A 68,836-nucleotide genomic window follows, 5' to 3' on the forward strand; every position below is an offset into this window, starting at 1 on the left:
CCCCGTTACGAGCACAAAAAGTCCTATGCTCCCGTTCCTCGTCGCGACCGCGACATGCCCCAATATACTACACTGAATGCCTCTGTATTTGCCATTCTTGATAAATCCGAAGAAGCTAGTCTGCTCGGAGAACCCGAACTCATGAAAACCCCTGCGACAGCCAGAAATAATAAAAAGTACTGTCGCTATCATCGGGACAATGAGCACCATACTGACGAGTGTTGAGCCCTGAAGCAAGCAATCAAAGAACTTATCAAGAAGGTGCACTTCAAGGAATACATCGATGACTCTGCTCCCTCGAAAGAGAAAGATCGGGGGGAGCCAAGTAAGAAGCGTCGCGATCAGAAAGGGGTGCTCAGTCTCAACTTGATTTTCGGAGGACCGCACTTCGCTGGAAATTCGCGAGGTGCCCAAGAAAGGTATGCTCATGAAGCATATCACGACCCCATTAGAGTGATAAGTGCGGATAGACGACCACAAAAGGTTCGCAGGGAGGTGGAAATCTCCTTCTCCGAGCAGGATGCGGCCAGGTTGCACCATCCCCACGACGACGCCCTTGTAATCACTCCCCTGATAGGGCACTATAACACCCAGAGAATGTTAGTGGATAACGGAAGTGCTGTGAACATCCTGTTCGCATCCACTTTCGAAAGGATGAACCTGGACGAGGCCGACCTAAAGTCTGCCTCGTTCCCACTTTACAGATTCACAGGAGACCATCTACTCCCCAAGGGAACAATCTCACTCCCAGTCACGCTGGGCAATCTTGACGAAGTGACCAAGGTAACTGAATTCTTAGTGGTAGACTGCCTGTCAGCCTTCAATGGGATCCTTGGGCGACCTCTACTAAGACAGTTCAAGGCGGTCACTTCAATTTACCATCTGAAGATGAAGTTCCCCACCCCGATGGGGATCGGGGAAGTCAGCGGGTCTCAGCGTGCATTGCGTGACTGCTATGTAAAAGTAATCCAGATGGCGCACAAAGGAAAGGGCGTTCCGCAAAGTGTACCCCGCCAGGCCATGGCGATCAGCAAGATCGATCCACGACCTGGACCGGCCGAGGACAACCTAGACCCTCGCATTCAAGACTGCCCCTCCAGTGGGCCAGTTGAGGACCTGACTGAAGTGCTGGTCGACCCGAAAGAGCCGAGCAGGGTGTTAAGAGTCGGTAAAAATCTCAATCCCCAACTCGCTAGCGAACTGACAGGTTTCCTCAGGGAAAACGTCGATGTGTTTGCTTGATCGCATGCAGATATGGTCGGGATCAGCTCGGACGTTATTTGCCACGCGTTAAACATCGACAGCGAGGCCAAGCCAGTTCGCCAAAAAGAAGAGCAATGGATTCGGAGCGATATGCTGCATTAAAATCAGAAGTGGAAAACCTCATCCGAAACGGGTCCATCCGAGAGTCACTCTACCCGACGTGGGTTGCCAACCCGGTCCTGGTAAATAAGCCAAACGGAAAGTGGCGGACCTGTATTGATTTTAGCAACCTCAACAAGGCCTGCCCGAAAGAGAGCTTCCCTCTGCCAAGAATCGACCAGCTCGTGGATGCCACCTCGAGGCACGAACTGTTAAGTTTCATGGATGCATACTCAAGATACAATCAGATCCTTATGTATGGCCCAGACGAGGAGCATACATCCTTCATTACAGACCGGGGGCTGTATTATTACAAAGTTATGCCTTTCAGCCTCAAGAATGCTAGCACAACTTACCAGCGACTGGTTAACTGAATGTTCTCCGACCAGATCGGAAAAACAATGGAGGTCTATGTGGACGACATGCTGGTCAAATCCTAGGTCGCCTCAAAACACATTGCACATCTCGCTGAGATATTTGACATCCTCCGGCTGTACAAAATGAAGCTGAATCCTCTCAAGTGTTCATTCGGAGTATCGTCAGGAAAGTTCCTAGGGTACATGGTTAATCAGCGAGGGATAGAAGTAAACCCCGAAAAGATTCAAGCTCTGCTCGATTTAGAGAGCCCGACCAGCAAAAAACAGGTCATGAGCCTAAATGGGCGAATAGCAGCACTTAGTCGCTTCATATCGAGGCTAACAGATCGCTGCTTGCCGTTTTTCAATGTTTTGAAGGCCAATAAGAAATTTGAATGGACTCCCGAATGCGAACAAGCGTTCTAGAGTATAAAAGAACACCTTGGGAAGCCACCTCTCCTCTCAAAGCCTCTTCCGCAAGAGATTTTACCCCTGTACCTGTCCGTCTCGCAGTCCGCGGTCAGTGCAGCCCTAGTTCGAGAAGAGGAAAAAGTTCAATAGCCTGTCTACTACGGAGCAAGCGCCTGTCGGATGCCGAGATGCTGTATCCTAAAATGGAACGATTAGCCTATACTCTGCTGATCGCTTCCAGAAAGCTGCGACCTTACTTCCACGCCCATACGATCTATGTAATGACTAATTACCCCCTCAGGCAGGTCCTCCAGAAGCCGGAAGTCTCGGGTAAACTGCTCAAATGGGCCATGGAATTAAGCCAGTTCGACCTGAAGTACAAGCCCATATCGACCATCAATGGGCAAGCTGTCGCTGACTTCATTTCAGAATTCTCCTATCTCCCGAATGAGTCAGAGCAACAGCCCAGTGAAGTCATCCAAGAGACCATTCAGAACCTATCGACCTGGAACCTCTATGTCGACGGATCATCGACCAAAAAAAGGGCAGGAGCAGGTCTCCTCCTTTTGAGTCCTGAAGAGGCTCGCATTCATGGCATCTTATGGTTCGGATTCAAGGCGACCAACAACAAAGCTGAGTACGAAGCTCTGCTTGTCGGATTACGGTTGGCCAGAGAAATGGGCACAACCGCGATCAGCGTCCATAGCGACTCTATGCTGGTCGTCAACCAAATCCTAGGAGAATACCAAGCCAAGGAAGAAAACATGATCTGTTATCTAAAAGAAGCTAAGGCCGCGCTCGAGCCGTTCAAGCATTTCACGATCACCCAGATCCCCAGAGATAGCAACTCTGTGGCGGACGCCTTGGCAAAGATAGCCTCATCGTTGGACTCAGAAGCACCTGATAGCATTCCTGTTCGGTTCATCGAGACCCCGAGCATCAGTTCAACTAAATAGGCCATGAGTGTAACGCAATCAAACTCCTGGATGACGCCCATTTACAGGTATCTCAGGGATGAGATCTTGCCCGACGACAAGGTCGAGGCACGGGTCCTGCGAACAAGATCTGCTCGCTACACACTCATCGGGGACCAACTGTACAGGAGGGGATTCAGTGCCCTTCTCCTCCGATGTGTAACCAGTGAAGAGGCAGATTATATCATGAGAGAAATCCATGAAGGGATATGTGGTAATCACACCGCCGCATGATCTCTCGCGAACAAGATTGTTCGCCAAGGGTATTATTGGCACCGAATCCAAGAAGATACCCACAATTTTGTCAAGAGGTGTGATAAGTGTCAGCGGTTCGCGAATATTCTGCGAGCCCCCTCTCACGAGCTGGTAACGATGTCTAGCCCATGGCCATTTTCCATGTGGGGGATCGACCTTATCGGTCCCATGCCAGTCGAAAAAGGGGGAGTTAAGTATGCCATGGTCGCGGTAGACTATTTTACAAAATGGGTGGAAGTTGAACCGCTGGCCGCGATCACGACCAGAAAGCTGAAAGACTTCCTTTTCAAGAACATAGTGTGCCGCTACGGAATTGCTCACACCTTTATTTCGGATAATGGAAAGCAATTCGACAACGAGGAGTTCAAGCACTTCTGCGATGAGCTGGGCATTCATAAAAAATTTGCCTCAGTCGCCAGACCGCAAGCAAATGGCCAAGTTGAAGCTGTCAACAAGACCATCAAGTACACTCTAAAGGCCAAACTTGGGGCAGCTAAGGGAAATTGGGCTGACGATCTCCCCGAAGTTTTGTGGGCATACAAGACAACTCCAAGAACCTCCACCTCAAAAACGCCCTTTTCGCTAGCTTATGACTGTGAAGCAATGATTCCTATGGAGGTAGGAACTGATTCTCTTCGGAGAGACTTGTACGATGAGGTTGAAAACGAAGCACTTATGAGGGCAAGTCTGGATCTTGTTGAAGAGCACCGTAGCAAGGCTTCGCTAAGAATAGCAGCCTACCAGCAACGTGCGAAGAGGTTCTTCGATTCAAAGGTCAAGCGAAGAGACTTCCAGGTCGGAGACCTTGTGCTAAAAGAAGTTCTCCTCGAAACTAGGGAACCAAGTGCGGGGGTACTAAGACCTAACTGGGAAGGTCCGTACCGGGTCGACAAGGTGATCAGATCGGGGACTTACCATCTCAAAAGGCTGAACGGTTCCAAAGTGCCCCGAGCTTGGAATGCCGAGCACCTTCGGCCATACTATCAGTAATCCCGAACTCAGCTCATTATAAATTAGTTTTTGATTTTTAGTTCCCTTTTTATTGTAAAGTAGTATTCTGTTCGCTGTAACAATTCGCATGTAATATTGCCTATGTAAACAAACTGAATTGTAAACTGCACTCATGTATGATAAAGCGAACAGCAATTGAAAGCAAAATGTATTTTCATTTATTTACAACAAAAATTGTTAAGACCCTATTAATTCCAATGGAGTCGGTCTCATTGCACTATGCCTGGTCGGTGGGAGGATCCTTTGAAGCAAGACTCGAACCCTCTGCCTGGTCGGATCCTCGGGCGGCTGCTACTACTTGATCATCTTCCCTCGCCAAGATCTGCAAGGCTTCCTGCCAATCCCTCGGGAGGTCGGACATATCCAGATCTGGGTTCTTTGGTCGCAGGGCATAGATGGACCCGATCGCCCAGTCGGCGGCCTTATCCTCGACCTCCTCTGACTGGATCCGCATTTCTTCAGTCAGGAAAGCAACTTTTCCCCGACTTTCCTTGAGTTCGGCCTCAAGATCTAGCCTTCCCTTTTCGGAGGCCTCCCTTTCTTGTTATGCTCGCTGAGCCCGCGTTAAGGTCGTTCGAAGCTCCCGGTCCTTCTCTCCGACTTCTTTGAAAAGTCTAGCGGTTGTCCTTTAAAGCTCTTTCACTACCTCCGCACGTTGCTCAAGCTCCGTCTTTTGGAAGTCAACTGTGCGCATAGCGACCGTTTTTTGGTTCAAGTATCTGTTCGCTGCCTCAGAGGACAGCGCTCTTTCCGCTTCAACGTCCTCTAGGCTCTGTTTGAGCTTCGCGATCTCATCTTTCAGATCCTTTTCCCCTTTCGCGGCCCCCAGCTGAGCTTTCTCTAGGGACACTCATGGCGAGCAGAGCCTGCGAGCAAAAAAGAGTTAGAACGAAAAAGGCGAACATTTTTCAAGGACAATTCGTTTACCTTGCTTAAATGCTGAAACAACGTGGTCATCAGGTCAACATCGCCCGTATCGGCGAACTGATCATATGACTCCGATAGCCCACACTCAAGTAGAGAGTAGACTATCGGTTGTAGATATTCGGGCAGGTTCCCAAGCGCGTCCAGCACTGGTGTGTCCTTCGCCTTGTCGGCAGCCACCGTCTCTTCCTCGAGTTCCTTGCCCAACCTCTTTCCGACATCCCGTCGCGACCTCAGGGGTTCGTCCTCACATTCGGTCTCTGACTCGTCGACCTGAATATGTTTCCTCTTCTTCGATCGCTGAGAAATTGTCTTACGCCTCGGATGAGCAGGTGATGGCTGAGCGACATGTTCTGTCCTGGTCGTCTCTTCCTCAGGACGAGGCTGGGGAGGCGGGATAGTTCGCACCGGCTGTGCCTCTGTGGGGGGAGCAGCTTCGACTCCCCTGGCCCTCCTCGATCGAGGGAAGTTGAATGGCGCTCGCTGGGGCTGCTCAGATTCTTTCGAAGGCATGGTCGCTGCATGCAAGTACATTAGTAACTAAACAAAAATTATTCTATGACCAGAAGGGAATTAGTGTAACTTACATTCTAGGGACTCCAAAGACGCGTTGTTACTAAAAAAACCATACTTCCGCAAGTTTGCGATCGTCATGAGCTTCCTCGCGTCCTGACTTTCCTCGAGGAGGACTCCAAAAGACACGAGCCTGTCCGGGTCGGTGAGCAGGTCTTGGCTGGTCGTCTTGTTAACTACAAAAGAATGCAGGTCGTTAGAATAAAGGAAGCGTACAGCCAATAAACCTAGCGAAGAAGAACCTACTTGGTTTTTGAAAGCAGTAGTGGCCGTTGTAGCAGAAAAAGAAGAACTTTGTCTCGTAGGCCCTCGCGTTGCTGGGATAGCTATGTATCCCTTCGGCGATGGTAGGTCACCGGGACAAGTAATAAGAGTCCTTGTCCTTACTCTTTTTTAGAAAATACGCGACATCGAGCTCCACCGCCGTTAGCTCGCCCAAGCCACTCTCGTGGCACGCGATGTACATTGCAACGGTGATGACATACGCGTTTGGCGTCAACTGCATTGGTGCGATCCAAAAGTGATCCAGGACCGACCTAATAAAAGGGTGGAAAGGAATCATCCCTCCACCCTTGAAGATCTCTTCAGAGATCGCAGCTAGGCCATCGGAATGATGCCGCGACGACTGGGTGGCATCGAGGAACACCTCTGCGCGGACGTGGAACTGTCTTTTTATCCTCTCGAACTCTTCTCGGGTGAGAACCGAGAAGACATCAATGGATGCATCCGCGGGAATATCCCGCGAAGACGAACTGGCTCCTTCCTTGGGTCTGGATGCTGAAGGTTCCATTCCACAGTCTGCAACACCGACAGACAGAGGTCATTTTAGCCATCGCACGTTGTCCTGCATGGCGGCATGGAACAAATTCCCTAAACCCTAACAGTAACTCGAGCCGCCATCCACGGCTCGAACCCGACGCCAGCGTCGCATCTCTGATGAAACACCAGGAGACCCAACGCCATTGCACCCCCAAAAAAAATCCCGAAAGAAGCCGCGAGCTCAGGGTTAGGCAAGTCCGAAGAAGTGAGCTCGCACCTACCAGGAACTGTGGCCTGTTCTTCCGTGCTGAGGTTGTGAATCCAAAAAACTCAAACGGCCCTGTTCTTGATGCGATTTGGCAGAATGCAAAGTACCTCGGCACCCAAAACACATCGCCTCTTTTCACTTTGCGTCCAAAGCTGAGCTTCCGTTGGATAGACTATTTGAATTCTTCCTGATCCTCTTAGTACAACCCCATATTCAGTAGCGTTGGATTCACAGTGGTGCCATCATCGATCCCTGCCATAGAAAGAATAATGAAGTGTAACATTCAGGACAATGTGAGTATTCATTTATATACTATCTGAATTTCTCATTACCGCTGTAAGATTAACCAGATAAACACCAATGCCGGAATGTTTAAGAGGTTTATATCAGACCCATCAAGAGCAACACTCCATCATAGTTGTTCTTGAAGTCAGGGGTCTTTGTAGATGTTGATGCGTCTGGGGATCTACGGGTTGTCTGGTATCCTTCCTATCTCGGCTCCGAATACCGAGTTCAAGAGTTTCCTCCACGACCAACTTTTTTGTTCTTGTTCTTGTGGCTCTTGTTGGAACCTCCACCTCATTCTTTAGGTGTTGTAGTCTCTCTTGCTCCTTCAGTTGCAAGAATTTTGACCACATGCTTGGCGCATGAGAATCAGATATGTACACAATTGGACCATCTTGTTGCCTGTTTAAGATATCCTCCACTTCGTCGCTGCTGACCTGTGATGAATTCAGTTTGTTAATTTCTCGTAACAATAGAAGTCGCCATAGATAAGTGAAATAGTTGCAATAAAGCAAGTAAATTAGCTTACATTAAAAGCATTTGAAGTGTTTCGTGGCCGAATCCAGTAGATAGACGTGGGATATGATCCTCCACCGATGAAGAAAGACTGCGGATTACAGAAAAAAGTATCAGAACTTCTGAATGAGCAAATTAATTCGGACAAATTATACTGTTATTGTGATTATTGAACTTATACTAAGTAAATTTCAAGTACTGGAAAGCTCTCAATCCCAAATCTCAGATGGGTCAATGCTGCAAATGATATGAAGCTTCTGTCCCTCCCCGTGTTCACCAAATAGAATGCTGAACGGCCGGAATACGGAACACGTCACCAACCTTCAATGTCTTTTCCACCAGGTCATCTTTGTAGATGCATCCAACTCTGGCTTCCCCTGCAACCAATTCACATGTATATCACACAGCTGCCATCATTAGTACTTTTTAGCCTTTTCTTAGCTGAAAGGAGGTAAAATAGAGAATGTTGCATACCTCTGCGAACGAAGAGGATCAATTTGAGTCAATATACTGAGGAATGAGAGACTCTTGGGCTCCATAGAAACGAACCCAATATGCATCGGCCTGTCCACAATTCTTCCTCCAACACTAGTTATGACACGCACATCACCAGCCTCAGTCTTCACTACACGTTTTGCGTCTTGCAACAAAACCTTTCCTCTCCACGACCTGATCTTTCATCTTTCTTCTTCTCACCACCCTCTCCTCTCTCTCCCATTCTCTTTCCGGCTTCAATCTTCATCCTCATCTTATCTCTATACCCCATTGTCATGGTCAGCGCATGACTGAAAACCAGCAAACAGCAAAAAGTGACCAGATTTCTCATAGCTTCGCAGTTTGATTTGATGATGATGAGATTGTGTTTGTGCTGGAAATGCAAAAGTGGTAGGTGTTTTAAAGAAAGAAGGAGAAGAGTAGACAGAGATACGTGTCTTTCATGCAGAGTTTGTGGGATTGGTGGCAGATTTTGTTTAGACACAGTTGAGTTCTGGTGAGAAAATTCGATCAGTTTGTGACAAAGTCTTGCTGGAAGACCATCGTTTTCTCTTCTTTGGAATTTTGTATCTAGTTTTAGTTATTACGTTCATAATCTGCCTAAGTCCTAAAATCCTTTTAACAGAACGGATAATATTTAATAATATTTGTTTACTTTACTTACATTATCTGAAAATATCGGTAATGTTTTTTTTTTTTTATCAGTGAGGGGTCCAAACTATTTGTACGCATAAAATAAAAAATAAAATAAAATAAAATAATGTAATGTAATACACACTCATGTGATTACTCGGATGATCTTCATACGGACGCCAATCATCACTATAAATTCGTAAATCTTAATTTTCCTTACAACAACACTATGGACACCGTAAAAAATTACACCGAATTGTGTATTGGCCTACGTGTATTAGTCGTTGGAATTTTTTTTCAATTCTTTTCTAGTGAACGGCGTTCACTCACATGGACCCCCGTCCATATTATATGAGGGGGGCATATACTAGGGACGGACGGCCCATTTAAAGGACGCTGTCCCTGAATAAAATAACAATAAATTTTTTATAAATATTAGGGACGGCCGTTCATCCGTTTGGACGGCCGCCTTCATTTTGGACGGGCGTCCGCTTAACCAAAATATGAAAAATAAAAAAAGAAAAACTTTAGGGACGGGTCGTCCAACGTACGTTTTAAAAAAAAAAAATTTCTTAAAATAACTCTTCTTCTTCGTCCCTAGCTTTTGGTTTTTGATTCTGCACTGCATTTTATCGATACCCAGTAAGCTTTTCTGTTTTGTACACTTTTTCTGTGTTACTTTCATCTTTTGAGCTTTATTGTCTGGTTTCTGTGACAGAAGAGGAGAAACTTTAGGACATGGAGGGAAACAATGGAGTGCTAATGAAGGAAAATAAAGAACACCCCACAAATTCTGGAGAGGTTTTCACCTGACAGAGAAAATCAAAGCAAAGCCAACAGTCCAATTCAGAATCTCTTCATGAACCAGACCTCAATCTTAACTCTTTTTGGGAATTAACTTCGAGGGTGAGAACTCGCTAACAAGGTCGTTTCAGTGGCTGGATTCATGACTCGAGAAAGGACTCTGGGGAAGGTGAGAGAAGGTTTTTTCATTGGAGAGTTCTTGTCTCTGCCGGCTGAGAGAGAGCAAAGGAGAGGCTTATAAATATGAGGGAGTTGCAGGCAACGAGGAGAATTCAGGCGAAGAACAGGCTTCTGGAGAGGCAGAGGATAAGCAGGAAAATAAGAAGAAAGAAAAGTCTAAGCTTCCTGCAGGAGCCAAGCTCCTTTGCCCCAGTGAAATGGCTACTTGGGCCGCGACTTCGCCGGCAAAGGGCCCCTCTATATCAAGCTGAAGTTTTGTGAAGCCAAAAACGGAGCCGTTTCACTTGAGTCAAAACGGGGTGTTTTGTTTAAAGCATTACCAAGTTTCAGCCATCAGATCAAGACAGATCCAAGGGCTGAGAACTGCTGAGACTTAGTATATAAAGAAGCCCAACAGTGACACTTAAAGGAAAAGCGTATTTTTGTTAATCAGAGCATTAGGGTTACAAAAGGGGGAATACACTCGTGAGGTTTTCCTTCTGTTGAATCTTTCTGGGTTAGTGTTTGAGTGAGAGAGGGTTGAGTTTCCTTCTAGAGGCTGGTTTGTCCTCTGTTCTTGCAGATTGTAGAGAGGTTCTGGAGTGATTAGGCCGTAGTGGGTGGTAGTTGTTTGAGGCAGACTTGTAACTGTTTTCTTCTTGTTTCTTAACTGTCTCATTAGTGCAGTGGGCTTCCAGAGTTTCGGAGCCAACGGGGATGTAGTCTATCCAAGAGTGATAGACGAACCACGGTAAATTGTGCTTGTGTATTGTGTGTGTTTTCTTGATCTTTAAGTTGGTGTTGTTGTGTGCGGATTGTTTCTAGGCTTAGGTTATAACAGTGGTATCAGAGCTAGAAAGTTCTAAGGGGATTTAGGGTTAGAAATCGTTTGGACTTTCGTACAAATTCTAAAATAGGGTTTGTCAGATTTGGGGGTTTTTCGATTTCAAGATCCTGGATCGTTAGACTTCAGATCTTGCTAAGTCTTGGGGGTTAAATTCGTGAGATTGAGTTACCGGCACAGGAATCGAGAACTTTGTACAAATCCTAAAATTAGGGTTTGTCAGATTTGGGGGTTTTCGGATTAAAGGCTTATAGTGCCTTAGGGTTTTCGAAATTAGTCTTGAATCAGGTCGTATTGTTGGTTGGGTCACAAACACGAGTCAAGGGAAAAAGGTCTAGGTCTTGTCTAAGGGTGTTTAGGCTGGAAACACCAGTAACTGCCTTAAAAACTGCTTGGCAGTAATTGGCGAATTCTGGTATAACAACGCCAAGTACCCTTTGACGGTGTTTAGCCGTGTTAGTCTTGTCACTTTAGTCCTGGTTGTGTTCTGCATTGTGTGATACTGTTTAAGGGTGTTTAGGCTGGAACACCAGTAACTGCCTTAAAAACTGCCTGGCAGTAATGGGAATTCTGGTATAACAACGCCACGTACCCTGACTGTTCTGTTTGCCACTAAAATTTATGAGTACTACTCGTATGGGAATCTCCAATGATGGGAAGATCGACTTTAATACATGGAAAAAAAAAGATGAAGCCTTCTTTCGCATAATAAAGTGGGCTTGCTTTAGAAAGAGATGCCTCTAAGTGGTCTGAAGAGAAACTGAAAAAAAGGCTGAAGTGGATGAGGAGGCTACAATCTTATCATAATGAATCGTCCGATGAGTCCTGCGAAAGGTTGATGGCATGGAAACACCGCTCACACTTTGGGGTAAACTCGAATCCCTTTATTCCTTACAGTCTGCACCTAACTTAGCATTTCTGAAAGGAGCCCTATTTTCGTATGATGGATGTTACAAGTCTGTAGAAGAACACCTTGATGAGTTTCTTTAAGATGACATTAGTATTGAAAAGCACAGATCGGAGTTGGGGAGACTCCAGTCTGGCAATGATATTGTAAATTCACTACCTGATGAGTACTTGGTGGTGAAGAATGTCTACAATACACTGGGACAGTTCCCAGTGTTGACCTGATCATAGCAGGTCTTAAATCTAGGGAGTTGGAGTTGAAGATACAGAAAAGGAAGGAAAAATCTGTTTGTCAAAGGTAGATCAAATCCAGGACAATCAGGAAAGGTAGCAATAAGATCTTTCAACAACACATAAACCCTAGGGCTAAGAAAAGGGGAAGAATAACAAGTCTAAGGAGAAGAAACTAGGAAGTGCTTCCAGTAATAAACCCGGCCACCTTAAGAAGAACTGTATGATTGGATAAAGAAACAAAAATAGCAAAATACAGAAAGTAACCTAGCTAGCACTAGCATGGCATTGAAGTTTCAGAGCCACTATCTCAAACTATGCTAGCAGTAAGGAATGGGTCCTAGATTCAGGGTGCACGTTTCATATGAGTCCTAACATCCAGTGGTTCCAGAACTTTAAGAAGGGAGAGTTAGAAACTGTCTTCATGGGCAATAATCACTCTTGTAAGGTTCAAGGCATAGGAAACATAACCATTAGGTTGAACAATGGCAAAATCATAATGTAACCAAAGTGAGGTATATACCGACCTAAAAGAAACCTGGTCTCCTTGGGAAACTTTGGATGAAGCTGGATGTAGTTATAAGGCAAGAAAAGGATCCATAGTGGTGTACAAGATAATGAAATACTACTTGAAGGGGTCAAACAAAATGGGTCTACATTCTGTGTGGTCAACAGTGTGCACATGTAAAGTCTGCACCACCACCACAATCTGACGCGCAGAGAAATGGCATCTGAGACTTGGCCAATAGGCCAAAAAGGTATGACAGTGCTAAGCCAACATGGGTACTTTGGTAAGGAATCAATATCTGATTTAACTTTCTGTGAGGTGTGTGTGTTAGGAAAACAGCACAGAATGAGTTTCCAAAAGGGGACTCACCTGGCTGAAAAAGGGTTAGACTATATTCATGCAGACCGTGGGGTCCTGAAAGGGTTAGGACACAGGAGGAAATGTTATTTCCTCTCCATTGTGGATGACTATAGCAGAAAGGTATGGGTGTACCTACTTAGGTCCAAAGATGAAGCCTTAACCAAGTTTAAAGGCTGGAAAAACTTGGTTGAAACAAATTAATATTTTTCTATTTATCTGACATGTCGTTTTCTTTCAACGGTTGTTTTTTCATATCAATAAAAGCCCTAATATTTTGAAAATATCAAAAGACATATATTGCCATTTTGTGGACTTAAGTGATATTTATCATACAAAATTTTTATTCGTCTAGCATGTTGTTTTAGGAGTGAGCACGGATAGCGAATAGACTGGAACCGACAGGTAAAACCGGAACCGGAATCTACCCGAACTGACAATTTACGAGTAGGTTTCGGTTCTATATGTGCAGGAACGGAACTGGTGATGGGAATCGAAAACGGGTACCCTGGTGGGTACTTAAAACCGAGTCTGGGTACCCAAATAGGAACTTGTTTGGAACCTAGATTTAAATGAAAATCAGTAAAGAATTGGGAGTCTTTATATTTTACATATAAAAATTTAAAATGGCCAAAAAGGATGAAATGTTATATAAAAATTATAGTGTAACAAAAACAATAACCTAATCAAAATAAACAATAATTATACATATATACTTCTCATATAAAAAACTTAATACATGATAATAACTTAATCAAATTATAATTAAAATATTACATATAAAAAACTAATATATCATATAATAAAGGTTTGATTAATTAAGTAATAAATTATAAGTGGTTAGGATCCAATTAAAAGCGTTTTAATATTATTGAAAGAATTATTTTTGAATAAAATAATATATTTGATTGAATAATATTTAATTATTTACTTAATTATCAAGTTTTAAGATATCTATAGTAAATATAAAAATTGATAAACATTAGTACTTACTAGTTAAATGATTACCTAATTATAATTATTATAACATTAAATTATAAATATGAGTAATTTACTACATTAATACATTACTTAATTGAATGATTAAAATTTAATTAATTATTATATTACATTATTACTTAACTAATATAAAATTACATTATGTTAAATGATTAGCTAATTATTGTAACATTACATTATAAACATTAGTAATTTACTAATTAGTACATACTTAATTAAATGATAAAAATTAATTAATTATAACATTACGTTATAGTACTTAACTAATTATAAAATTATATTATACTTAAATGATTAGCTAATTAATTATAATATTTATATAAACATTAGTAATTTACTATATAATACATTACTTAATTAAATGATTAGAAATTAATAATTATAACATTATATTATAGATTTTTAATTAATATAAAATTACATTCTAAAAATTAGTAATTTACTAAATTATTATATTACTAATTAAATGATTAGATATTATAGTATGGCAACTTCTGTCTCATGAGTCACGATATATTAAAAATCATTAAACAAACTTAAAGTCAGATCATCTAATTATTATTTAAAGATCATAAATCATATAATATTAATATTAATTTTATTCTTTTGTTACAAATTCACAATTAATGTTAATTAACTTTATTTTCACTCTAGAATTATAATATTATATATATTTATATTTTGGATAATAAAGTTTACTAAAATTAATTCCCAAAATTAATTCCATAACTATACTTTGTAAAATATATATATTTATAATTTTAAGGTTTTCTTAATTTGCCAGGGGTGTATTTGTCAAATTTTAAGGTGTGTTGTCATTTTTTAACTAATAGGGGGTAACTATTTTTTAGAAGGTAGAGTAAGGAACCGGAACCTGCATTTCAAGTTCAGTTCCAAGAACAAAGAACCGGAATTGACAGTTTCTAGTTCGGTTCCTTTTCCTAGGAACCTACAGGTTCCGATTTCGGTTCCATTCTCCCAAAAAAGCGGGGTACCCAAAACCGCTCACTCTAGTTGTTTGTCATAAAAGTGACATGTCATCCATAGACATGTCATTCTTCGGATGATGAATCTCACTTGAACCCATTGTAGATGTGTGAATATCTAATAAACCCCTAATAGGCTAACCTCACCTTCTGGAATAGATTGATATTTACCATTAACTTTTTAAATGCATTGATATTCCATGGGTTCGCAGAAAGCGTAATTATGTTTTCTCAAACCAAACATGGAAGGATTATTTTTATTTTGATGAAACAAAAGAAAACGCACCACTCTTTCTTTGGTTATCTTTACATTTTCAGCAAACAAACGGACTGGAAAAAATTCCAAATCAAACACAACCAAGATATAAATAGACAGAGAAAAAAATTAAATATGTTACGCCTGGGAAATCAAGGGCTGACGTGGGAAATCACGTGATGGGGTATGACCGCTCCCGTTAGAACGGTAAGCACACGTCAGGCCTGCCAGACGCTATGGAGCTCCCCACATGTCCTTTCCCTGCTCCAAATCGCGTGAAATCAGCTTGGAAGGTGGGCAATGTGACGTGAAGCCGGATTTTGTCATGCATTCACACCAACCCATGGATTTAATGATGATTACTTGCACTCATCTCACTATAAAAGAGGAAGACCCCTTCATTAAGGGGATTCAACCATTTTACCTTCTAACTAGCTTTCTCTCTCTGTACCTTTGTATTTATATTTCCCTAATCATTTGTAAGTCAGTCCGCTGTGCGACCTGACCCACAATACTAATACAAATATCAGTGGACGTAGGACTTGCTACCTTAGCATCCGAACCACTTTAAAAAGCTCTAATTGCATTTACTCTACATTTTATCATAATCACGTGGTCTCTTGACCAATCAACGTTACGCATGTGTCGATTAGTTGGTGTCAAAAATCACGCATCAACAATTTGGCGCTAGAAGGAAGGCCCAGATTTAGTGTATCCTTCATCAGGAGAATCTCTAACCTATTGGTCCTACAACAAAATGGCCGCCAATCTGTACCTGAGCAAGCCAACCAGCGCGCTAAGGGAGTTCCCCTGACCCAAGGGGTAATTCTTCCAGAATACTTCCAGCCTACAAAAGCTGCAGTGGATATCCCAGCAGCTTCGCAGCTTGACCCCACCATCAGAAGCTACTAGAGAGGTCGACAATAATCTCCAGACGGTCAACCAAAGGCTGGACCGTCGGACCAAGGCGTGCCATCTAGAACAGTTAGGGCAGTGCAACCGTAAAACACGCCTGCAGGTCGCGCGAAAGGCGGCAAAGGGAAATAGCCTGTGCCGCGAGCACTGCAGCGCGTAGACGTAAGGGTAAGCAAGTGGCAAAAAGCAAGCCTACGGGCTCTAAAGGGCCAGCGAACACAAACCGTGCCCTAAGCGGGGTCGGCAAAGGTGAGACTGGCGGAAAGGTAATCCCGAGCTGTCCCATGCAACATCGCAGGTGACCCAAGCAAAAGTGCTGGGCGGGGCGATTCTTATCATCGCAGCAGAAAGATCCTGATGCTATCATGCGGGTGGTCCCCACACTCGCGGGCGGTTTGTACCACCGCGAGGGGTCGTGAAAATACCCCGCACATCCATCGCCGTCACACGCCTCCAGCCAACGTGTCGAGAGCGACCGGAAATGCCGACCGAGGTGAAGAGGAGTTCGACCTCGGACTCTCCAGAAACGTAATCGCAAGGGTCGGACTCGCATGGGTGAAAGCCATCCCCAACTGGCTCCGTTACCACAAATTGAGGAGCTGCAGCGAGCTCTAGATAGGCTGAGAGAGCAGCAAAACGAGCAGGCCTAGGTCACCACTGCATCCCCTTCTCTCCCGAAGGTTAGCTGCTCCACTCCCGCCAGGGTTCAGAATGTCTGACATGCGGCCGTGTGGGAACCATGACCCGTAGGATCATTGTATGAGTTCAACGCCTGTGGAGCTCCACCAGGTTTCGGATCTTGCAAAATGCCGTGTTTGGCCGTGACTCTAACTTCTCATGCAAACGATGGTAAGGTCGCTCTCGTCGGGATCGATCAGTCCATGGCTCAGATGAGCACGACGTTCCTATGGTATTTCCAAGCATCAAAAGTTTTCGATGCCTCTGAGCTATCTCAAACATAAGGCAAGAAATGGACGAATCCCTCAATCTTATATCGACCGTTTCCACAGGGAACTCAACAAGGTGGTCACGCCCCCGAAGAGTCCATCCGAACACTCATAATAGCTGGAGTTCGCCCGCAAACTGACCTGTGGAAAGAATTACAGGCTGAGGACGATGTTTCCCTCACCAGATTCTATAACCTCGTGGAAAAGTATCTCGTATAGAAAATTCATTGGCGCACTATGTCGTTGCGATGACGGCGCTTCGGGCAGTAGTCTGGTCGGGGAGAGTAGGAGAGCTGATCACAAAGGAGATATTGATGATCAGCGAAAAGGGAAGAAACCCCGTTACGAGCACAAAAAGTCCTATGCTCCCGTTCCCGTCGCGACCGCGACATGCCCCAATATACTACGAATGCCTCTGTATTTGCCCTTCTTGATAAATCCGAAGAAGCTAGTCTGCTCGGAGAACCCGAACTCATGAAAACCCCTGGACAGCCAGAAATAATAAAAAGTACTGTCGCTATCATCGGGACAATGCACCATACTGACGAGTGTTGAGCCTGAAGCAAGCAATCAAAGAACTTATCAAGAAGGTGCACTTCAAGGAATACATCGATGACTCTTCTCCTCGAAAGGAAAGATCGGGGGGAGCCAAGTAAGAAGCGTCGCGATCAAAGGGGTGCTCAGTCTCAACTTGATTTTCGGAGGACCGCACTTGCTGGAAATTCGCGAGGTGCCCAAGAAAGGTATGCTCATGAAGCATATCACGACCATTAGAGTGATAAGTGCGGATAGACGACCACAAAAGGTTCGCAGGGAGGTGGAAATCTCCTTCTCCGAGCAGGATGCGGCCAGGTTGCACCATCCCACGACGACGCCCTGTAATCATCCCCTGATAGGGCACTATAACACCCAGAGAATGTTAGTGGAAACGGAGTGCTGTGAACATCCTGTTCGCATCCACTTTCGAAGGAGAACCTGGAGAGGGCCGACTAAAGTCTGCCTCGTTCCCACTTTACAGATTCACAGGAGAACCATCTACTCCCCAGGGAACAATCTACTCCCAGTCACGCTGGGCAACTTGACGAAGTGACCAAGGTAACTGAATTCTTAGTGGGGACTGCCTGTCAGCCTTCAATGGGATCCTTGGGCGACCTCTACTAAGACAGTTCAAGGCGGGTCACTTCAATTTACCATCTGAAGATGAAGTTCCCACCCCGATGGGGATCGGGGAAGTCAGCGGGTTCAGCGTGCATTGGTGATGCTATGTAAAAGTAATCCAGTGGCGCACAAAGGAAAGGGCGTTCCGCAAAGTGTACCCCGCCAGGCCATGGCGATCAGCAAGACGATCCACGACCTGGACCGGCCGAGGAACCTAGACCCTCGCATTCAAGACTGCCCCTCCAGTGGGCCAGTTGAGGACCTGACTGAAGTGCTGGTCGACCGAAAGAGCCGAGCAGGGTGTTAAGAGTCGGTAAAAATCTCAATCCCCAACTCGCTAGCGAACTGACAGGTTTCCTCAGGGAAAACGTCGATGTGTTTGCTTGATCGCATGCAGATATGGTCGGGATCAGCTCGGACGTTATTTGCCACGCGTTAAACATCGACAGCGAGGCCAAGCCAGTTCGCCAAAAGAAGAGCAATGGATTCGGGCGATATGCTGCATTAAAATCAGAAGTGGAAAACCTCATCCGAAACGGGTCCATCCGAGAGTCACTCTACCCGACGTGGGTTGCCAACCCGGTCCTGGTAATAAGCCAAACGGAAAGTGGCGGACCTGTATTGATTTAGCAACCTCAACAAGGCCTGCCCGAAAGAGAGCTTCCCTCTGCCAAGAATCGACCAGCTGTGGATGCCACCTCGAGGCACGAACTGTTAAGTTTCATGGATGCATATCAAGAACAATCAGATCCTTATGTATGGCCCAGACGAGGAGCATACTCCTTCATTACAGACCGGGGCTGTATTATTACAAAGTTATGCCTTCAGCCTCAAGAATGCTAGCACAACTTACCAGCGATGGTTAACTGAATGTTCGTTCTCCGACCAGATCGGAAAAACAATGGAGGTCTATGTGGACGACATGCTGGTCACAATCCTAGGTCGCCTCAAAACACATTGCACATCTCGCTGAGATATTTGACATCTCCGGCTGTACAAAATGAAGCTGAATCCTCTCAAGTGTTCATTCGGAGTATCGTCAGGAAAGTTCCTAGGGTACATGGTTAATCAGCGAGGGATAGAAGAAACCCGAAAAGATTCAAGCTCTGCTCGATTTAGAGAGCCCGACCAGCAAAAACAGGTCATGAGCCTAAATGGGCGAATAGCAGCACTTAGTCGCTTCATATCGAGGCTAACAGATCGCTGCTTGCCGTTTTTCAATGTTTTGAAGGCCAATAAGAAATTTGAATGGACTCCCGAATGCGAACAAAGCGTTCTAGAGTAAAAAGAACACCTTGGGAAGCCACTCTCTCTCAAAGCCTCTTCCGCAAGAGATTTTACCCCTGTACCGTCCGTCTCGCAGCCGCGGTCAGTGCGCCCTAGTTCGAGAAGAGGAAAAAGTTCAATAGCCTGTCTACGGAGCAAGCGCCTGTCGGATGCCGAGATGCTGTATCCTAAAATGGAACGATAGCCTATACCTGCTGATCGCTTCCAGAAAGCTGCGACCTTACTTCCACGCCCATACGATCTATGTAATGACTAATTACCCCCTCAGGCAGGTCCTCCAGAAGCCGGAAGTCTCGGGAAACTGCTCAAATGGGCCAGGAATTAAGCCAGTTCGACCTGAAGTACAAGCCCATATCGACCATCAATGGGCAAGCTGTCGCTGAATTCATTTCAGAATTCTCCTATCTCCCGAATGAGTAGAGCAACAGCCCAGTGAAGCATCCAAGAGACCATTCAGAACCTATCGACCTGGAACCTCTATGTCGACGGATCATGACCAAAAAAAGGGCAGGAGCAGGTCTCCTCCTTTTGAGTCCTGAAGAGGCTCGCATTCATGGCTCTTATGGTTCGGATTCAAGGCGACCAACACAAAGCTGAGTACGAAGCTCTGCTTGTCGGATTACGGTTGGCCAGAGAAATGGGCACAACCGCGATCAGCGTCCATAGCGACTCTATGCTGGTCGTAACCAAATCCTAGGAGATACCAAGCCAAGGAAGAAAACATGATCTGTTATTAAAAGAAGCTAAGGCCGCGCTCGAGCCGTTCAAGCATTTCACGATCACCCAGATCCCCAGAGATGCAACTCTGTGGCGGACGCCTTGGCAAAGATAGCTCTCGTTGGACTCAGAAGCACCTGAGCATTCCTGTTCGGTTTCACGAGACCCCGAGCATCAGTTAATAAATAGGCCATGAGTGTAACGCAATCAAACTCCTGGATGACGCCCATTTACAGGTATCTCAGGGAGAGATCTTGCCGACGACAAGGTCGAGGACGGGTCCTGCGAACAAGATCTGTCGCTACACCACTCATCGGGGACCAACTGTACAGGAGGGATTCAGTGCCTTCTCCTCCGATGTGTAACCAGTGAAGAGGCAGATTATATCATGAGAGAAATCCATGAAGGGATATGTGGTAATCACACCGCGCATGATCTCTCGCGAACAAGATTGTTCGCCAAGGGTATTATTGGCACCGAATCCAAGAAGATACCCACAATTTTGCAAGAGGTGTGAAATAAGTCAGCGGTTCGCGAATATTCTGCGAGCCCCCTCTCACGAGCTGGTAACGATGTTAGCCCATGGCCATTTTCCATGTGGGGGATCGACCTTATCGGTCCCATGCCAGTCGAAAAAGGGGGAGTTAAGTATGCCATGGTCGCGGGGACTATTTACAAAGGGTGGAAGTTGAACCCTGGCCGCGTCACGACCAGAAAGCTGAAAGACTTCCTTTCAAGAACATAGTTGTCCGCTACGGAATTGCTCACACCTTTATTTCGGATAATGGAAAGCATTCGACAACGAGGAGTTCAGCACTTCTGCGATGAGCTGGGCATTCATAAAAATTTGCCTCAGTCGCAGACCGCAAGCAAATGGCCAAGTTGAAGCTGTCACAAGACCATCAAGTACACTCTAAAGGCCAAACTTGGGGCAGCTAAGGGAAAAATGGGCTGACGATCTCCCCGAAGTTTTGGGCATACAAGACAACTCCAAGAACCTCCACCTCAAAAACGCCCTTTCGCTAGCTTATGCTGTGAAGCAATGATTCCTATGGAGGTAGGAACTGATTCTCTTCGGAGAGACTTGTACGATGAGGTTGAAAAAACGAAGCACTTATGAGGGCAAGTCTGGATCTTGTTGAAGAGCACCGTAGCAAGGCTTCGCTAAGAATAGCAGCCTACCAGCAACGTGCGAAGAGGTTCTTCGATTCAAAGGTCAAGCGAAGAGACTTCCAGGTCGGAGACCTTGTGCTAAAAGAAGTTCCTCCGCAACTAGGGAACCAAGTGCGGGGGTACTAAGACCTAACTGGGAAGGTCCGTACGGGTCGACAGGTGATCAGATCGGGGACTTACCATATCAAAGGCTGAACGGTTCCAAGTGCCCCGAGCTTGGAATGCCGAGCACCTTCGGCCATACTATCAGTATCCCGAACTCAGCTCATATACCTTAGCCCACATTGCTGTTAAGTTCTCTGAGATCTTGACCAAGATTGACAGACGATCTGGCAAGGAGCTTGAGAAGGAGCCCAAGTTCTTGAAGAATGGTGATGCTGGGTTCGTTAAGATGGTTCCAACCAAGCCCATGGTTGTCGAGACATTCTCTGAGTACCCTCCCCTTGGTCGTTTTGCTGTTAGGGACATGCGTCAGACAGTGGCTGTTGGTGTCATCAAGAGTGTCGACAAGAAGGACCCATCAGGTGCCAAGGTCACCAAATCTGCAGCTAAGAAGAAGTGAGGTGTTTTGGAGGTCTATGGTAGCTAGGCGTATTTTCTGTTCTGTTTAATGTTGTTTTTGTGGACAGTTTTTATATGCATATCCATTACAGTACCGCTAAAGTTGAGCAGTTGGATATCATCTGGTGCTCAACTGGTTGTGATGGAAGTCGGGATTTGCTTTTCTTGATTTGGTTTTATAGGCTCTAAAATGAGTTCTTGTGTTACTGAACCAAATCCCAAAATGTTAAAACATCATGGTTTCAATTTTATGGCTAATGCTGCATTGCTAAATTGAGTTATTTAGTTTTGTTAAGAGGTAAGAGCCCGAGTCCTGAAATTTTGTATTAATTCAATGTCCCCGGTACGGTCTCTTTTGGTAAGGTACTTGTTCTACTCGGAAATTGATCTCTTCAAAATTGATCTTAGTAAAAGTTGCAGTAGCTTTCGCAATGCGCACAATGGTTCTCTTAAAGCAATATTATATTTACAAAAAAATTTTACAAAGATTTTTATAAAAGTGATATGGAAAAAAATGAATGGAAGAGTGAATTTAATGAGTTGGATTTTTTGTTTGATTTTTTTATTTATTTTTTATTACTTTATTTTGTATGAAAATTTTTGTAAGATTTATTTATAAATATAGGATTATTGGGTTTTCTTATTTTGGCTGCAATGACCGCGTGAATGGGCATAGTCATGAAACCTTGGTCCTACTGTAGTACTGTATAATGTATGTCCACTGGGAGCTCCCAAACATTACCGTCTGTCAGCATTTCTTGATGATTGGTTGCGACACTTGGGCATCATCGGTCACTGATTGTACACAATTTCTTCCTGAATAGAATAGTGCTAAAACCTCGGCTACTTTGCAAGTAAGACTGCAATCTCGGCTACAATGACAAATACGGCTAAGACGTGAAATAGATGCAGAAGGAAAAACCACCGTTAATTGGTTTGATAGTAAACAAACGAAAAGAAATTATATAAACTCTTGATTTTGAGTTTTCACGGGTCTTAATAGGTGGTCATTTAGGAGCTTATTTGGCCATTAATTTCAGACTTTAAAAGATTAGTAGAAATATGTGTAAACTATAACCATTTTAGTCATTAACATCCAAACATTCGTGGTTTCGCAAAAAGTAGCACAACTGTCAACACAATACAAAAAAAATCTAATTATTAAACAAAATATAATAAAATAATTTTCGGGTCATGAAAATCATTTTCCTAGGGCAAGGTCAATAATAATGGGGAGAATATGGCAAAAAGAGTTTGCAAAACAAAAGGGTTCAGATTGCTTCACAGTGATTTTCGCATGCACTTCCATTATGCTACAAGTGGAAATGCACATTAAGAGATGCTGCTTATACGTGACAAATCATCATTACTGTACTCGTTATCACTATCAAGTATCAACCTCTGGCTTTCATTGCAGCCTTTCTGCTTCTTCCAAAGCAATTATTTTTACTGATTCAATATCCCTTTGACCTAACCATCTGTAGATTATGAAGATAATTGAGCGATCGACATTCCACAATATGCTTTCCGACGCAGCTGTTCAATTAATGTACAATTTTTTTTTTTATGTCAACTTAAAAGTAATTTACCTAATCTTTTATGACCTTAAAACTATTTCTGTGATTTTAGAACTAGTGATCATATAAGAATTTTAATGGTTACTCTTATTAGGAACAACAAAATGACTTCAATTTAGAACCTCTTAAGTAATATATTCAAGATTCAAGAGTCTCGATCCCACCACTTTGGATGTCACCCAGAGGTGGTTAATGTACGACTAGTGTTAGCAATAGAATTTAATTTGACCATTCATTCATACACACTGAAAACTGAAAATGCTAACTGCGAACAGTAAGTACTGCAGTTTATTCACAATTCAAAACTAATGATTTATAAACAAACCATGAAACCGAAATTAAACAACAAATAAAAAAAAAAAAAAAGAAAAAAAAGACAAGAACTAGACACTACAAAAGATCTTCTACAAAACAAACTTTCTAGCTGATCATCATCTTATTCACCTCCAGAGCTTCCTTAATCAAACCCCATGATCATGTCATTACCGAAGTTCCTGACCATATTCGGCAACTTCCCAAACTTGGCCGCTATCTTCTTTTCATACTTGTCCGTCTTATCTGGTGGTGCCGCTGCTGCAGTAGGCAATATAACAGCTTCACTTTGTGCATCGGTGAAGTTTCTAATCCGGTCCTCGCTCACTCCGAAAGAAGCCGCGAGCTCAGGGTTAGGCAGAGTCCGAAGAAGTGAGCTCGCACCTACCAGGAACTGTGGCCTGTTCTTCCGTGCTGAGGTTGTGAATCCAAAAAACTCAAACGGCCCTGTTCTTGATGCGATTTGGCAGAATGCAAAGTACCTCGGCACCCAAAACACATCGCCTTCTTTCACTTTTGCGTCCAAAGCTGAGCTTCCGTTTGGATACACTATTTGAATTCTTCCTGATCCTCTTAGTACAACCCCATATTCAGTAGCAGTTGGATTCACATGTGGTGCCATCATCGATCCCTGCAATAGAAAGAATCAATTGAAGTGTAACATTCAGGACAATGTGAGTATTCATTTATATACTATCTGAATTTCTCATTACCGCTGTAAGATTAACCAGATAAACACCAATGCCGGAATGTTTAAGAGGTTTATAATCAGACCCATCAAGAGCAACACTCCATCCATAGTTGTTCTTGAAGTCAGGGCGTCTTTTGTAGATGTTGTATGCGTCTGGGGATCTACGGGTTGCTCTGGTATCCTTCCTATCTTCGGCTCCGAATACCGAGTTCAAGAGTTTCCTCCACGACCAAGTTTTTTGTTCTTGTTCTTGTGGCTCTTGTTGGAACTCCACCATTCTCTTTAGGTGTTGTAGTCTCTCTTGCTCTTTCAGTTGCAAGAATTTTGACCACATGCTTGGCGCATGAGAATCAGATATGTACACAATTGGACCATCTTGTTGCCTGTTTAAGATATCCTCCACTTCGTCGCTGCTGACCTGTGATGAAATTCAGTATGTTTAATTTCTCGTAACAATAGAAGTCGCCATAGATAAGTGAAATAGTTGCTAATAAAGCAAGTAAATTAGCTTACATTAAAAGCATTTGAAAGTGTTTCGTGGCCGAATCCAGCTAGAATAGACGTGGGATATGATCCTCCACCGATGAAGAAAGACTGCGGATTACAGAAAAAAGTATCAGAACTTCTGAATGAGCAAATTAATTCGGACAAATTATACTGTTATGTGATTATTGAACTTATACTAAGTAAATTTCAAGTACCTGGAAAGCTCTCAATCCCAAACTCTCAGATGGGTCAATGCTGCAAATGATATGAAGCTTCTGTCCTTCCCCCGTGTTCACCAAATAGAATGCTGAACCGGCCGGAATACGGAACACGTCACCAACCTTCAATGTCTTTTCCACCAGGTCATCTTTGTAGATGCATCCAACTCTGGCTTCCCCTGCAACCAATTTCACATGTATATCACATCAGCTGCCATCATTTAGTACTTTTTTAGCCTTTTCTTAGCTGAAAAGGAAGGTAAAATAGAGAATGTTGCATACCTCTGCGAACGAAGAGGATCAAATTTGAGTCAATATACTGAGGAATGAAGAGACTCTTGGGCTCCATAGAAACGAACCCAATATGCATCGGCCTGTCCACAATTCTTCCTCCAACACTAGTTATGACACGCACATCACCAGCCTCAGTCTTCACTACACGCTTTGCGTCTTGCAACAAGAACCTTTCCTCTCCACGACCTGATCTTTCATCTTCTTCTTCTTCACCACCCCTCTCCTCTCTCTCCCTCTCTCTCTCCCATTCTCTTTCCGGCTTCCAATCTTCATCCTCATCTTCATCTCTATACCCCATTGTCATGGTCAGCGCATGACTGAAAACCAGCACTAACAGCAAAAAAGTGGCCAGATTTCTCATAGCTTAGCAGTTTGATTTTGATGATGATGAGATTGTGTTTAGTGTACTGGAAATCCAAAAGTGGTTGGTGTTTATAAAGAAAGAAGGAGAAGAGTAGAAAGAGATACGTGTCTTTCATGCAGAGTTTGTGCGATTGGTGGCAGATTTTTGTTTAGACACAGTTGAGTTCTGGTGAGAAATATATCCCTGTATGACAAAGTCTTGTTGGAAGACCATCGTTTTCTCTTCTTTGGAATTTTGTATCTTAGTTTTAGTTATTACATTCATAATCTGCCTAAGTCCTAAAATCCTTTTAACAAAAATTATGTAGGAATGGATAATATTTAATAATATTTGTTTTAACTTTACTCACATTATCTGAAAATATCGTTAATGGTTTTTTTTAATCACCAAGAGGGTCCAAATTAATTTGTACGCATAAAAAATAAAATAATGTTAGTGTTAATACACACCTATGTGATTACTCCGATGATCTTCGTATGGACGCCAATCATCACATTATAAATTCTCGCAAATCGTAATATGCCTTAATATTTGAGCAGTGTTAGTCTTACAAAGGCAAATACAAAAAAGGCATATAAAGACAATTGCTATCCTTGATCTTCATGATTTTTTTCTCTCTCTTTTTTTTTTCTGTTTTTTCTTTGTTTTTTCTTTCTTGCTGACATCACTTTTTAGCCCTCTTTGTATTGTCTTTGCAAGGATAATATTTTTCTTAATATTTATAGGCTTCTACTTGATTATATTGCTTGCTATACACACACCAAAATTGAGAATTTTAGATATATGAAGATGAAGATCATATTTTTATTTCAGCACTTATGAATATAGAATTAAAGTTTTTTTAGCATTTTGATGAATATATCTTTATCAATTATCATATATTTGTATATTTTTTTTCATTTTTAAAATAAATTTCAAGCGGTAAAAAATAAATTAAAATTTATTTAAAATATATACATTATTATTTTATTTCAGTAAAATATTATAAATTTAGTATAATAAAAATGTTGTTACGATGTCTCGTACCAACGAGAAATATGCAAGCCTTAGGGGAGGTTCGCACAAGGGTCGATGAGAGACCTGGAATATGATGCTGAACCAATGAGAAAAATAATAACAATATGAGCAAATAAATAAAGAGAAACAAAATCAGTTTTTAAAGTGGTTCGGATGTAATATGCAAATTCTACGTCCATTATTATTTTATCAAATGAGACAATTGCTTTTCTAGTGTGTTTACAAAAGGCTATTTGCTATCATATGAGACAATTGCTCTTAGCTATTGAGAAAAATGAAATTTCGGATCCCTTCTTTGGGGTGAGACACCCCTATTTATACTGTTACATAGGTGAACTTGCTCGTGAAGTAATTCTCCCATCACATGGTATGTGGCCCGACAAACTACCTTTGTTGGAGACTTACTTGTGAAGTAACCCTCTTATGAGATAACATACGACCTAGACAACAACTCTGCCCTAAACCTTATTGTCGAAGCAACTTATGATAGCTTTACAAATGAAGTAATCTCTTCATAGTATGACACGCAACCTGGACAAATGCATAGTCACAGGACATGTGGCGAGAGCTCATGCTCCATTTGCATAGTCACGGGACACTTGACATAAATTCCCCATGAATTTACCTTATAACAAAAAGTATATAAAAAATCATTAAAATAGTTGATTTACGTTTAACCTAATAAATGTTAAAAATATGAGTCAATTTAATAATATTTTGTTGTTGTGGTAAAATGGAAGAGGTAAATAAATTAAAAATAATTTTTTTATATTAGATTAATATATTAAAATATTTACATATAAAAAACTTTAATATATCATAATATTAAAGTTTTGATTAATTAAGTGTGTAAATTATAATTGGAATTAGGATCCAATTAAAAGCGTTTTAATGTTATTGAAAGAATTATTTTTGAATAAAATAATATATTTGATTGAATAATATTTAATTATTTATTTCAATTATCAAGTTTTAATTATATCTATAGTAAATATAATAAATTGATAAACATTAATACATTACTAGTTAAATAATTACCTAATTATTAATTAATTATAACATTACATTATAAACATGAGTAATTTACTACATTAATACATTACTTAATTAAATTATTAGAAATTTAATTAATTATTATATTACATTATAATACTTAACTAATTATAAAATTACATTATAGTTAAATGATTAGCTAATTAATTATAACATTATATTATAAACATTAGTAATTTACTATATTAGTACATTACTTAATTAAATAATTAGAAATTTAATTAATTATAACATTACGTTATAGTACTTAACTAATTATAAAATTACATTATACTTAAATGATTAGCTAATTAATTATAACATTGGTAATTTACAACATTAGTACATTACTTAATTAAATGATTAGAAATTTAATTAATTATAACATTACATTATAGATTTATAGTATGATTACTTAATTCATATAACATTACATTTTAAATATTAGTGATTTACTAATATTGCATTACTTAATTAAATGATTGTATTTATAGTATAACAACTCATGCTCATGAGTCACGATATATTAAAAAATCATTAAACAAACTTAAAGTTAGAGTCATAATAATTATTAATTAAAGATTCATAAATCATACTAATATTAATATTTAATTTTATTCTTTGTTACAAATTCACAATTAATGTTAATTTAACTTTATTTCACTCTAGTAATTATAATGTTATAAATATTTGTATTTTTGGATATAAAGTTACTAAATCTAATTCCCAAAATTAATTCATAACTACTTTGAAAATATATATTTATAATTTTAAGGTTTTCTTAATTTGCTAGGGGTGTATTTGTAAATTTTAAGGTGTGTTTGTCATTTTAAACATAGGGGGTAACTATTTTTTAGAGGGTACCAAGTAAGGAACCGGAACCTGCATTTCAAGTTCCGGTTCAAGAATCAAAGAACTGAACTAACAGTTTCTGGTTCCAATTCCTTTTCCTAGGAACCTGACGGTTCAGATTTCAGTTCCAATTCTCTCAAAAAATGTAGGGTACCAAACTGCTCACTCTACTGTTTGTCATAAAAGTGACAGTTATCCATAGACATGTCACCTCGGATGATGAATATTACTGAACCCATTTTAGATGTGTGAATCTAATAAACCATGTCATTCTGGATGAGAATATCACTTGAACCCATTGTAGATGTGTGAATATCTAATAAACCCCTAATATGGCTAACCGTCACCTTCTGGAATAGATTGATATTTACCATTAACTTTTTAAATGTATTGATATTCCATGGGTTCGCAGAAAGCGTAATTAGTTTTCTCAAACCAACATGGAAAGGATTATTTTTTTTTGATGAAACAAAAGAAAACGCACCGCTCTTTCTTTGGTTATCTTTACCATTTCTCAGCAAACAAACGGACTGGAAAAAGTTCCAAATCAAACACAACCAAGATATAAATAGAGAGAGAAAAAATTAAATATAGATATTTGTTGTATTCTTTACTCGAAGATTGAAGCAGCGAGTTGGAGCTAGTAGATCAAGCTGAAACTGCAATGCATTAAGCAACGCCAAACCTTTTGGAATTCTTTTCTTTCTCCTCGACTCCGATAATTTTCAATTTTTGTTGAGCTTTTGCAAGCTTCATCCCACTCTCACTTTGCTTTCTCCACCGCCTTCACCAATTCGTTTATTTGGATGTTTGTTGGTTTGCGAGAAAGGAAGGAAAGTGATGAAAAAAAAAAAAAAAAACACTATATGATATGAGAAATACATATTAATTTTATTTGACCTTGATAAATAAAAAAGGAATAATGTTATGCCAACAACCTTTTTCCATTGTGACAACTGAGTTGACATTGTTACATCAGAATAATTTTGACTAGACCAAAGAAACGGTCGTTCCTTCATAGGAAACAGTCGTTCCTTATGAATGAATGATAGTTCCTCACGGAATGAATGACTATGAAAGAACAACTAAAAGAATGACCGTTCGTAAATAAGGAACAATCATTCCTAATGGAGGGAGGAATGGGTGTTCCTTTGGTTGTTCTCTAAGGACCAACCAAAGGAATAGCTAAGGAACAACCATTCCTTTGGTTGTTCCTTCATAAGTAACCTTTGCTCCTTTTGAAGAAACGACTGATCATTTCTAGTAATGCGCCCGTTTTTTCTTAAAGTACGACTATTCGTTTCTAGTAATGCCTTTGGTGTCTTAAGTGTAGTGGGAGCTGACGTGAGTCACGTGACAGTACCAATCTGCTGACATGTTAGGGTTATAAGAGAAGGTTGTGAGATTGGTTGTAAACGTAATATTTTCATAAAAAAAGTCGATTTAAAAAAAATATATTAGAGGTATTTTTAAAACTTAATCCTTAAGAAACCATGTCTTGCTAATAAAGCAAAAGAAAAAGAAAAAAATAGTCTTTATAAAAAAAGTTTAAGTGTGAGAATTCATGATACCATAACGGACTCATAAAAAAAGTATAGATCTAGTCGTTAATGACAGCCATATCTTGGTCGCCAATGTGGCCAAAGATGTGGCCATTAACGACCAGATCTTTGACTGTAGATTTGACATTTTTCAACCAGATCCATGGTGGATTTGACCTTTTCCGGCCAGATCCATGGTGGATTTGCCCAAAAAAGGCCAGATCAGTGCACGATCGGCTAGATCCAGTCGGTTGTGCACCATTACGACGACTTTCAGCTACCCTTCGACGGTGGTGGCTGGCTTCCGACATTTAATGGATGGATGAGGGCGTTTTTGTTAATTTTTAATGTTTTATTGTAGGGGATGTTCAACTAAATTAACAAACTTAAGGGGTTTAAAATAGTTGAATGGAATATGATTGAATTTTGAGAATAGGGAAACAAATATATATTTTAGATATGATAAAAATAAGATAGGGAAAAATAATAAAACAAATGGCCAGGGGTATTTTTAAAACTTAATCCTTAAGAAGCCATGTCTGGCTAATAAAGAAAAAGTAGAGTCTTCATAAAAAAAAAGGTTGAGTGTGAGAATTCATGATACCATAAGGGACTAAAAAAATTAGTTACTCCAACCAAAATCACTTACGAGCATTATATATACAACAAACCCCACTTTAACGGTTCTTTCAACTTCAAAACCAAGCAACAAACTGTAAATTTTGCAACTTCCGTAGCTCCCACGACTCGCCCCTTAAGCGCGGCGATTGCAACGGTTATATTTCTACAAAATTGATTAAATAAAATAATGTCCGAGTCAAACGCCGACTCGGCCCGAAACATTAATAATGTTGTAGTACCGGAGATCTCAATCGAGATCGTGAGCGAAGAAGAGATGGCTCTAATCGATGCAGCCTTAGCAGCAACTCGCTGTTCATTTACTTCCTCTACAATTCCTTCAATTTGTTCTCCATCTCAGTTTCAAAGAAACGCCAGGTCTCTACGCTTTATCACGTTACTATCAAAAAGGAGGTTTCCGGATTGTAGTACACCAGATATTGAGGATTCGGGTGATTTGGGGTTAAGCCATAAGAGGAATAAGGTTCCCGAGTCGTTTTTGGAACGATTTAGGAAGGGGAGAGGCTTGTCTGTTACTGATATGACTGGCACGGTATGGAATTTGAATTGTTTTAGCTCAAGTTTGAGTTCTTTTTAACAACTATGATTTGATTAGTTTGAATGTGGGTTTCGTTTGTGTTTCTTTAGTTTCTTGTTTGGGCTTCAACTTCTGGTGGTGGACTTTAAGTTCAATGACAATTTGAAGTTTAAATGGTTCTAAATGTTTCACAGACNCCCAAAAAAGGCCAGATCAGTGCACGATCGGCTAGATCCAGTCGGTTGTGCACCATTACGACGACTTTCAGCTACCCTTCGACGGTGGTGGCTGGCTTCCGACATTTAATGGATGGATGAGGGCGTTTTTGTTAATTTTTAATGTTTTATTGTAGGGGATGTTCAACTAAATTAACAAACTTAAGGGGTTTAAAATAGTTGAATGGAATATGATTGAATTTTGAGAATAGGGAAACAAATATATATTTTAGATATGATAAAAATAAGATAGGGAAAAATAATAAAACAAATGGCCAGGGGTATTTTTAAAACTTAATCCTTAAGAAGCCATGTCTGGCTAATAAAGAAAAAGTAGAGTCTTCATAAAAAAAAAGGTTGAGTGTGAGAATTCATGATACCATAAGGGACTAAAAAAATTAGTTACTCCAACCAAAATCACTTACGAGCATTATATATACAACAAACCCCACTTTAACGGTTCTTTCAACTTCAAAACCAAGCAACAAACTGTAAATTTTGCAACTTCCGTAGCTCCCACGACTCGCCCCTTAAGCGCGGCGATTGCAACGGTTATATTTCTACAAAATTGATTAAATAAAATAATGTCCGAGTCAAACGCCGACTCGGCCCGAAACATTAATAATGTTGTAGTACCGGAGATCTCAATCGAGATCGTGAGCGAAGAAGAGATGGCTCTAATCGATGCAGCCTTAGCAGCAACTCGCTGTTCATTTACTTCCTCTACAATTCCTTCAATTTGTTCTCCATCTCAGTTTCAAAGAAACGTCAGGGCTCTACGCTCTATCACGTTACTATCAAAAAGGAGGTTTCCGGGTTGTAGTACACCAGATATTGAGGATTCGGGTGATTTGGGGTTGAGCCATAAGGGGAATAAGGTTCCCGAGTCGTTTTTGGAACGATTTAGGAAGGGGAGAGGCTTGTCTGTTACTGATATGACTGGCACGGTATGGAATTTGAATTGTTTTAGCTCAAGTTTGAGTTCTTTTTAACAACTATGATTTGATTAGTTTGAATGTGGGTTTCGTTTGTGTTTCTTTAGTTTCTTGTTTGGGCTTCAACTTCTGGTGGTGGACTTTAAGTTCAATGACAATTTGAAGTTTAAATGGTTCTAAATGTTTCACAGACTTTAGATGGATTTAAATATTTTAATTCATTCTTTATTTATTAGCTTTAATTAGATTGATTTTTTTGTTGGAAGTTGAACTGTAAATTTGATTTTGTTTTGTTCATTTTTTTGAACTTCGATTATACCATGAGGGCATGAATCACTACTTCATCCTCTTCTTGCCCATTCTTCCTATTTGCTTGGTTAATTGGTCTTTAAGGAAGCGAACGAATTAAAACTTTGATAAAATTTCTTTGGCAATTCTTTCAAGCATATATTTTAATACAAAGTTTGTAGCAGTACTATGGTATGAGGCTGAATTACAAATTTGGTTACATATGTTTGTGTTTTGTATTAACAACAGGAATGGTGTGAAAAACAAATGGAGTATACTCTACTTTTTGGCAGAAAAAGAGTCAATAAAGCTATGAGAGCAGGCAAGGCACGCCATGAAAAACTTGAAGAAGAAGTAAACTCTCAGTTTCAAGAATTGTCCAACTCTTTACTATTCTCTATCATGTTTGCAATAATTTGCTACTCTTAGCTCTTCTTGTATGAAAAGGACCTTTTCCATTCTCGAATGGTGTATAGATAAAATCTGATTTCTGAACTTAAGTAAATAATATGTCACATGTTCTCATTGGGTTATACTATACAAAGGTAGCATCTCTGCGCATAGCATTTAGATACGTCATTTCAAATTAATTGACTTTCCAAACTTGTTTCTTTCCTGCGGTATGCCCGTATCGGGAGATTGTCTAACTTATTATTTTCTTGCTGCACATTTCTGACTTTGAACCCAGTGCTTGTTAACATCTGTTGTGTCCTTTTATTGCCAAGGTAGAACTTTCTGATCACTCTAATTTTTTGCAGGTCTCTAGAAATGTCAAAATTCATGTCCAGTCAGGTGAAGATGCATGGGCTATTAAATTCATTAATTTCATAACTAGAGCAAATCAATTGTTGTTTGAAGGGCTGACACGTGAGCTGCCACTGTAAGTTCAAGCATTTCGAATTATCTCCAAATCCCATCTTTGACTTCTCATGGTTTATGTATTTCTCAACCCTCCATATGGCACTGATATAGCGGGGATTGTATGTGAGAGTTCTAGATTGCAAAAATTCAGAACTTGTTTTCTAATTAAACAGAGAGAAAAAATTGATATAAGTTAATGATGAACATTTTGTGAAATTTATGGGACAATTAATCAAATAATGGTTCCGGGTACAAGAAGTTTGAAAAATAAGTTTGAAGTAGACATCAATTGCAACTTTTTCTTGCCTTTGGCAAAGTTCAAGAATCTGCCAAGTAGTGCTTTTCCTTGGTTCGAATTTTGAGTTTTGGCGAGTTCAGATGCAACTCTTGTTTGAATATGAAGATCTTTGCATTTTTTTTCTTCTTAAATTGGATTGCTAGTTGTATTTCTTTATTGTTCTGATTAGACTGCAGGCTTTTTCCCGCAGATTATTTTAGAAACCACATGCTTTCTCTCTCATTAGTTGAAGTTGAAGAATTGATTTCTAATATTTGTTTCTTGCTGATGGACTATAGTTGCTTATAACATCAGATATGGCTTTATAGAAGGTGTATGGATGGTGGGAGTGATTGATGAGATTCAGATGCCTGTAAAAGAAACTCATAGCAACCCGATATTAGTGGACACAAAAACTCGTGTCAGCGAGACACTCCCTGCTGAATCACAAAGAAGAAATGGAAGGTATTCATATTTATTTGTTTCTGCTTCAATATGATTGATATGTAGATCTATTTTCCAATGCTTTATAATTTGTTTCGATGCAAATGAGCTTTTATTATCTATTTTGTTGTACTTTGGTCCTAAAAAAACAGGACAAGATGATTATTGTGAATTCTACATTTATGTTGGCAGGCTTCAACTAATGTGCTACAAGTATATGTGGGACAATTTAGCAGCTGGTGCTTTTCCATCCAGACAGTTTTTTGATTACTTTTCGCTGAATCCTGAATATGTCTTGTCTGAAGAAATAAGAGAGAGCACTGCCGATGAAGGTTATCCAGCGAAGGTAAATGTTATCTTTTCTTTTTGAATTGTGCTAGTCCGCTTGATATCTGACAATATTATGATGATTCAGTCATCATTCTTACATAAGCTTGAGATACATTTTATGATATGAAGATGTATTATGTTATCCAGGGTTTCCTTTATTTGACATTAGGGTGAAATAAATTACTATTATTTCCCTATAACTAAATGGCGTAAATCAACTTAGGATTTTGAGGGTTTAGTTGATGTTCTACTCTTATAAATGCTTTTATTTCATTTTGGCTGTACAGACCCTTGAGGACATTGTGACATTCTATATGAATACATGGAACATGCTGCCTTCTGCTCACAACCAGCTGTTACTGAGGTGAGCCGAAAATTATCTGCAAAATTTCTTTAAATGTCTGGTATTTTTTATGGTTAGAGAGTTTCAGAAGTTTCTTTGATTATAAAGATGAATAATATTACATATACAATATTATGTGGCAAATTATGATTGTCTGATTTTAAATTAAAATTAAACTTTTACTCAATTATCTTTTACCACATAAAGTTGTATGAGAATGTTATATGTGTAGTATTATTCTATAAAGATAGTTCACAGCATAAGACATGTAATGCTATTGAATCGATCATTTGAATGAGCCTTGACTTGATATAGTACTTTTATGAGAATTAGCTAGAATTGCATTCAGAAGATACATTTTTTTTTTTCCAAACTTCTCACATCAGCTTGCTCCTTTCTAGAGATGACGTAAATTTACTAAGATAAGCCATTTATTTACCTGTGTGGAAATCTTGCTACAATACTTTAGTTGATTGCTTTGGAGCAGATACGAATTTCAGAAAGATCAGTCACTAATTGGCGAAGACAAATTTTATTACGACGAAAATTGGCTTAAGAGTCGAATTCAAGATTGCCTTGGATTCTGGAGGGGTGAGCGGGAAGCTAGTTACACACCAGTGGAAGACCGTTGGAAATGCCAGTTTTGTCAATTTGCGCCGGTTTGCTCTGGAAATTCCAAGCCTGAAAGCACTCCCAGTTCCTCTCAGGCTGATTCTAATACTTCATCGTCTCAGAAAGAAACGCTTTAAGGTGTAGGCCATGCTAGCTTCCTGCAAAGAAGCAAAAATTGTGTAGGAGCTTCTTTGTATAAACTGTAGCTTTGTATTGTTTGTGTTGTAAGCATTCTGTTGTATGCTTTGTTCATTCGATGTTGTAAAACCCAAGTGTATTCATCATTTGATTATAAAAAAATTATTATTATTTATTTACCATTTGTGACCTTTCTCTATATATTATGTTGCCTTTTGAAAATAAATGCGACTATCATCAATTGTTTATTATTCTTGAATTGTGAAATAATTAAAATCATAATTATCTAGTTTATAATAAATTAAAGCAAACATTTATTAATGGATGAGGAAACCCACCCATCAACAAAAATAAAAGCATTAGAACATTAGTTGACGAGTTTTTGAAAAAAAAAAAAAAATATATATATATAAAAATGACCAACTCGACAAGAATTAAAAAAATAACCACTTGTGTGTGTGTAATGTGTCTATTGCTTTAAAAAAAAGGACCTAGTGGTCAGTTTTGTAAAAATAAAAAAAGGACCTAGTGGTCAGTTTTGTAAAAATAAAAAAATGACCTAGTGGTCAGTGTAAAGCACCTTCTTTAGAATCTTTACGACTTGCTTACTTGCATCAGTTCTAGAGACTTGGTTCCTTTTGAACTGCAGTACTAACCGCTTTTTCTTTCACAGCCGCCGCTCGTACTCCACCGACACCGCCACTCACAATTCGACCGTTATTCTGAATTATCGGTAATTCTCTACCCGTTTGGCGCCATTTTCCGAGTTATTTTTTAAATTCCGTACTGGTAAAGAGTATATATATATATATCTCTACCCGTTTTGCGCCACTTTCCGAGTTATTTTTTAAATTCCGTACTGGTAAAGAGTATATATATATATATATTTTTTTTTTTTGTTAATATTAGTAGTAATCCACTGAGTTGAATTCTGTAGAGCTGCTTATTTCAGACAATTAATATCTTCTTCTGGGTTTCAAATAAAATTTCTTTTCTTGTATTGTTTGGTTTCATTTTATGTTTTAGCCTTTTTTGTTGGGAGAACTATGGATTCGTTTCGTATTATAATTTGTGAGATGTTTCATCAGTTGAACAAACTGTCTGTAACAAAACCCTGTTGCACATACCTTCAGTAGACACCATGGTGCAAGAGAGAAGGAGGAATCGACCGAACATATTGATAACTGGAACACCAGGAACAGGAAAAACGACGACATCGACTGCTTTATTAGAGTCAACACAGCTTCGCCACATAAACATCGGGGATTTGGTAAGAGAAAAAAAATTACATGACGGCTGGGATGATGAGCTCGAGTGCCACATCATCAATGAAGACCTGGTATTAAAGATTTCAACCTATAAATAATCAAGCTCTACATATTTTAACATTATTTTATATAGTTTATCTCATTGGTTCTTTTGTTATTTATTTTATTTTTTAGGTATTTAACAAAATCGTTGTTTACTTTGCTGGTGCTAATGATATTTAAATGAGTTGTTATAATGTGATTATCAAAAATTAAAAATAATTTAGGTGCTCAGTAAGATTTCCATTTTCAGGGAGATTCTATGAGTTTCAGAATATGTTGATGATTTTCACTGGATAACATTTGCCCTTCAGAAAAATAAAATGAAATTTGCTAATTGATTTGAAGTATAGTTTTTGAGCAAGTTGTTGTTTTTGCAATCCTTCTAGGTATATCTTTTTTCCTTTTGACTGTTTTTGATGCCACTAGTAACTGACTCATAATAATCATTTACGGAATCAGTCATATGCATTGATTATCGATTAGTGGATCTGAACAGAGGAAGGACATCAGTTTATTTAATTACTCAACTACAGATTTCTTTATTTGACTGGTAAAAGCATCAAATTGTATTCCGTGGACTTTGCAGGTGTGTGATGAACTTGAGGATTTAATGGAAGAAGGTGGTAATATTGTGGATTACCATGGATGTGATTTCTTTCCTGAGCGATGGTTTGATCGTATTGTTGTGCTTCAAACTGAAAATTCTGTTTTGTATGATCGTTTGACTAGGAGGTAGCTCTTCTTATGTTCATGTGACTGTTCTTTTAGTTTTGTTACTTGGGATATTTTCTGAATTCTCAAGAACTGCTTTTGTGGCAGAGGTTACTCTGGGGCTAAGCTTTCCAACAATATTGAATGTGAAATCTTTCAAGTTTTGCTGGAGGAGGCAAAAGAAAGTTATCCAGAGGATACTGTCGTGGCTTTGAAGAGCAATACCATTGAGGATATCACTACAAATGTTGCAACTTTGACAGATTGGGTCAGGAATTGGCAACCAAGTTCCTAGAGAATGCAGTACAAATATGCTCTTCTTTTTATGTTTGTGTTTGTTTACCTTTTGGATGTACTAGTAAATCTTTTAAGTCTACTTGAAATAGTTTTATGCATAATGTAGAATTCTCAAAGTAGTTTTTCTGTTTTAGCGTAATGGGAATTGTTTATGAGAATTTTTCTTGTGATAGTTTTACCAGTTCTACTCTCTCTCAGCATTTCGAGGATGTTTGTCAAGCAAATATGCTGAAAGTAAATGCAGTCGTTAGTTTTACAAGTTATAAATGATATTTGGATGTTTTTCATGAAAATGTTTGCATCCCTTTGTGATTGACAGTGAAATACATAATTGTGTGTGGGACTTTATTTATAGGAGTTTTCGTAACATCAGGTAGAAGCTGAAGCTATTCCCTAGCATAACATAGTACTACTAAATAGGAAAAAAAAAAAAAAAAAAAAAAAAAAACAATATGACAATGAGGATATGATTCTGGGTTACCGGAAAAGCAATTTGGTAAAGGTTATCAACAATGTGTAATTTACGAGGTTAAACTTTTTTTTTTTAATCACTAAATATTCTAAATCAGTTTATACATATTTCATCTAATCTTTTGGAGTAATATTTTAATTAATCTCTAAAGATTTTAAAATTATTGATTAAGTAAGAATTTTACTGACTCTTATTAGTGCGTGTAAAGATTCAAACTTAAAAGCTCTTGAAATTTTATTTTTGCTGGCTGAAGTTAAACTTCTATTGTGAGGCACCTTCCATTTTGAGTCACCAAATTAAGTACATGGCATAGCATGCTGTAACATCCACCAAGAAACAAGTTAAATAATAATAGTGCGTGGAATTTTATCTCTGCCGCTCTTTGCAAGATTGAAGCATATTCTATTTCTGGCAAAACGAAGCGTAGAGGTAATTAACTGTGTTTTTATCCAATCAATTATCTATTAACCACAAATGGTAGGGAAATTGCAGTTACGGTTATCTTTACGCTCAACATGTTCGGTGAAATGACGCAACAAAGACATGACACTGCATCTTCAACTTAAATCTTTTAGTAGCTTCATCCGGTTAGATTTTTGATAAAAGAATCGTACATTCGCTGCATTGGTGTTAAATATATACAGTCTTCATGGTCACTTTGTTTCTATTGTGCTTGTTCAACTAAAACTGTACCTTCTGATTTTGATGGGCTTTGTTTCTATTCCGATAGAATTGGTGTTCGATACATACTTTAGCAAAGGTTTTTCTTTCCATTTTATAATTCAAATTCAGTGCACTTTATAATTCAAATTCAGTGCACTTTCTTCTAGTTTTGGTGCGAGCAATACGCTTGACAAGACTGCCCTTAAAACTTGTTTCTGGTGTTTCAAATTGGGCAGTCTATTTTTTCATTTCAAGGTTTCCAATATCTGAATTTGTTGTTTGGTCTTGCTTAATCTCAGAATGCAGAGACGCTGAATTCAAGTTGTTTCTTCACATTTGAAAGCCAATGGGAAGATTGTTGATCAAGAGTCTGCTCTCAAGTAAATTCCCCTTGGTGGTGAGGTGCTTTTCATCACTAGAACCAAATGTACTCAGAACTGGAGATATCTTAAGACAAACAAGGATATATTCGAGTGAAGATGTTCTTGAATATTCTAAGGTTAGTCAGGACTCCAATCCTCTTCATTTCGATCCCGAATCTGCTAGAACCGCTGGTTTTGATGATCCAATTGTTCATGGGATGCTTGTTGCTGCACTATTTCCTCGGATCATTTCCTCCCATTTTGTAAGTCAATAGTTTAAGTTCCTCTTCACTCTTGATTTTTTTTTTCTTTATTTTTTCTGAATTATACATATTGTCTATCTGAGGATTGACTATTGGGATATGCATATTTTCAAGGGTTTCTGGTTTCTGCTAAAATTTGCGTAGTTCCTTTATATATATATATATATTTTTTTTTTTTATCTGGGCAAATTCGAATTCGGCTGGAAGATCTCTAACGTTCTAATGTTATGGTACTTTGTAGCCTGGAGCAGTATATGTATCCCAAAGCTTGCATTTCAGGTTGCCAGTCTATATTGGAGATAAGATTCTTGGCGAGGTACAAGCTCTTAACATAAGAGAAATCAAGAAGAAATACCTGTAAGCTCACAACACCTAGAGAAGTTTCTCATTTGGTTGAACATTGCTACCGCCACTGACTTGGGTTTTTGTTTGTGTGGTTTAGAGTAAAATTCTCAACAAAGTGTGTGAAGAATGGCGAAATTCTAGTTCTTGATGGTGAGGCAATGACAATTTTACCAACTCTAGCTGTAGATGAAGAACAATCCACGATAGATAGAAACTAGTGCAAAGTGATAATTGCAGGTTTCAATGGCATGATGGTCTATTGCTGAACAGAGTTTTTGGAAGACAGTGATAGATTTCGAGTACCTTCCTCTTCTTTGGCATTCTGTTAATCTCTATCATAATCGAAGCTTAAGAATCTACTCCCAAGGGGGCATCATACATGCTTCCATGAACAGCCTCGAATTAGTTCATTTCTATTATTTATTTAAGCTACGTACCTGATAAGAGACCATGTCTTGTTTTAATCTTACCAAGATGCATCTTTTCATTTTTTTGGTGAAAGTATTTCGCAGTAGTTCCAAAGTAAAACTGAGTTTTTTGCAATATATTTTCCTGTCAATAATATACTTTTATCAAGTGGATATTATAGATAGTATATGTATGGGCCAAAATTCATATTAGACTTGACGAGGTCCAACCGTAACAGTAATAAATGACGGCCCAGAGCCTTGGCCCAATCCCGATTGAACCCACGCTTAGAACACCTTGGGAACTGCCTGCTCTATGAGTTGGGTCATCCCCCGAGTTAAGCTGAATTGGGTTCGGCCCATTCTCCCGTAGTAGTCCATAACAAGGATCAGAATCCTAACAAAACTCCTCTTCCGACAAAGCCTCGACAGATAGAGGCAAAGAATCCAATCTCTTCCCGAAAAGAGAGTTCCCTTACCAAATAGGACTCGAGCCTCCGTGGTTCACTATATAAGCTAAGGTTAGCCTGCCCATAAAGGAGGAGAAAAGATCATTAAAAAACCCTGTTTCTCATATCACCAAACCCATAATCTACTTCAATCCCTTGACATTGCTTGGACTCCCTGAGAGACGCTAGGAGGCACCTCACAGGTCCACTAAGGTTGTCAGTGGCTCTTTTCATAAGATTCAGTCTTCAATTCGATTGTAAATTTTAGTGTTTACAATTTGGCACCCACCGTGGGGCCTTGCCAACCAAACGATCCAGTGCGACCTGTTGTTCAACCCCTCCTAGTCTGTCCGGCTCTCATGGCCAATCCCAACAAAAGTGTAGCGACAGACACTACAACCCAAATCGAAGCACTTATTGCACTGGTGCAGGAAAGCAACAAGAGGTATCAAGCCTTAGAAAAGCAGAATGCCACCATCCGCGCCAAAAATTAAGCTCTCCAGGATAAGGTAAATCAATTTTACTCCCTAGATTGGTCATTCAACCAGCATCATGCATCTACCTCTCGACCCCCTATTCAACCCCGACAACTGTTCCTGAGCCCAAACAGCGACACCTTCACCAGCACCGACAATAACCAAAATCTAGGCAACCCTACAAACGTGGCCGAGCCGAATCAGGAGGAGTATTCCCACGAATCTACCCATCCAACTACCGATCCGGATGACCAAATAGCCTCCTACAAGCAAAGAATGTTTGTCGTCACCATACCAACGGACCTTCACGAAGCATGCATATGCAAAATCTTCGACTCCAACCTAATAGGACCCATGCTACAGTGGTACACCAACCTCCCAAACCACTCCATCGCCTTATTCGCCCAGCTCACGGATACCTTCGTAGAGCAATTCGCTAGCAACAAAAAATTGGAGAAGTTATCCGATGACCTGTACCGAATCTGGCAGCATCGCGATGAGCTCCTACGAGACTACGTGGGACGATTCAACCACAAAAAAGTCTCCATCCCATATTGCAACTAGACCTGGCAAAACGGGTCTGGACCCGTGGGTTGGCCCATACCCAGGTAAAAAATATAGGTTACGGGTCCAATATATTAAACCCATTTTTTGTGACCTGTACCCGATCCAATAAATCACAGTTTATACGGGTGAACCCGCAGGTACCCATATTTGCTAGTCACTATTCAGTTCACTAATGAAGCCCTAATTTTATCATGCATTCATGCCTCTCACTCTCATCTCATCTCTGATCTCTCACTCTTAGTAACTCTATCGCGGCCGCATCTCATCTCTCAGACAGTCAGATTCTCAGTAACTCAAATCTCTCCTGCCTCTCATCTCAATCTCTCATCAGTCTTCTTCGTGCCTGAAGTTCAACTCCCTGTCTCAGTGTCTCCCTCTTCGATTAATCGTCAGTTCGTCACTCGTCAGTCATTCCCATTCCCAGTACCACAGTTGCCGGTCACCGTCACTTATCCTCGTCAGCTGGTAATGAATCCCTAACCCCTAATTTTGTGTGTTTGCTTTTGTTTTTTTGACAGATTTTGTGTTTTCTTTTTTGTTTAAATGGTTAATGTAGGTTACTGGCTTACTACATATTTTGTATGTGTTGAGTGTGTTTGTGTTGTTTTTGTCGAGTGTGTTTGTGTTGGGTTCCCCTGGTTGATGGGTTTTGCAAGTAAAGGAGTTACAAATTTCCAACTCATTACAGATTTCGGAATTTCATCTTTGCAGATTATTACACTGATATAAAGACAGGCTTCCAAGTAAAAGAAACTGTGAAGTGTAGAAGTGTTAGGAAACAACCTGATTGCGCAGCAGAAAACAAAAATTTTACAATCATGGATCGTTCCTTAGAACCCAAAATCAAGGCACAAATTTTACAGTTTATGTATTATATCAAGAATCTGCAGAAAAAGTAAATCCAAAGTTTAGATTCATACCCACGTGGAGGCTCCACATATATTGTCTCTGAACGTGTTTGCTATCNATATATTAGAGGTATTTTTAAAACTTAATCCTTAAGAAACCATGTCTTGCTAATAAAGCAAAAGAAAAAGAAAAAATAGTCTTTATAAAAAAAGTTTGAGTGTGAGAATTCATGATACCATAACGGACTCATAAAAAAAGTCCAGATCTAGTCGTTAATGACAGTCATATCTTGACCATCAACGATCAAATCTTTGGCTGTAGATTTGGCCTTTTATGGTCAGATTCATGGTGGATTTGACCTTTTCTGGCTAGATCCATGGTAGATTTGGCCGAAAAATGCCAGATCAGTGCACGATCGGCTAGATCCAGTCAGTTGTGCACCATTACGATAACTTCCAGCTACCCTTCGATGGTGGTGGCTGGCTTCCGACATTTAATGGACGGATGAGGGTGTTTTTGTTAATTTTTAATGTTTTATTATAGGGGATGTTCAGGTAAATTAACAAATCTATGAGGTTTAAAATAGTTGTATGGAAAATAATTGAATTTTGAGAATAGGGAAACAAATATATATTTTGGGTAGGATAAAAATATGATAGGAAAAAATAATAAAACAAATGGCCAGGGGTATTTTTAAAACTTAATCCTTAAGAAGCCATGTCTGGCTAATAAAGAAAAAAAAAAAAAAAAAAAGACTGTATGATATGAGAAGTACATATTAATTTTATTTGACCTTGATAAATAAAAAAGGAATAATGTTATGCCAACAACCTTTTTCCGTCGTAACAGCTAAGTTGACACTATTATATTAGAATAATTTTGACTATTAAGTTGACGCTATTTTATTAGAATAATTTTGACTAGACTAAAAAAACAATCGTTCCTTCATAGGAAACAGTCATTTCCTATGAATGAATGATAGTTCCTCACGGAATGAATAACTATGATGGAACAACTAAAAGAATGACCGTTCGTAAATAAGGAACAATCATTTCTAATGGAGGGAGGAATTGGTGTTCCTTTGGTTGTTCTCTAAGGACCAACCAAAGGAAAAAAACCATTCCTTTGGTTGTTCCTTCATAAGTAATCTTTGCTCCTTTTGAAGAAACGACTGATCATTTCTAGTAATGCGACCGTTCCTTCTTAAAGTACCACTATTCGTTTCTAATAATGCCTTTGGTGTTTTGGGTGTAATGGGAGCTAACGTGAGTCACGTGACAGTACTAATTTGCTGACATGTTAGGTTATAAGAGAAAGTTGTGAAATTGGTTGTAAATGTAATATTTTCATAAAAAAAGTCGATTTCAAAAAAATATATTAGAGGTATTTTTAAAACTTAATCCTTAAGAAACCATGTCTTGCTAATAAAGCANCCACTGAGTTGAATTCTGTAGAGCTGCTTATTTCAGACAATTAATATCTTCTTGCGGGTTTCAAATAAAATTTCTCTTCTTGTATTGTTTGGTTTCATTTTATGTTTTAGCCTTTTTTGTTGGGAGAACTATGGATTCGTTTCTTATTATAATTTGTGAGATGTTTCATCAGTTGAACACACTGTCTTTAACAAAACCCTGTTGCACATACCTTTAGTAGACACCATGGTGCAAGAGAGAAGGAGGAATCGACCGAACATATTGATAACTGGAACACCAGGAACAGGAAAAACGACGACATCGACTGCTTTAGCAGAGTCAACACAGCTTCGCCACATAAACATCGGGGATTTGGTAAGAGAAAAAAAATTACATGACGGCTGGGATGATGAGCTCGAGTGCCACATCATCAATGAAGACCTGGTATTAAAGATTTCAACCCATAAATAATCAAGCTCTACATATTTTAACATTATTTTATATAGTTTATCTCATTGGTTCTTTTGTTATTTATTTTATTTTTTAGGTATTTAACAAAATCGTTGTTTACTTTGCTGGTGCTAATGATATTTAAATGAGTTGTTATAATGTGATTATCAAAAATTAAAAATAATTTAGGTGCTCAGTAAGATTTCCATTTTCAGGGAGATTCTATGAGTTTCAGAATATGTTGATGATTTTCACTGGATAACATTTGCCCTTCAGAAAAATAAAATGAAATTTGCTAATTGATTTGAAGTATAGTTTTTGAGCAAGTTGTTGTTTTTGCAATCCTTCTAGGTATATCTTTTTTCCTTTTGACTGTTTTTGATGCCACTAGTAACTGACTCATAATAATCATTTACGGAATCAGTCATATGCATTGATTATCGATTAGTGGATCTGAACAGAGGAAGGACATCAGTTTATTTAATTACTCAACTACAGATTTCTTTATTTGACTGGTAAAAGCATCAAATTGTATTCCGTGGACTTTGCAGGTGTGTGATGAACTTGAGGATTTAATGGAAGAAGGTGGTAATATTGTGGATTACCATGGATGTGATTTCTTTCCTGAGCGATGGTTTGATCGTATTGTTGTGCTTCAAACTGAAAATTCTGTTTTGTATGATCGTTTGACTAGGAGGTAGCTCTTCTTATGTTCATGTGACTGTTCTTTTAGTTTTGTTACTTGGGATATTTTCTGAATTCTCAAGAACTGCTTTTGTGGCAGAGGTTACTCTGGGGCTAAGCTTTCCAACAATATTGAATGTGAAATCTTTCAAGTTTTGCTGGAGGAGGCAAAAGAAAGTTATCCAGAGGATACTGTCGTGGCTTTGAAGAGCAATACCATTGAGGATATCACTACAAATGTTGCAACTTTGACAGATTGGGTCAGGAATTGGCAACCAAGTTCCTAGAGAATGCAGTACAAATATGCTCTTCTTTTTATGTTTGTGTTTGTTTACCTTTTGGATGTACTAGTAAATCTTTTAAGTCTACTTGAAATAGTTTTATGCATAATGTAGAATTCTCAAAGTAGTTTTTCTGTTTTAGCGTAATGGGAATTGTTTATGAGAATTTTTCTTGTGATAGTTTTACCAGTTCTACTCTCTCTCAGCATTTCGAGGATGTTTGTCAAGCAAATATGCTGAAAGTAAATGCAGTCGTTAGTTTTACAAGTTATAAATGATATTTGGATGTTTTTCATGAAAATGTTTGCATCCCTTTGTGATTGACAGTGAAATACATAATTGTGTGTGGGACTTTATTTATAGGAGTTTTTGTAACATCAGGTAGAAGCTGAAGCTATTCCCTAGCATAACATAGTACTACTAAATAGGAAAAAAAAAAAAAAAAAAAAAAAAACAATATGACAATGAGGATATGATTCTGGGTTACCCGAAAAGCAATTTGGTAAAGGTTATCAACAATGTGTAATTTACGAGGTTAAACTTTTTTTTTTTAATCATCGAGTATTCAAACCAGTTTGTATATATCTCATTTAATCTCTTGGAGCCCTAGAATTGTTGGTCTCTGTTAGTGTTTTAACTAATCTCTAACGACTTTGGAATTATTGATCAGATAAGAATTTTATTGACCACCTTTATTAGTGCGCGAGAGGATTCAAACTTAAAAGCTCATTAAATTTCATTTTTGCTGGTTGAAGTTAAACTTCTATTGCGAGGCACCTTCCTTTTCGAGTCGCCAAATTAATTAATTGCACCAAGAAACAAGTTAAATAATAATCGTGCTTGGAATTTGATCTCTGCCGCTCTTTGCAAGATTGAAGCATATATTCTATTTCTGGCAAAACGAAGCGTAGAGGTAATTAACTGTGTTTTTATCTAATCAATTATCTGTTAACCACCAATGGGAGGGAAATTGCAGTTACGGTTATCTTTACGCTCAACATGTTCGGTGAAATGACGCAACAAAGACATCACACTGCATCTTCAACTTAAATCTTTTAGTAGCTTCATCCAGTTAGATTTTTGATAAAAGAATCGTACATTCGCTGCATTGGTGTTAAATATATACAGTCTTCATGGTCACTTTGTTTCTATTGTGCTTGTTCAACTAAAACTGTACCTTCTGATTTTGATGGGCTTTGTTTCTATTCCGATAGAATTGGTGTTCGATACATACTTTAGCAAAGGTTTTTCTTTCCATTTTATAATTCAAATTCAGTGCACTTTATAATTCAAATTCAGTGCACTTTCTTCTAGTTTTGGTGCAAGCAATACGCTTGACAAGACTGCCCTTAAAACTTGTTTCTGGTGTTTCAAATTGGGCAGTCTATTTTTTCATTTCAAGGTTTCCAATATCTGAATTTGTTGTTTGGTCTTGCTTAATCTCAGAATGCAGAGACGCTGAATTCAAGTTGTTTCTTCACATTTGAAAGCCAATGGGAAGATTGTTGATCAAGAGTCTGCTCTCAAGTAAATTCCCCTTGGTGGTGAGGTGCTTTTCATCACTAGAACCAAATGTACTCAGAACTGGAGATATCTTAAGACAAACAAGGATATATTCGAGTGAAGATGTTCTTGAATATTCTAAGGTTAGTCAGGACTCCAATCCTCTTCATTTCGATCCCGAATCTGCTAGAACCGCTGGTTTTGATGATCCAATTGTTCATGGGATGCTTGTTGCTGCACTATTTCCTCGGATCATTTCCTCCCATTTTGTAAGTCAATAGTTTAAGTTCCTCTTCACTCTTGATTTTTTTTTTCTTTATTTTTTCTGAATTATACATATTGTCTATCTGAGGATTGACTATTGGGATATGCATATTTTCAAGGGTTTCTGGTTTCTGCTAAAATTTGCGTAGTTCCTTTATATATATATATATATTTTTTTTTTTTATCTGGGCAAATTCGAATTCGGCTGGAAGATCTCTAACGTTCTAATGTTATGGTACTTTGTAGCCTGGAGCAGTATATGTATCCCAAAGCTTGCATTTCAGGTTGCCAGTCTATATTGGAGATAAGATTCTTGGCGAGGTACAAGCTCTTAACATAAGAGAAATCAAGAAGAAATACCTGTAAGCTCACAACACCTAGAGAAGTTTCTCATTTGGTTGAACATTGCTACCGCCACTGACTTGGGTTTTTGTTTGCGTGGTTTAGAGTAAAATTCTCAACAAAGTGTGTGAAGAATGGCGAAATTCTAGTTCTTGATGGTGAGGCAATGACAATTTTACCAACTCTAGCTGTAGATGAAGAACAATCCACGATAGATAGAAACTAGTGCAAAGTGATAATTGCAGGTTTCAAATGGCATGATGGTCTATTGCTGAACAGAGTTTTTGGAAGACAGTGATAGATTTCGAGTACCTTCCTCTTCTTTGGCATTCTGTTAATCTATATCATAATCGAAGCTTAATAATCTACTCCCAAGGGGGCATCATACATGCTTCCATGAACAGCCTCGAATTAGTTCATTTCGATTATTTATTTAAGCTACGTACCTGATAAGAGACCATGTCTTGTTTTAATCTGACCAAGATGCATCTTTTCATTTTTTGGTGAAAGTATTTCGCAGTAGTTCCAAAGTAAAACTGAGTTTTTTGCAATATATTTTCCTGTCAATAATATACTTTTATCAAGTGGATATTATAGATAGTATATTTATGGGCCAAAATTCATATTGGACTTGATGAGATCCAACCGTAACAGCAATAAATGACGGCCTAGAGCCTTGGCCCAATCCCGATTGGACCTTAGAATACCTTGGGAACTGCCTACTCTATGAGTTGGGTCATCCCCTGAGTTAAGCTGAACTGGGTCCGGCCCATTCGCTCATAGCAGTCCTAACAAGGATCAAAATCCTAACAAAACTCCTCTTCCGACAAAGCCTCGACAGATAACGGCAAAGAATCCAATCTCTTCCCGAAAAGAGAGTTCCCTTACCAAATGAGACTTAGAGTCTTACTAGGATTTGAGCCCTCGCGGTTCACTATATAAGCTAAGGTCAGCCCGCCCATAAAGGAGGAGGAAAGATCATCAGAAAACTCTGTTTCTCATATCACCAAACCCATAATCTACTTCAATCCCCTGGCATTGCTTGGATTCCCTGAGAGATGCTAGGAGGCACCTCGCAGGTCCGCCAAGGTTGTCAGTGGCTCTCTTCACAAGATTCAGTCTTCAATTCGATTGTAAATTTTAGGCTTCATTTGGTTCACAATTTTGTGTTTTTGGGAAAAGTTTTTTAAAAAAAGTTAAAAAAAAGTTGAATTGGACGGGTATTACGATGTAGGATTTACAAATTAATAAAATACCCCCTATGTTTGTTTTTTTACAAAATATCCCCTATAATAAAACATTAAAAGTTAACAAAAACACCCCTAACCCACCCTTAAATACGGACAGCAGGCCACCACCGTCGGAGGATGGCCGGAGTCGCTGTATCGGCGCATGACTAGCTGGATCTTGCCAGTCGTGCGCCGATATGGCCTTTTCCAACCAGATCCACGGTGGATCTGGCCGGCAAAGGCTAGATCTATGGCTAGATCTACGGCTAGATCCGGCCATTGACGACCAGATCTGGCCGTATCTGCTATTCAACAACGGCCAACAAACGACGACCGTTTGTTGGCCGTCGTTACCGATTGGTTACGGCCAGATCTTTGGCCTTAGATCTGGCCTTTTCCAGCCAGATCCACGGTGGATCTGGCTAAAAAAGGCTACATCGGCGCACTACCGGTCGGCATCTGGTAAATGTGGATTGTTGGGGTGTTTTTGCAGTTTTTTAAAAAATATTTAGGGGTATTGAATTAAATTAACAAATTTAGGGGGTTTAAAAAAAGTTGAATAATATTGAATAATATTGTGAGTTTTTTGGTATTTTACTGTTTAACTTTTTTGGGAATACTAAAAGTAGTATTCCCAAAATGCAAACAAATGAAGCCTTAGTGTTTACAATTTGACGCCCACCGTGAGGCCCTACCAACCAAATGATCCAGTGCAACCTGTTGTTCAACCTCTCCTAGTCCGTTCGGCTCTCATGGCCAATCCCAACGAAAGTGTAGCGGTAGACACCGTGGCCCAAATCGAAGCACTCATTGTGCTGGTGTAGGAAAGCAACAAGAGGTATCAAGCCCTAGAAACGCAGAATGCCACCATCCGCTCTGAGAATCAAGCTCTCCAGGATAAGGTAAATCAATTTTACTCCCTAGATTGGTAATTCAACTAGCATCATGCATCTACATCTCAATCCCCTATTCAACCCCGACAACTGTTCTTTAGCCCAGACGGCGGCACCTTCACCAACACCGACAATAACCAAAATTAAGGCAATCCTATAGACGTGGCCGAGTCGAATTAGGAGGAGTATCCCCACGAATCTACCTATCCAACTACCGATCCGGATGACCACATAGCCTCCTACAAGCAAAGAATGTTTGTCGACACCATACCAAGGGACCTTCGCGAAGCATGCATGTGCAAAAGCTTCAGCTCCAGCTTAATAGGACCCACGCTATAATGGTACACCAACCTCCCAAACCACTCCATCACTTTATTCGCCCAGTTCACGGATACCTTCGTAGAGCAATTCGCTAGTAGCAAAAAATTAGAGAAGTTATCCGGTGACCTGTACCGAATTTGGTAGCATCGTGGTGAGCCCCTACGAGACTACGTGGGATGATTCAACCTTGAAAAGGTCTCCATCCCATATTACAACCAAGAAACTGCGGTCGACGCCTTTAGGAAAGGCCTGCTCCCAGATGGGGAGTTGCACAAAGAACTCATAAAGTTCAACTATGGCACCATGGAGGATGTGTTGGCTCGTGCTTGGGTTGAGATAAGGTGGGAGGAAGATGAGGTTCATCGAGCCCAACAGAGCGCCTACGAGGATTGCCGCACTCAGCGCCTTGATAAACGACGAGACAGAAGACCAGCGGAGCCTTACCCAGTGAGAAGAGTTTTCGTTCGAGACAACAAGCGCCAGCTGGACCATCATCTGGCTCGGACTGACGAGTCCCACGCACCACCCAAGTATAAGCTACCTGATTACGACCTCAATATTGAGCCACCTGAAGTGGTAGTGGTGATGAAGGAAATGGGAAACGTGGTCAAATGACTGGCCAAGTTGAAACACCCCGGAGCAAAACGGGACACAAATAAGTGGTGCGAATTTCACGGAGATCATGGCCACAACACCATCAACTGCATTACACTTTGCCTCGAAGTCGCTGAGCTGCTAAAGAGATGACACCTCCGCAAGTTCCTAACGGACAAGGGGAAAAACATCGTGACCAACAGAGAGCGCCAGGTTACTCCGCCACCAAAAGCCCCCCCAGCAGATGCAATGTGAGGGGTCATTTCAGGCAGATCGGAGGTTAATGGGGTCAGCAACTCCACAACGAAGCGCCATGCCCGGGCTGCAGCCAACCCACAACTCTCTAGACTGCCATAGCAAAGAGCTACCAACCTAACAATTGAATTTGTGGATAATGAGGTGGCAACATTACTAAACACCCCATCACGATGCGCTTGTGGTTACTCTCCAGATCGCCAACAATACTGATAGATCTCGGCTCTTCCGCTAATATCATGTTCCTCGAAGCATTCAAGGTGATGAGGCTGGAGGAATCAAGCATGAACTGTCGTCCAATGATCATTGTGGGATTCAGTTTAGAACAAAAATACACCCTAGGAGAAATTGCCTTACCAATCTATGCTGAAGGGATTAACAAACAAACAACCTTCATGATACTGGACGCCCCTTCTCCCTACAATGTGATCCTCGGTCGGCCATGGATTCATAACATGCGTGCCGTACCCTTAACCTTCTATTAGACAATCAGATTCCCCACCAAATGGTGTATCAAAGAGATAAAAAGAGACCAGAAAGCTTCTAGAGATTGTTACCAAAACGCCTTCAAACTGAACCATGGTGCCTTGTAGCAACTACAGACACCTCCAGTCGGACAGACCAACTGACAATGGAGGAGTTAGATGAGGTCCAGATACACCTGGAGTTCCCAGACCGAAAGACACAAATAGGCTCTCGACTCTCACCTGACATCCGTAGAAAGCTGGTCGACTTCCTAAAGAAGAATCAAGATTGCTTTGCCTGGTCTCACTGCGATATGATCGGGATTGATCTCGAGGCCATCATGCACAAACTAAATGCCGACCCGGGCTTCCCTCCCGTAAGGTAGAAGAGAAGAGGATTCGCCCCAGAGAGAAACAAGGTGATCAACAAAGAGGTGGAGAAACTGCTCGGGAATGGCTCGGCCCGAGAGGTTCAATACCCAGACTGGCTGGCGAACGTGTTGGTAGTGAAAAAGATAGAACAGAAAATGGAGAGTTTGCATCGACTTCACCGACCTAAACAAAGCCTACCCAAAAGACTTTTTCCCACTCCTCCACATTGATATGCTAATGGATGCCATCGCCAGACACGAATTGCTCAGCTTCATGGATGCCTTCTTCGGATACAACTAGATACTAATGCACCCAAAGAACCAGGAGAAGACCGCCTTCGTCACAGAGCAAGGTATATATTGCTACAAAGTGATGTCGTTCGGCCTTAAGAACGCCGATGTCACCTACCAGCGACTAGTGAACAAAATGTTCTCCAATTTGCTTGGAGGCTCCATGGAGGTCTACATCGATGACATGTTGGTAAAGTCACTGATCGCCGAACAGCACCTCAAGCACCTTAGGCAAGCCTTCGAGGTATTGCGAAAATACAACATGAAGCTAAACTCGACCAAATGCTCTTTCGGCGTATCCTCAGGTAAGTTCCTCATATATATGGTGACGCAGCGCGGTATTGAAGCCAATCCAGATCAAATCGAAGCAGTGCTACAAATCCCCTCCCTAATTGGCATAAAAGACGTTCAACGCCTCATAGGAATGACAGCTGCCTTGAGCTGTTCCATCTCTAAGTCCGCGGAAAAATGTCACCTCTTTTTCTCGACACTTAGGAAGTCGAAGAAGTTCGAATGGACGAAGGAATGCGAAGAAGCGTTGGTCCAACTAAAGCGGTACCTGACGTCACCCCCACTACTCTCCAAACCAAAGATGGGTGAACGTCTCTTTTCTACCTGGCAATATCGAAGTCATCCACTTGGGCCGTCCTGATCCGGGAGGAAGAAGAAAGGCAACTCCCAGTCTACTACATCATTAAATCTCTTCTCGATGTCGAAAGTCGGTACAACCAACTCGAGAAGTTGGCCCTCGCTCTGATCACAGCCGCCTGGAAGCTGCGATTGTATTTTCAGTGCCACCCCATCACGGTCCTAACATCTTACCCATGGAAAAAGATATTGCACAAGCCAGATCTATCGGGTCGGCTCATTCAATGGGCAATGGAATTAAGCGAGTTCGACATCACCTTCCAACCCCACACCGCCATTAAGTCTCAAGTGCTAGCTGACTTCATTGTCGACTTCACACCAAACACCTTCCTTCAAGTAGAAAAGGAACTCATATGCTTGACTGACCACACGCCTTCGAAATGGACACTGACAGTGGACGGTTCAAGTAACGCCAACAGCAGCGGCTTGGGCCTGGTACTAATCTCTCCAAAGGGAGACATTCTACACCAAGTTGTTCGGTGTGGCTTTAAAACAACCAACAACAAAGCCGAGTACGAGGAGCTGATCGTCAGACTCTCATTGGCCAAAGGAATAGGGATTAAAAAGATACAAGTGAAATCGGATTCGCAATTAGTGGTAAACCAACTCCAGGGCTCCTATCAGGCACGAGACACCAAGATGAACATGTACCTGACCATAGCCAAAGGACTCCAATCATCTTTCAAGGAATGCACGATCAGCAAGATCCCATAGACCGAAAACTCCCATGCAGACGCTCTCGCCAGCATTGGCTCGACGCTTAAGACCGAACAGCCAACGACGATCCCACTAGTACATTTACCAACATCTGTGATTGCTCCAAACCCGACCGAAGTTGCTCCAGTCACCTCAGACGACTCGTGAATGACACCCATCCTGCACTACTTAGAGAACGATAAACTCTCCAAGGATAAAAACGAAGTGTGGCGGCTTAGAGCTAAAGCGGCACGATTCACCGTTCATGAGAGCCGCCTACTCAGAAGATCATTCTCAAGACCATACCTCAGATGCATCACCCTAGAAGAAGCAAAGTACGTACTCGCAAAGCTCCACGAACTTTTTCATGTTAAACCAATCAACTTAGGACCCGAGAACTTTGTCAGGTTTTACCCCGAGTTGGTTATTAAAACATTGCTCTTTATATCCAAACTGAAAGTATATGAACCACAGAGCACATCTAAGAAAATACCTCTTCAAGTTGCAAAATAAACTTTTTAACTTGTTCAGGTAATACAAACAGAGTTATTTATTACGAACCAAATCAGATTAAATACAATTGCTTTTACCAGAGGCCAATGTATATACACCGTAGTTTCCATGGAAAGCATAGTAAATTCCCACAGAAAAACTCTATAGTACATAAATTCTATTATAATCACCACTGTACAACCTCACCAAATTTCATCGTACCGTACTACCGTATGTCACCAAAGAGACTCATTCTTTGGTTTTTTTTTTTTTTAATTTATTATTATTATTATTTTAAGTATCTAATCTACCCTCACCTTCAGCATTTTCACTACCAAGTAGCCAAAGAATCTCATGACATGGAAATTCATAAAATAAAATTTAGACCAATCCATTTCATGAGTGGCCACATGATAAAAGGAAAGAAGAAAAAGATGGAAGAAGTTAATAAAATTCCATTGTGCCTGATATGGTAGCCGGGGGGTTGATTTCAATGAGGGTTGCTTTCCCTTCTGAATGCAATTGTGGCAACGTGTTAGCCTCCTTCGGTGGAACTCCCTCTCCAGTCCATATGGTAACATGGGGCCACTCGTTTCTGGAAACAATCTTTTCTCCATCAACAGAACCAAGTTGAGCTTCCAATGCAGCCATTTTATCGGTGAAGAGCAATGCCGTCAATTCAACAGGTACCTTTTGATGGAGGAAGGGACCATAACTGGCAACAGCTGGAACACCGTGGCTCCTCTTGTGAGCCAGAGTAACATGTGCCTTCTTCAGGCAATGCTCCATGTCTTTGTCCTTGAAAAAGAGCTCAATGTTTGGATCCTTCCCAGACAACTGCTCAAATGAGAGGTAAAAGGAGAGATGGTCAATGGATGGGGCAAAAGTGAATAATGAGATGTTCATGATGTACACTACTAGTAGATGATAAACAAAATTACTCCCATTTCAACCCTTTTTTAAATTAAAAAGAAAGTCCATGGGAAAAGATTAGTTCCTCTAGAAAAATAGCCCTGCAGTTAATATAGATAAATAGGCTTGCCCATATTTATTATCCCTAAGAAAAAAGAAGAGATGCAGATTGATTTCTTTATCCAATGTCATTATTTCTAGACGCCTCATAGTATTGATTACATTGACGATGATTATAACTCAACCTTGCAAAGTAGAATTGTATTGAACTACCCTTGAAATCATGAACTTCAAAGACATTACAGCAGATGAACAATTGAGCTAAAGCATATCAGCCCAATGGCAGACTTTAGGGAAAATCTCATATGTTTAGACTTGAGTTAGATAAAAACCCAATGTTTTACAGCTGGGAAGAATCGTCCACTTACATTTTTAAGGAGGCTTTGGATCTCTGTAACAGGTAAAGAAACAGCAGCAAAAACAATGGCTCCAGACGTCCTCTTCTCAGTACTCGGTGTTTCCTGCTCACCCTTTGCAACAAGCCTTAGTTGTTCCAACACTTGCTTAACTGCAGACTCAAACGGAACCTGAGAACAAACAATGTGTTAAGAAAAAAAATCACTATTTGACCCAACTGATATGACTTGAGGCATCATAATGTATGTTAAGGAATAAAAATAAGAGATGTTGACCTGAACAGAGCCAATATAGTCAGCATTGCTGTCTAAAGTGTCTCGCAACTGTTTCTCCCATTTAGCCCATTCCTTTGCATAAGATCCTTTGGTGGACTCCAATCTAAATATGGAATGAAAAGCAGATATGTAAAACATACCCAGAGGCCAGAGAAGCAGTAATGGTAACAGTGGTACTTTAACAGCAGAATAAAAACAAAAGTACCAAGGTTAATAGATACCAGGAAAGAAAGGGGAATATCAATAATAACGATCATGATCAATTGATGGTAATACCAACAACAATATGAGAAATATTTTTCATTTTACTCGAAAAAATTCTAGAAAGCAACTAACAGAGACAGTGTTCATGCTTCTACATAATCTGGTCAAAGCTCAAGGAGTCGCAAGAAGTTATTAAAAGCATTGATAAATTGTTATAAAATTGGAATTTACAAACACCAAAAAATTTCAAATCTAATCTCTCGAATATCAAAATTTGAAAGTAAGCCAATTGCTATACTCAAGCCATAAATGATCTTTATCACTGGCAAATGATATAGCCTGTATTCTGTTAATTTGAAGCTTGTACAGATTAGTTAAGAGATGTTTACATGTTATACAAGAAGTGGCAGTATGCAATGTTATGATGTGGATAAGAATCAATAGTATTACTCATCATATACAGAAATGTAAAGATTTGTCACCAACCTTCCATGTCTGTTAGTGTGAAGCTTGTACAGATTTATACCCTCCTCCAAAACAGACTTCACACCATCAGGCAGAGGACTCCTGCATATTAAAGCACATAAATTACTACAGTGAACTGCATGACAAACCAGAATATTAACAATCACATAACATCAATTACATCAATCCATAACAACAAACGATAACATGACATCCATTAATAATCCCTAACAAGAAGTCATAATTCTATTTTATACAGAAAAATAAGGAAGCAAAAAACATGCAAATGGATCAAGGGGAAGACAGGAAAAACAAAAAGGAAGTCAAGTAACTTAACGACCAAAATTCAAGAGGAAGTGAGAAAAAAGGTTTTAATAAAAGTGATACTGTAACATTATATGCTATTACAAATATACAATCGAGCATATGATGTATAAGCAGAAAAAAATAGTCGTTAAATCAAAGGCCAGTATCACCTCAAAACAACAATAAACAGGGCAAAACTTTTATGCTTCTGCAAGTATCTTTAATGGGAAACATCCTTACCTGTCATCTTTAAGTAATGGCATTTTGATAAGAGAACCAAAACGTTCAACTAATTCCCTCTCAAACTCTTCACGGCTCTGAAAAATTAAAGGATAGATTAAAGAAAATGCTTTCAATATAGGTTGATCTATGGCATACCAGTTGAAGGATATAACATTATACCTTGCCATCATAAAGGTGATAAAACATTAGCAGCACATAGCCAGCATTTGGAGAATTCTTGTCAAGATTCCCCTAAATTCATGTAGCAATAAAAAAAAAGTAAGAGGATTGCAACATATATTGTTAAAGGATGAATATTATTACTGGAAACTTACCCATTAGCTTAAGCATTTAAATCAAGTGGTAACCAAACATATGGCCAAAATGTTTTTAACTTAAAATTTTGTCTTAAAGAGTTTGACATAAATTACCAACCATCAATCTCCCTTGATCAAAAAGTGTACAGTGTAGTTTAATTAACGATCAAATCTCACTTTTTGGCTTTAGTTCTCAACCATTGGATTAGATGGAATTGAAGGACAGAAATTTTGTGTCAAATTTTTTATGTCAAGAATAAAAATCCAACTCATATATATCTATGTATAAGTTCAATGACACAAATTATAAGATCAATGCTCCACAAACAGTTAAGATTCAATTTACTTTGAACAATTAGTAATTCTTAGATATAACACAAGTTAAATTAAACTCAATCACTCAAATGCAATAATCGAAAGACTCAAAAATTGTATTACTTGTATATATATAGCGTTAGGAAACCTTACAAATTAGAAAGACAAAGATGAATACATACCGGATGATTAACTCTTTGAAGCACACGAAACATGAAAACAGCTAATGCATCGAGAGAAAAGGGATTTGTATCCGTTCCTGTACAGTCAATGCACAATGAAAATCATACAATGGGAAACAAATATATGTATTGACATGAAAAATCAAAAACCAAGACTGCCACTTCAAGCTAAACTATTTTCATAAACCATCTAGAGAGCAGCTTAAACACTGTTATGCATCATTAAAGCACTTTGATGTTTTGAGAAAAGGAAAGGTAAAAATCAAAGAAAGATTTATTTGCCTCATTCTCTTGATAAGAAACAAGCTACAGTGGACACGCAGTGGCCCGTTTTATAACATGTAGCAGCCAATACCTGCATAGTGTTTCTCTATGGTGCGATAGAGCATATAAATAACATGCTAACACAATTAGCTGGCATGCTAGCATATATCTAATCCATTTTGATATATTGAATAACCATCAGGTCTCTGGAAGTATGTTTAATCAGATAAAGATACTCGTTAAACAAGAAAGCAACACAGTTGAGCATCCCACTCAAGCCCTTCCTTCCCATATTTGGAGGTCTTGGTTGCAAATTAGTACCAGAGAGAACTCTAAGGCTAAACCTCACAACTCTACGAAATGGTCATGTTGCATTTAAAGTAATTACAAAGTTCCAATATTAGAACTTCTCATGAAACAGAAAATGACTGTAAAAGTAGGAAAAGGGAGATTACTTAAAAGAAATTGACCTAGACTTCCAACGAAAATCTAGTCAACTAACATAAAGAGAATGTGATTTGCTGATCCTCTATAGCATGACGAATATTTATACTGAATCTCTAACAATTGACTTTCCATATGAAAATCTTTAGGTTTTAGAGAGACAGAAATATCCTCAACACAGAAGAAATAAAGCAAGCTAGATAACCTTTAGAATCAGGTACAACAGGAACTGCAGAAGCTCTAGTGCTGCGGCACATGCTTTCGATCTGCACTAACAGAAAAGAACCATCAGAAGCCATATTTTGATTCATTCCAAAATCAAAAGGATCCCATCAGAAATATCCATGCTCATTAAGAGAAGAATTTTACACTAGCTAGTCAATAGGCAAATAATGTCAAGAAGCTATTTTCATAATATTTTATATTAACTTATTTCCTATTTGATGGTTTTTTTTTTTTTTTTTTTTTTTCCCCAACAAATTGATTACATACTCCTAATTTTGGGTAGGTATTGAAGAACAATTGTTTAATTTGAGATGATCAGTTTCAAAGTGATTGAACTGATGGCCAAATCTTCTTGAACCGCCATCCCAGTCTTTCCCTATTTTATTCTTTCAAATGATATGACACTACTTGAAACAACAAACAACAAAAAGAAGCAAACCCGGAAAGAAAGAGTCAAGCTTTATCATAGAGAGCTTCAAAACAAGCAAATTCATGCATGAAAAGGGCACAAAAGAGGAACCAAAACAAAAAGACTCACTGATGAGGTGTTGAAAGGTGGTCAAGAAAAGGACAGGTGGGGTCAATTTAGAGGGTGAAACACGTCAGTTAAGAACCCAATTTGAAGAAGAAGAAGTTGGGAAGTTGCAGATATTGGGTAAGTTACATTATTTGCAGAAAAAAAAGAGAGCTTTTTTGGTTTTGGTTTTGGTTTTGGTGGACACAACCATGAAAGCCAAAACTTCGATAGTACCATAACACCAGAGACAATGTGGTAAAGTTAGTCAGGTAATTTTTTGTTTATTAAATTTGTTAATGACAAATATTCCCCTGAGGTTTGATTAAATAACAAAATTCCCTTGAGGTTCCTAAACTAACAGAAATTACCCTACTGTTAGTATTTACTATTTAGGTGTTAAAATCAACAGTAAAATGGCAATTCGGTAAATATCTGTCCACCCATAACAGTTTATACTAGGGGCGTTTGGTTCCGGATACCCTGCACTTTTAGAAGGAACCGGAACCGACGGTTCCTTGAAATTTGAAACTAGAACCACAGCAGACTGTTCCGATTCCTAGGTATCCAGAACCAGAACCTGTAACAACGGTTTCGGTTCCGATTCTGGGTACCCTGTAAAATTACATGACCCTCCAAAAGTTTTTAAAATGGTAAAAAAACCTTAAAAACTTACAAATACCCCCCACCTGGCACTTGTTAACAAAAATAAAATTACAAATTATAAATTCAAAATTACAAACTCCATTACTTTATAAAGGTGGATTCTCAAAAGTCAAACCAACTAACTTTAAATGTTATGGAATATAAATATAAATGTATTCACATTACTTTTTCTACAAAAATTTTTATTAACTCTCCTAATATTTAATTTTATTTTATATTAGTTTCGGTTCCTGGTTCCTGGTTCCAGTTCCGGTTCCTAACTATAGGAGATGGAACCAGAATCGCACAGTAACAATTCTAAAAATTTGGAACTGGAACCTACCCATTGACGACTAGTTCTGGGTAGGAACCAGAACAAAACCCAGAGTACCCGCCGGTTCCAGTTCCAACCGGTTCTTTTGAACACTCCTAGTTTATTCACTAAAGATACGGGTGTTTTTGTTATTTCTGATACATAGAAGGTATTTTATTACTATATTAAACTTCAGGGGGCCTATGAAACTCTTTCTTTAATTTAATGTGTTGTTTTGTTTATAGTATTTGAAGGGAATTATGAGTTGGTAGGAAATGGATATGGTGTGGATGGATTTATTTTAAGAACTGTGAGGTTTCATCGTGGACATTTGTTGGCGGGCTACATTATGACGGCTGATTTGAGTGAGACCGTTTGATTGATTGATGATTGAGATTGACCCACTAATCTATAACCTGTCGAGAATGTAAATTCACTATACCTTACATACTTTAGTTTATTAATTTCCCTTAAATTCAGTCAATAATTGTTATATTTCTTAAGTGAGGAATTGTCTAAGATCACAAGATTACAACATAACCAAATAAAATATTAATTATTTTAATTAAGTTGAAATTGCTTTTCTTTCTCCTGTCTTTTTTAAATAAATACATCGAAATGAAATATTTTATTTTAGAGCGGTTCTAATGTGTGTTCTTAGTTAATAATTAATGATAATTCGTAATAAAAAATCACTTTTTTTAAATCTTAAGGCATGAATTATTTCAATTAAAAATTTTGAATTAGAGTATTTTATTAATAATTACAATAGTACTCGAGTAAGAGACAAGAATATTTTATAAATTGAGACAAATTATTAGTTTGTAAGAGAATTATTTATGGTAAACCCTCCTGTGTTTCACAAAATACAATAGTTCTGATTTGGAAAATAGGAGTTTAAACCCATTTCCTCAATTTCATCAATAGTTTCATTAATAATTAATTATTGTTTTCTTTTTATCTTTGTTAAAGATATGATTGACTTTTCCATTATTTCACAAAATGATAACTATCTTCCTTCTTTCTTTTCTCTCTTTCCTTTTATCGCCTTTCTCGCTTTTTATTTCCATTTTTTTTTCTCGCATCTCTAACCAAGTCAAATAATGGAAAAGCAACCTAAGGAGCTGCAATAGAAGTCGGCATGGCAATTCCGGGGCCCATTGCGGCCCATACGGGGAGAGATTCCCAGGTTTTTGCGAGGATATGGGCATGGATAAGATTAAACCCTTTATAGTGATATTTTATATAGAATAATATTTATACAATTATAAAAATTCTAATTCTAATTTAGGATAATTATAAATAAGAATAAACTTCACATTGTAATAAATTATAATTTTTCTAATTTTTGTTTTAAAAAAGTTGTCTCTATATAGTAATAATTATTTAAAAATAACAAATATATATATATATATTATATTATATATATATTATATATATATATATATATACATATAACATTAAAGGTTTAAGATGAAATAAATTTTATTTAAAATTCTTTAGAACAATGATTTATGCTTTGAGTTGCTACCACATCTTTTGACTTACGGTACGTAATACATCACTAGAATGGATACTTGCAGGTACGTAAAACCTCGCTAGCTGGATATTTTTTTGTTGAAGCCAAAATATTCTAGCTTCTTAAGCATGTTTAAAGCTTTTCGACACGAAACTTTTTGTATTTCCGTACTATCATTCTTAGGATTATTCTCTTTCTCTTATCTAATTACAACAATGACTACTAAAACATTGAATTGAAATCCTAATATATACTATTAAAACATGAATTATAAAATAAAAAATCAAAATAGTAATTTCTGTAACTACACCTCTATTAAGTTATAACCTTCTTATACTGTATATAAAATAAAATAAAATCAAAACAGTAATGCTTAAATGGTTTTTGTTTTGTTTCTTCAGTTGGTGTAATTTATCAAATACATAATGAGTCTGTATTTTGGACAAGTGCAGTGTCTTACCTCAAGTTTAGATGATTAACTTAAGTGTTTGTCATGTTGGAAAAAGAATTAACTATTGTGTTTGGTAATGCTCAAATAGTTTTTGTCATGTGTTTGTTCTCATAATTGATGTTAATGTAAAATTAATGCGACAAGGATGGGCCTCTAAAATTCCCCGTGGGGGTGGGGGTGGGGAATCCCCATCATCCCTATAACAGGGGTGGGGAATGGGGTCCCCGCCCCTGCCCCATTGCCATGCCTAGATAGAAACTTTTGCGGTGGTTTACAATGACTTTGGAAGTGGTTTTGTAGTAGTTGATGAGGTACTTAGTGGTGGTTCATGGTGAACTATAGGTAGCTTTTTGGTGGTATATGCCATATGGTGGGCGATGTTGGTTGAATTTAGTGTTTAATTATTCCACTTGATTCTTAAATTGTTGGGTGGAAGGAAAAAAATGATCAAGTTTGTCTGGTGAAAAAGAAAATTTAATAAGTTTGTGCATAATGAGTGAGATATTGACTAGTTTAGGGGTACTGTCTAGATTAACAAATTAAGGTAAAAGGGTAATAAGGTCTTTTCAAAATTGAACATATTTTCATTAAGGAACATAGATGGAATGGTTATGATCTATTTATCATTTCATTAGACCACAATTTACTGAGATATGTTGAAAAAGAAACATAGACGAAATGGTTATGATCTATTGATCGAGTTTGTCTAGTGAAAAAGAAAATTTAATAAGTTTGTGCATAGTGAGTGAGATATTGACAAGTTTAGGGGTACTATCTAGATTAATGATGGGCCAAAATTCGTATTGGACCTGACGAGGTCCAACCGGAACAATAATGAATGACGGCCCAGAGCCTTAGCCCAATCCCGATTGGGCTCACGCTTAGAACACCTTGGGAACTGCCTACTCTATGAGTTGGTCCATCCCTCGAGTTAAGCTGAACTGGGTTTGGCCCATTTGTCTGCAGCAGTCCATAACGAGGATCAGAATCCTAACCAAACTCCTCTACCAACAAAGCCTTGACAGATAGGCAAATAATCAAATCTCTTCCCGAAAAGAGAGTTCCCTTACCAAATAGGACTCAGAGTCCTACTAGGATTCAGGCCCCTGCAGTTCACTATATAAGCTAAGGTCAGCCCATCGTAAAGGGGATCATCAGAAAACCATACAGCTCACATCGTTGAATCCATTACCTACCTCAATCTCCTAACATTGCTTGGACTCCCCATGAGAGATGCTAGGAGGCACCCTACAGGTTCACCAAGTCGTCAGTGGCTCACTTCACAGGATTCATTCTTCAACTCGATTGTAAATTTTAGCGTTTACAATTTGGCGCCCACCGTGGGGCCCTGCCAACCAAACGATCCAGTGCGACCTGTTGTTCAACCTCTCCTAGTCTGTTCGGCCCTCATGACCAATCCCAACGAAAATGCAGCACCAGACACTGCGGCCTAGATCGAAGCACTCACTGCGCTGGTGCAGGAAAGCAATAAGAGGTATCAAGCCCTAAAAACACAAAATGTCGTCATTCGCGCCGAGAATCAAGCTCTCTAGGATAAGGTAAATCAATTTTATTCCCTAGATTGGTCATTCAACCAGCATCATGCATCTCCTTCCCGACCCCCCATTCAACCCCAACAGCTATTCCTAAGCCTAGACAGCGGCACCTTCACCAGCGTCGACAATAACCAAGATCTAGGGAACTATACAAATGTGGCCGAGTCAAACCAAAGGGAACATCCTCACGAATCTACCCATCCAACTACCGTGACACATGCCCACACCGCGCTACTCCAACAAGTAGACACCCCTCTTGCATACTAGCAAATACGCCCCATGCAGACTCTAACTGGAATGACCCACCAACTCATGCCATTCAGCATGGCCAACCACATTAACCCAAGAGTCTTCCCCCAACTCCTCTAGAACCTTAACACCTTTACTCTAACTGCCCTGGAACAAACTCTGACCAAACAACTAGCCGAAATAGAAGCCATGATCCAACGAATCTCGGGGATGCCAACACTCCTAAAGAAGAGTCAACCTCAGAGCTATGCCGAATCGCCGTTCATAGATACCATAGCTCTCGTAGACATACCCTGCAAGTTGACCTTCCCGAACATAAAGTCGTATGATGGCACTATATATCGACCCCGAATGATCACATAGCCTCTTACAAGCAGAGAATGTTTGCCACTGCTATACCAAGGGACCTTCGCGAAGCATGCATGTACAAAAGCATCGGCTCAAGCCTAATAAGGCCCGCGCTACAGTGGTACACCAACCTCCCAAATCACTCCATTGCCTCATTCGTCTAGCTCACAGATATCTTCGTAGAGTAGTTTGCTAGCAGTAAAAAATTAGAGAAGTTATTCGGTGACCTATACCGAATCTGGCAGCACCATAGAGAGCCCCTACGAGACTACTCGGGACGATTTAATCGCGAAAAGGTATCCATCCTGTATTGCAACCAAGAAACTATGGTCGATGCTTTCAGGAAAGGCCTGCTCCCAGATGGGGACCTGTACAAAGAACTCACGAAGTTTAACTACGGCATCATGGAGGATGTGTTGGCTCGTGCTTGGGTTGAGATAAGGTGGGAGGAAAATGAGGTTCATCGAGCCTAACAAAGTGCCCACAAGGATCGCCGCACTCAGATCATCGATAAACGATGCAACATAAGACCAATAGAGCCTTACTCGGTAAGAAAAGTTTTCGTTTGAGACAACAGGTGCCAGTTAAACCGTCATCCGGCACAGATCGGCGAGTCTCATGCACCATCCAAGTATAAGCTGCCTGATTACACCCTCAACATCGAACCACCTGAAGTGGTAGCAATGATGAAGGAAATGGGAAACGTGGTCAGATGACCGGCCAAGTTGAAATACCCCGAAGCAAAACGAGACACCAATAAGTGGTGCGAATTTCACGGAGATCATGGTCACAACACCGTCGACTGCTTTGCACTTCGCCTCGAAGTCGTCGAGTTACTGAAAAGAGTGCACCTCCACAAGTTCCTAACAAATAAGGGAAAAAACACTGTTACCAGCAAAGAGCATCAGGTTACTCCACCACCAAAAGCCCCCCCAATAGACGCAATGTGCGTGGTCATTTCAGGCGAATCAGAAGTTAGTGGAGTCAGCTACTCCTTAGAGAAGCGCCATGCTCGGGCTGTAGCCAACCCATAGTTCCAACATTCTAGATCGCCACAACAAAAAGCTACCAACCTAACAATTGAATTCGTGGATAGCGAAGTGGCAACATTACTAAACCCCCATCACGACGCACTCATGGTTACCCTCTAGATTGCCAACATCATTGTCAAAAGAATACTGATAGATCCTGGTTCCTCTGCCAATATCATGTTCCTCGAAGCATTCAGGGTGATGCGGCTAGAGGAATCAAGCATGAATCGCCATCCAATGCTCCTCGTGGGATTAAGTTTAGAATAGAAATGCACCCTGGGAGAAATTGCTCTACTAATCTATGCCGAAGAGATTAACCAATAAACAACCTTCATGATACTGGATGCCCCTTCTCCATACAACGTAATCCTCGGTCGGCCATGGATTCATAACATGTATGTCGTACCCTTGACCTTCTATCAGACAATCAGATTCCCACCAAATGGGGTATCAAAGAGATAAAAGGAGATCAAAATGCTTCTAGAGAATGCTACCAAAACGCCTTCAAGTCGAGTCGTGGGGCCTTGTAGCAACTACAAACACCTCTATTCGGACAGATAGAGCCGAACTAACCGACAATGGAGGAGTTAGATGAGGTCCAAATACACTCGGAGTTCTTGGACCGAAAGACACAAATAGGCTCTCGGCTCTCGCATGACATCTGCAGAAAGCTAATCAACTTCCTAGAGAAGAATCAAGATTGCTTTGCCTGGTCTCACTCTGATATGACCGGGATCGATCCCAAGGCCATAATGCACAGGCTAAATGCCGACCCAGGTGACCTTTTCGTAAGATAGAAGAGAAGAAGATTCGCCCTAGAGAGAAACAAGGTTATCAACGAAGAGGTGGAGAAACTGCTTAGGAATGGCTTAGTCCAAGAGGTTCAATACCCAGATTGGTTGGCGAACATGGTGGTAGTGAAAAAGAAGAACAGAAAATGAAGAGTTTGCATCGACTTCACCGACCTGAACAAAGCCTACCCAAAAAACTCCTTCCCTCTTCCCCACATTGACATGCTAGTGGATACCACCGCCGGACACAAACTGCTCGACTTCATGGACACCTTCTCCGGATACAACCAGATACTAATACACCTAGAGGACCAAGAGAAGACCACCTTCATCATAGAGCGAGGCATATATTACTACAAAGTGATGTCGTTCGACCTGAAGAATGTCGAGGCCACCTATCGGCGATTAGTGAACAAAATGTTCTCCAATTTGCTAGGAGATTCCATGGAGGTCTACATCGATAACATGTTGGTGAAGTCATTGATCCCCAAACAACACCTCGAGCACCTTAGGCAAGCCTTTGAGGTATTGCGAAAATACAACATGAAGCTAAACTCGACCAAATGCTCATTCGGCATATCCTCGGGTAAGTTCCGAGGATATATGGTAAAGCAGCGTAGCATTAAAGCTAATCCAGATTTGATCGAGGTAGTGCTATGAATCTCCTCCCCAACCAGCATAAAAGACGTTCAACGCGTCACAGGAAGGATAGCCGCTTTGAGTAGATTCATCTCTAAGCCTGCGGAGAAGTGCACCTCTTCTTTATGGCACTTAAGAAGTCAAAAAAGTTCGAATGGATGAAGGAATGCGAAGAAGCATTGGTCCAACTGAAGCGGTACTTGACATCGCCCCCATTACTCTCCAAACCAAAGACGGGCGAACGTCTCTTCTCCTACCTGGCAGTATCGGAGTCATCCACTTCGGTCGTCCTGATCTGAGAGGAAGAAGGAAAGTAACTCTTAGTTTATTACACCAGCAAATCGCTTTTCGACGCTGAAAGTCGGTAGAGCCAACTCGAGAAGCTGGCCGTCACCCTGATCACGGCCACCCGAAAGCTGTGACCATATTTTCAATGTCACCCCGTCATAGTCCTAACATCCTACTCGTTGAAAAGGATATTGCACAAGCCTGATCTTTCAGGTTGGCTCATTCAATGGGCAATGGAATTAAGCGAATTCAACATCACCTTCCAACCCTGCACCGCTATTAAGTCTCAAGTGTTGGTTGACTTCATTGCCGACTTTGCACCAAACACCTCTCTTTAGGCAGAAAAAGAACTCATATGCTTGACTGACCGCACGCCTTCGAGATGGACCCTGACAATTGACGGTTCAAGTAACGTCAATGGCAGCGACTAGGCCTAGTACTAACTTCTCCAGAGGGAGACATTTTACACCAAGCCGTCCGATGTGGCTTCAAAACAACCAACAATGAAGCCGAGTATGAGGCGCTAATCGTCGAACTCTCATTGGCCAAAGGAATAGGGATAAAAAAAGATACAAGTGAAATCGGATTTGTAACTAGTGGTGAACCAACTTAAAGGCTCCTATTAGGCACAAAACACCAAGATGAATTTGTACCTGACCAAAGCCAAAGAACTCCAATCATCTTTCGAGGAATGCACGATTAGCCAGATCCCGAGGACCGAAAACTCCCATGCAGATGCCCTTGCCAACGTTGGCTCGGTGCTTAAGACTGAACGGTCAATGACGATCCCACTAGTACACCTACGGACATCAGCGATTGCTCTGAAACTGATCGAACTGCGCTAGTCAGCTCAGATACTCGTGGATGACACTCATCCTATGCTACTTAGAGAACGATGAACTCCCCAAGGATAAAAACGAAGAGTGGCGGATCAGAGCTAAAGCGGCATGGTTCATCGTTCACGAGGGCTACCTACTTAAAAGATCATTCTTAGGACCTTACCTCAACTGCATCACCCTAGAAGAAACAAAGTACGTACTTGCAGAGCTCCACGAAGACCAGTGTGGAAATCACGCCGAGGGGCGGAGTCCCGCAAATAGGGCATTGACAGCTGGCTACTACTAGCCCACCATGCAGTCTGACATGGCCAAATACGCAAAGTTGTGTGACAGTTGCCACCGCTTCTCCAAGGTATCACATCTCCTGTCGGAACGACTTAGCTCCATAATCCCACCATGGCCATTCATGAAGTAGGGAATGAATATCGTCAGAAAGCTACCCACCGCGCCAAGACAATGAGTGTACATGCTCGCGGTCACCGACTACTTCACTAAATGGATAGAAGCGGAAGCCTTCGCCCAAATTAGGGATCACGAAGTTAAAAACTTCATCTGGAAGAACATCATTTGTCTGTTCGGCCTACCTAAAGAGATAGTCACAGACAACAGCTCCAGTTTATCCATTCGGGCTTTCAAGACTTTTGTAGAACATAGAACATCAAACTGAGCTTCTCCACACCCCGATACCCCCAGGCTAATGGACAAGTCGAATCCTCGAATAAAACCATTCTCTATACATTGAGGAAAAGACTACAAAGAACGAATGACGCTTGGGCAGACAAACTTCCCGGAGTATTGTGGTTCTATCGCACCACCGTATGGTCATCCACGGGAAAAACACCCTTCTCGTTGGCATACGGCTCGGAAGCCATCATCCCTGTACAAGTAAGATGCCCCTCGGCACAGCTCCAATTGGCAGATGAAGATGGTAATAGCCAACAACTTTGCCATAACCTCGACCTCATCGACAAGCTACGAGACTGAGCATTGGTCCGCAACACCGCATACCAACAAAAGGTAGCCTAACATTATAACAAGAATGTCCGAGCGTGAATCTTCAAAGTCACCGACGAGCTATGAGACCGAGCATTGATCTGCAATGCTACATACCAACAAAAGGTAGCCCAACAT

The 68,836-nt window shown here is 39.9% G+C and overlaps 8 protein-coding genes and 1 pseudogene across 14 annotated transcripts; 6 read left to right on the forward strand and 3 right to left on the reverse strand.

Moving 5' to 3' along the window:
• Positions 1–5,160: 5,160 nt before the first annotated feature.
• On the reverse strand, positions 5,161–8,460 carry LOC116114361 (annotated as a pseudogene).
• Positions 8,461–12,490: 4,030 nt separating this feature from the next.
• On the forward strand, positions 12,491–21,925 carry LOC116114362 (elongation factor 1-alpha). Its single transcript, XM_031400500.1, has 3 exons — positions 12,491–12,524; positions 12,606–12,754; positions 21,320–21,925. Exons 1-3 carry the CDS (start codon positions 12,491–12,493, stop codon positions 21,629–21,631), a joined length of 495 nt encoding a protein of 164 aa, XP_031256360.1. The 3' UTR covers positions 21,632–21,925.
• Positions 21,926–23,644: 1,719 nt separating this feature from the next.
• Positions 23,645–25,569, reverse strand: LOC116114364 (vicilin-like seed storage protein At2g28490). The gene is made up of 5 exons (XM_031400501.1): positions 25,197–25,569; positions 24,912–25,093; positions 24,724–24,804; positions 24,233–24,628; positions 23,645–24,150 (listed from the first exon to the last, which is right to left on the reverse strand). The coding sequence occupies exons 1-5, from the start codon at positions 25,567–25,569 to the stop codon at positions 23,665–23,667; spliced, it is 1,518 nt and encodes a 505-aa protein (XP_031256361.1). The 3' UTR covers positions 23,645–23,664.
• A 5,129-nt stretch (positions 25,570–30,698) lies between these two features.
• Positions 30,699–35,797, forward strand: LOC116114469 (exonuclease V, chloroplastic). 2 transcript variants are annotated; one of them, XM_031400622.1, is made up of 7 exons: positions 30,699–31,185; positions 32,858–32,962; positions 33,367–33,488; positions 34,062–34,211; positions 34,383–34,536; positions 34,808–34,884; positions 35,351–35,797. In XM_031400622.1, exons 1-7 carry the CDS (start codon positions 30,823–30,825, stop codon positions 35,610–35,612), a joined length of 1,233 nt encoding a protein of 410 aa, XP_031256482.1. In that variant the 5' UTR covers positions 30,699–30,822; the 3' UTR covers positions 35,613–35,797. The 2 variants fall into 2 exon arrangements, with proteins under 2 accessions (XP_031256482.1, XP_031256480.1); XM_031400620.1 differs by lacking the exon at positions 30,699–31,185 and adding an exon at positions 31,847–32,332.
• Positions 35,798–36,210: 413 nt separating this feature from the next.
• Positions 36,211–38,064, forward strand: LOC116114418 (adenylate kinase isoenzyme 6 homolog). 3 transcript variants are annotated; one of them, XM_031400559.1, is made up of 4 exons: positions 36,211–36,346; positions 36,747–36,952; positions 37,510–37,655; positions 37,743–38,064. In XM_031400559.1, the coding sequence occupies exons 2-4, from the start codon at positions 36,755–36,757 to the stop codon at positions 37,927–37,929; spliced, it is 531 nt and encodes a 176-aa protein (XP_031256419.1). In that variant the 5' UTR covers positions 36,211–36,346; positions 36,747–36,754; the 3' UTR covers positions 37,930–38,064. The 3 variants fall into 3 exon arrangements, with proteins under 3 accessions (XP_031256419.1, XP_031256421.1, XP_031256420.1); XM_031400561.1 differs by having other exon boundaries at positions 36,227–36,346; positions 36,750–36,952; XM_031400560.1 differs by having other exon boundaries at positions 36,233–36,346; positions 36,702–36,952.
• Positions 38,065–38,692: 628 nt separating this feature from the next.
• On the forward strand, positions 38,693–40,583 carry LOC116114457 ((R)-specific enoyl-CoA hydratase-like). 3 transcript variants are annotated; one of them, XM_031400603.1, is made up of 4 exons: positions 38,693–38,832; positions 39,366–39,691; positions 39,933–40,048; positions 40,134–40,583. In XM_031400603.1, exons 2-4 carry the CDS (start codon positions 39,413–39,415, stop codon positions 40,252–40,254), a joined length of 516 nt encoding a protein of 171 aa, XP_031256463.1. In that variant the 5' UTR covers positions 38,693–38,832; positions 39,366–39,412; the 3' UTR covers positions 40,255–40,583. The 3 variants fall into 3 exon arrangements, with proteins under 3 accessions (XP_031256463.1, XP_031256465.1, XP_031256464.1); XM_031400605.1 differs by lacking the exon at positions 38,693–38,832 and adding an exon at positions 38,948–38,990; XM_031400604.1 differs by lacking the exon at positions 38,693–38,832 and adding an exon at positions 39,147–39,163.
• A 3,856-nt stretch (positions 40,584–44,439) lies between these two features.
• LOC116114421 (adenylate kinase isoenzyme 6 homolog) lies at positions 44,440–45,752 on the forward strand. The gene is made up of 3 exons (XM_031400565.1): positions 44,440–44,640; positions 45,198–45,343; positions 45,431–45,752. The coding sequence occupies exons 1-3, from the start codon at positions 44,443–44,445 to the stop codon at positions 45,615–45,617; spliced, it is 531 nt and encodes a 176-aa protein (XP_031256425.1). The 5' UTR covers positions 44,440–44,442; the 3' UTR covers positions 45,618–45,752.
• Positions 45,753–46,506: 754 nt separating this feature from the next.
• LOC116114462 ((R)-specific enoyl-CoA hydratase-like) lies at positions 46,507–48,193 on the forward strand. Of its 2 annotated transcripts, none has more exons than XM_031400615.1 (4): positions 46,507–46,524; positions 47,058–47,383; positions 47,625–47,740; positions 47,826–48,193. In XM_031400615.1, the coding sequence occupies exons 2-4, from the start codon at positions 47,105–47,107 to the stop codon at positions 47,944–47,946; spliced, it is 516 nt and encodes a 171-aa protein (XP_031256475.1). In that variant the 5' UTR covers positions 46,507–46,524; positions 47,058–47,104; the 3' UTR covers positions 47,947–48,193. The 2 variants fall into 2 exon arrangements, with proteins under 2 accessions (XP_031256475.1, XP_031256474.1); XM_031400614.1 differs by lacking the exon at positions 46,507–46,524 and adding an exon at positions 46,839–46,855.
• A 6,060-nt stretch (positions 48,194–54,253) lies between these two features.
• On the reverse strand, positions 54,254–58,560 carry LOC116114434 (tRNA ligase 1-like). Its single transcript, XM_031400582.1, has 8 exons — positions 58,503–58,560; positions 57,590–57,666; positions 56,956–57,027; positions 56,794–56,870; positions 56,269–56,349; positions 55,579–55,681; positions 55,315–55,473; positions 54,254–54,811 (listed from the first exon to the last, which is right to left on the reverse strand). The coding sequence occupies exons 1-8, from the start codon at positions 58,552–58,554 to the stop codon at positions 54,419–54,421; spliced, it is 1,014 nt and encodes a 337-aa protein (XP_031256442.1). The 5' UTR covers positions 58,555–58,560; the 3' UTR covers positions 54,254–54,418.
• Between the last annotated feature and the right edge of the window lie 10,276 nt (positions 58,561–68,836).

This window comes from Pistacia vera, unplaced genomic scaffold, assembly GCF_008641045.1.
Source record: "Pistacia vera cultivar Batoury unplaced genomic scaffold, PisVer_v2 Contig71, whole genome shotgun sequence".
Classification (NCBI taxonomy): domain Eukaryota; kingdom Viridiplantae; phylum Streptophyta; class Magnoliopsida; order Sapindales; family Anacardiaceae; genus Pistacia; species Pistacia vera.

Bases quoted from the DNA above. Each gene is read 5' to 3' on its own strand.
- LOC116114457 (XM_031400603.1), top strand. From the start codon at position 39,413: ATGGGAAGATTGTTGATCAAGAGTCTGCTCTCAAGTAAATTCCCCTTG. The intron at 39,692-39,932 runs GTAAGTCAATAG...GGTACTTTGTAG, and splicing joins GGATCATTTCCTCCCATTTT to CCTGGAGCAGTATATGTATC. The intron at 40,049-40,133 runs GTAAGCTCACAA...TGTGTGGTTTAG, and splicing joins GAAATCAAGAAGAAATACCT to AGTAAAATTCTCAACAAAGT.
- LOC116114362 (XM_031400500.1), top strand. From the start codon at position 12,491: ATGGCATCTGAGACTTGGCCAATAGGCCAAAAAG. The intron at 12,525-12,605 runs GTATGACAGTGC...TGTGTGTGTTAG, and splicing joins TTGGCCAATAGGCCAAAAAG to GAAAACAGCACAGAATGAGT. The intron at 12,755-21,319 runs GTATGGGTGTAC...CCATACTATCAG, and splicing joins TGGATGACTATAGCAGAAAG to TATCCCGAACTCAGCTCATA.
- LOC116114469 (XM_031400622.1), top strand. From the start codon at position 30,823: ATGTCCGAGTCAAACGCCGACTCGGCCCGAAACATTAATAATGTTGTA. The intron at 34,537-34,807 runs GTAAATGTTATC...TTGGCTGTACAG, and splicing joins ATGAAGGTTATCCAGCGAAG to ACCCTTGAGGACATTGTGAC. The intron at 34,885-35,350 runs GTGAGCCGAAAA...GCTTTGGAGCAG, and splicing joins CACAACCAGCTGTTACTGAG to ATACGAATTTCAGAAAGATC.
- LOC116114418 (XM_031400559.1), top strand. From the start codon at position 36,755: ATGGTGCAAGAGAGAAGGAGGAATCGACCGAACATATTGATAACTGGA. The intron at 36,953-37,509 runs GTATTAAAGATT...TGGACTTTGCAG, and splicing joins ACATCATCAATGAAGACCTG to GTGTGTGATGAACTTGAGGA. The intron at 37,656-37,742 runs GTAGCTCTTCTT...CTTTTGTGGCAG, and splicing joins TATGATCGTTTGACTAGGAG to AGGTTACTCTGGGGCTAAGC.
- LOC116114462 (XM_031400615.1), top strand. From the start codon at position 47,105: ATGGGAAGATTGTTGATCAAGAGTCTGCTCTCAAGTAAATTCCCCTTG. The intron at 47,384-47,624 runs GTAAGTCAATAG...GGTACTTTGTAG, and splicing joins GGATCATTTCCTCCCATTTT to CCTGGAGCAGTATATGTATC. The intron at 47,741-47,825 runs GTAAGCTCACAA...TGCGTGGTTTAG, and splicing joins GAAATCAAGAAGAAATACCT to AGTAAAATTCTCAACAAAGT.
- LOC116114421 (XM_031400565.1), top strand. From the start codon at position 44,443: ATGGTGCAAGAGAGAAGGAGGAATCGACCGAACATATTGATAACTGGA. The intron at 44,641-45,197 runs GTATTAAAGATT...TGGACTTTGCAG, and splicing joins ACATCATCAATGAAGACCTG to GTGTGTGATGAACTTGAGGA. The intron at 45,344-45,430 runs GTAGCTCTTCTT...CTTTTGTGGCAG, and splicing joins TATGATCGTTTGACTAGGAG to AGGTTACTCTGGGGCTAAGC.
- LOC116114434 (XM_031400582.1), bottom strand. From the start codon at position 58,554: ATGTGCCGCAGCACTAGAGCTTCTGCAGTTCCTGTTGTACCTGATTCT. The intron at 56,871-56,955 runs GTATAATGTTAT...TTAATTTTTCAG, and splicing joins ATCACCTTTATGATGGCAAG to AGCCGTGAAGAGTTTGAGAG. The intron at 56,350-56,793 runs GTAAGGATGTTT...TTTAATATGCAG, and splicing joins CCATTACTTAAAGATGACAG to GAGTCCTCTGCCTGATGGTG.
- LOC116114364 (XM_031400501.1), bottom strand. From the start codon at position 25,569: ATGAGAAATCTGGCCACTTTTTTGCTGTTAGTGCTGGTTTTCAGTCAT. The intron at 24,629-24,723 runs GTAAGCTAATTT...ATTTCATCACAG, and splicing joins CACTTTCAAATGCTTTTAAT to GTCAGCAGCGACGAAGTGGA. The intron at 24,151-24,232 runs GTAATGAGAAAT...TTTCTATTGCAG, and splicing joins ATCTGGTTAATCTTACAGCG to GGATCGATGATGGCACCACA.